Source organism: Spinacia oleracea, chromosome 4, assembly GCF_020520425.1.
Source record: "Spinacia oleracea cultivar Varoflay chromosome 4, BTI_SOV_V1, whole genome shotgun sequence".
NCBI lineage: Eukaryota > Viridiplantae > Streptophyta > Magnoliopsida > Caryophyllales > Amaranthaceae > Spinacia > Spinacia oleracea.
The window spans coordinates 68,235,681-68,307,769 of record NC_079490.1 but is presented as its reverse complement, the minus strand read 5'-3'; the positions used below and the strand labels follow the sequence as shown (position 1 = coordinate 68,307,769).

The 72,089-nt window shown below is 38.0% G+C and overlaps 3 protein-coding genes and 1 pseudogene across 3 annotated transcripts; 1 reads left to right on the top strand and 3 right to left on the bottom strand.

Moving 5' to 3' along the window:
- Positions 1-22,884: 22,884 nt before the first annotated feature.
- Positions 22,885-23,547, bottom strand: LOC130471600 (uncharacterized). Its single transcript, XM_056841824.1, has one exon. It carries the CDS (start codon positions 23,545-23,547, stop codon positions 22,885-22,887), a length of 663 nt encoding a protein of 220 aa, XP_056697802.1.
- Positions 23,548-23,572: 25 nt separating this feature from the next.
- LOC110798921 (uncharacterized) lies at positions 23,573-63,428 on the top strand. The gene is made up of 17 exons (XM_056841823.1): positions 23,573-23,604; positions 23,664-23,805; positions 24,423-24,572; positions 28,683-28,933; positions 34,564-34,647; positions 35,968-36,274; positions 36,370-36,600; positions 36,707-37,006; positions 37,103-37,525; positions 37,627-37,902; positions 38,033-38,272; positions 38,359-38,705; positions 38,792-38,995; positions 39,273-39,354; positions 39,438-39,539; positions 39,645-39,789; positions 63,134-63,428. Exons 1-16 carry the CDS (start codon positions 23,573-23,575, stop codon positions 39,741-39,743), a joined length of 3,270 nt encoding a protein of 1,089 aa, XP_056697801.1. The 3' UTR covers positions 39,744-39,789; positions 63,134-63,428.
- On the bottom strand, positions 40,031-41,374 carry LOC110798919 (photosynthetic NDH subunit of subcomplex B 1, chloroplastic-like; annotated as a pseudogene).
- Positions 46,556-47,706, bottom strand: LOC130460049 (uncharacterized). The gene is made up of 2 exons (XM_056827702.1): positions 47,304-47,706; positions 46,556-47,205 (listed from the first exon to the last, which is right to left on the bottom strand). The coding sequence occupies exons 1-2, from the start codon at positions 47,604-47,606 to the stop codon at positions 46,981-46,983; spliced, it is 528 nt and encodes a 175-aa protein (XP_056683680.1). The 5' UTR covers positions 47,607-47,706; the 3' UTR covers positions 46,556-46,980.
- Positions 63,429-72,089: the final 8,661 nt, after the last annotated feature.

Genomic DNA, 72,089 nt, shown 5'->3' with positions numbered 1-72,089 from the left:
CTTTCAGCGCTCAGGCCTGGGCGCTGAAGATTTCGGCGCCCAGAGCCAGGCGTTGAAAATAGGGTCTGGGCAGTTTTGTTTAGTCAGATTCGGATTCCTAAAATCCGTAGAGTTTGAGATTAATTCGAGTCTTTTAGCGCATATCAATTTTGTGACGGAATGCGTCTGGGCCCGTTACGAACTCTAGGCTCGTTAGGATTTTAATTAATACGTAACTCTTATTTCCGAATCCTATTAGGAATAGGATTCTCGTGGTTTTCTATCTCATTTAGGATTTATGTTGGAGTGCAACGCTTAATTCTGACAGGTTTCTATCTTTTATGATTTGCCACTTTTAGACGCTACCTTTTACGGCAGTTACTATTTTTAGCAGGTTTCCATAAATAGCTGGTTTCGGGTGAAATGAAATGGGGAATCGAGATTCGTTTATTTTATAGGAGATGCGTTGTCAAGTGGAGTTTTTATGCATTCATCATCGAACCTTTCCCTTGCGGGAACGGGGACAAAAGTAGATGTCTACAGTTAGCCCCCACTTTGACTGAGTCTTGGAGTAAGACGATGGTCAAAGTATTAGACGGAGTGCGTCACACAAGCCATGGTGTATGTGACCTGTTTTGCGAGGGTCTCACGAGCCCCCGAGTGATAACATTTGACTTAAGGGTCATCACTTGAAGTGTCGACATATCCCTCACGTGTCATTGGGATTTGTCAGCTGATATTATAGAAACTTCCTCACTTTGTCATTGGAAGGATCTAAAGATGCGTAGAAACTCCCTCACTTTGTCATTGGGAGTAGCTACAAATGTTTTCGAAATTAAAGCTGTAAAGTGTAATTGGGCCTGGCCAAGCCCAATCACGAGGTAAAACGTTTTTAAAGATTCTCATTTTCAGGGCTAGCTAAACGAGAAAACCCCCTTGTTTTTATAGGACGTAAAACGAAGGAAAATCCAGCACATCGTTCTTTTTTGGAAAAACGAAAAACCAATCCTTTAATTTTTGGAAAAAGGGAAAACCAATCCTTTAATTTTCGGAAAAAGGGAAAACCGATCCTTTAATTTTCGGAAAAAGGGAAAACCGATCCTTTAATTTTCGGAAAAAGGGAAAACCGATCCTTTATTTTTCGGAAAATGGGAAAACCGGTCCTTTAATTTTCGGAAAAAGGGAAAACCGATAAAAGTTATCGCTGCAGCGACTAAGGACCTGCGCTGTTAGTGACGCAGAACCCGCCCGCTGAAGGTGGGCGAGCCTGTCCGCTGAGGGTGGACCCCCCGTCCGATAGAAGTGGACGAATCTGTTTTGATGTTTTTGAAAATAAGGACCTACGCGGTTTGTGACGTAGACCCCGCCGGCTGAAGATGGCGAGCCTGTCCGCTGAGGGTGGACCCCCCGTCCGATAGAAGTGGACGAATCTGTTTTGAAATTTTATTTTGTTTTTTTTTTTGAAAATAAGGACCTACGTGGTTTGCGCCGTTGACCCCGCCGGCTGAAGATGGCGAGCCTATTTTAAATTTGAAGACTTTATTTTTCGAAAACTGAGGACCAGCGCGGCTAATGACGCAGACCCCGCCCGCTGAGGGTGGGCGGGCCCATTTTGAATTTCTTATTTTGCCTATGTAGAAGAGCTTTTGGTGATTACAACCTGTTGGTGGGTCGTAATATTTCCTGATTAGATGTGTCCTGTAAGTGGGTCCACACTGTGTATTTTTGTTTAACAATACATTTTTTTTTGAGATATCTAAACATGATATGGTGTGTGGCGCAGTCTGGGAATGTGATTTTGATTGCGCGCTCCTTGTTGGAGTCCATTTTTTTGCGAGCCCCCAAGCATTGGGGCTCGTCGGTTGTTTTTGCATCTTGTAATCATGTTTGGGGTCACGCTCGTATGTGCGAGCGACCTTCTATAGTAGTGTGCTATTTTTAACAAAGCCGTGAGGTGCGACTTTCAGTGAAGAAATCGGCAATTTTCAAGCCGAATGAATATGGCAGGGCCCAATAGAAGTTAGGGCCTTATGAGCCTGGATTCATTTTCGGCGCCCAGGCCTGGGCGTTGAAATAATTCACGCCCAGGTGGGGCGTTGAAAGTGTTGTTTGGGCTGGTCTTTTGATGACACAGTTGGCCTCTTGTTCATTCGTTTATTTCACTTGGAAATTCTATGTATTCTCTTTTATTTTGTTTTTTCTTAGTTTTTAGAACGTGATGATTTTCTTTGAGAAGCCGTAGCCGATTGGTGGACTACGGTGCTTGTCGCTTTGGGGCGATTATTTTAAGGAACTGTTGCTCTTAAGGCGTACAGTTATTACAATAGTCGGGCGAGTCTATATGGCCCGAGGAACATGCCTTGAGGTGTAAGACTTTGATCGCTCTTATATTTTTTCAACATGTTCGTGAATGATGATATGTATGTGCGAACGAGCGTTCATAGAATGGCCGTTGTGTGCGGTCCATTAATCAGTTTGCTTGAATCATTTTTTTTAGCAATGACTGATTTTGAATAGTTTGCTTAGAAGCTTGATAGGGGTCAGGTCCATTCATGAAGTGGGCTCAAACATCGTGCCCTTTCGATTGTTCAAACATTTGCTTCGAGATTTTTTTTATTTTGTTATGGTTTTTCGTAGCTTGGAGCCCCCAAGTATGCATGTTGGGATACTTCCTTTTGGCGTACGATTTTGTAGGTTCTTTCGAGAAAGATGCCTTGGGGTTTCGCTCGTGTAGGTGCGAGCTATTCCTTCCGTGGTAGGTAATGTTTTGCTACCTTTAATCCTTAATGTAGAAGTCGTGTGGCTTGCATTTGGGCGATAAGTATTCTTTGCCTCTTACTCTTGGTCGTGCTTGCATTAGTGCAATGTGCCTTACCCTTTTTTAGACTTGTACTGTGGGATTATGGTGCGACGTAGGCTTGTGTGGCCTAACGACGTGTCTTAGAACATTCCTCCAAGTGTTGGGATATCATTATTTGAAGTACTTCATCGTGCTGAATCGTTCAGGTGCTCGAACAAGTGTAGCACCTTCTGCGTGGGTTTGCACGGCTTATTACTTCGTTCGATGCGATGATTCATAGATGTTTCTTTCTTATTTTTGTATCTGGGCAAAACTTGGCTAGCAGAAAGATTCAGCGCCCAGGCTGCGGCGTTAAAGATATCGGCGCCCAGCTCTGGGCGTTGAAATTGATTTCTGAGCAGAATTTTGACAGTTTTCCCTTTCTTGATTTTGTTTCTTTCGCTTTTGCTTTGGAACGAGGTAGACTGTGTAACGGGCGCTTCTAGGGCGAGCGTTATGTGCAGTGGTTTGATCAGAGTTTTGGTGACTCGCGATTTTCAGTTACCCTTGTTAGTGGGGTGACTTTATATATTCTAAGTAGTGCTTTAGAATTTGGGAGGGGTTGTAGCCATTCTAAGGTTCGTTTTACACGATTAAAGCTTAGGGTTGTGCCCCTATGATGTATGTATAGTATTAGCGTCGAGAATTTGCGATAAAATCGTCATTTCGAGCATTTTTAGAGTGTTTTTCTCAAGCCTCCAATTGTAGCTACGGGATTGGCTTGGTGCTATAATGCTTTGCATACATTTTTATGCATTCACGGTGACACGGATCATGAATAGTTTGAACCAGACTCGTTTAGTGCGAGGTCTGTTCGAGTAGTGATTTTGCTGCTTCTCTTGTAAATGTCGTATTGTGCGACATTGCCATGGTCAAGGTAGTCACATGTTGAAGTGTGCCTTGACTAAAAGCTAGGTGCCTTTCTTTACCCATAATCATATTTAAAAATCTTTTTGACTCACTTGCAACGTTGAGATGGACGCATACTTAGCTTAAACCAACGACACTTTATTATGTTCAAAGAAGTCTTTGAAATTCATTTGAAAATTATTTAAAATCCGAGTCCTACTCTGTACAATCCGAGGTGTCCTAAGTAAGTTGACTTATAGGAGGGTTCGTACAGGATTACATGAGTGAATCAAAATACTGTTACGATTTTTGGAATGCTGTCTAAGGATTTGCTGGAAGCCAGGGTGCAGGCGTCAAAATATACTTGTGCCCGTTTGGCATGTGCTTTAGGCTTTTAGGGCCATCTTTTCCAGAATTGCGGGAATATAAACCGTTTTCAAATTGACTTAGATTTACTTGGTGTATGTCTGCACAAAAGGTCAAGGTATACTTAGTTCTTTCCCTAGCTCTTTCATTTCACTTTTTAGCCCCCAGTTGCTGTTATGTCTTCCCATTAATGATGCTTTCAGATTTCGATTTTAGATGCCCATGTCATATTTCTGAGTAGGGTGAGCTTTGGTTAAGTGCCAAGTCCTATTGACAATGTACCATTTTTTTTTATTCAAAGGGGATTCGCAAGTATTTGAATTACCAGGAACGGGTGCCCTGAGGTCGAAGGAACGATGGGGCGACGTCGTAGAACAATCTTTTTCATTGCAAGCTTACTGCCCTTACTACTTGTTGGCGATTATGACTGTGTCTAGGGGTGAAAGAAGGTCTTTAAGCGAACGACTATGTCTAGTGGTGAAAGAGGGTCTTTAAGTGAGTTAGTTCGCTTTAGGGAGGGTCAAGTCGAGTATTTTAGAGGTCATGGACGCTTGCGCTAGCCCCCATTCAATTGAGGCAAAGCGGTCTTTTGAGTCTTGGCTAAGTGCCTAGGAGTGTGAGTGCTCCTTCTGGCAAGGGTACGTGCCCTTTATTATTTTTCGATGTGTGCTCATTTTGGCATCTTGACGACTTGGATTCTTTCTTTGACTTAAATTTTTCTTTCGACTTGGGTTGCAAGTAATTAAATTTCAATAAGGGACTTTATTTCTTATTCTTGTTTTTCTATAGGCTTTAATATTTTTACAAATTGGTTGGACCGAATCATGGATTGCCTACGTATCCGCCTTAAATAGATTTAATTTGGAATCAGGTCTTGCGTAGTTCTTAGCCTAGAAAATGGTTTCTTAGAATGCCGAATTTGATAAGTATGTTCTGAGGTGGAAACATATTATTTGAAACGGTAGAATAAGTGAAGTTTATTATTATTTTAATCTACTGCTTTGCCGTAAGCCAAAAATTTGTTTTATATATTTTTTTGAGTACATGTATTTTTTGGTGGTACGTATGTCTGAATACGTGTTGTACCCCTCCAAGTGTTCGTTATTTTTCCGTGCATGTGCGGATAAAATGCCGAGCACTTCTGGACAAAATTTTAGCAAGCAGAGAGATTCAGCGCCCAGGCTGGGGCGTCAAAGTTTTCGGCGCCCAGGTGTGGGCGCTGGAAATGTTTCCTGGGCGGTTCTTTTTTGGTGCGCTAAATGCTTCTTTTTCTTTGTAGACTAACTTTAGTGGCGCTTTGCAAAGTTCTTTTTTTTATTCACATTTTTTATATATTTTTTATGTTAAGCGTAGAATGTTCTTTTCATTTGTTTTCTTTATTTGTGACTCAAGACGGCTTGAAAGATGGGTTGAATGAGATAGGGTAATTTGTATAGGTATTGGTCAAGCATAAGGATTACATCTGCTAGGATTCATTTTTACGGCCTCAGGCTAGTGTCATGAATTTACATCAATCAATGCCAATGAGTAGCATAGGGACGGCTCAAGGGTATATCAGCAGGACGTATCCAAACAAGTTATATGGTAATTATGCTAATGGTGGTGTAAGGATAGGTTTGGGCTTTGGAAATAATGGCCGTGCGTGGTTTGTGGTTGACAATAAGTTCAAGAACAGGAGTCGAGGTAATGGTTTCGTGGATGGGTTAAATGAGCTGAACAGGGGCCCCAGAGCGAAGGTGTCTAAGAACATAAGGACTGGAAAGGGTAGACATCGTAGGATTTTATGATTTGGATTGGTTGACTCAATTCTTTTCCTTCGTTTACTTGGGTAGATTTCGCACTTTGGGAGATACGGGCTAAGTATTTCATGGCTCTTTTCGCTCTCCCTTTTCTCTTTCTATTTTTTTCTTTTTGCTTGGGATTTCTCCCCAACATAAATCCTTCAATCAATTTTTTGTTTGGGCTAAAAGGTAGATGGTTGTGGTCTTTGAGTCACGAGGCGAGACTGAGTGAGCCTCGTTTGGTAGGCCTATAGTGGACCTTTAATTTTAGTAGGCCTAGGGTGGACCTTTAAATTGTCTTACTTTGCAAGCGTATTTAGTCGTTTCTTAAAATATGCAAATAGCGTAGATTCAAAATGTTGTTTTTACCTTATTGAATTTTAACGAAAGAATTACATCGAAAGTAATTTTTGTTTCTTTTCAGATTCCAGTTTCTGGGATTTAATTGGAAGTTGTGATTTAGACTCAAACTTTCATTAATCTTTCTGATTATAACCCGTGTATGAATACAAGGAGGTGGCCTAGACTCAAAATAATGACGTGGCGTAAGCCTATAATACTTGACCAAGCGACTCTAAGACTTAGGCTAATTGGACCATAACTTTCGTTGGTTGACACTTTAGATTTTAACCTTTGGGTGTTTATTCGTCATGCGCCATTTTGCTTAATGTTGGCAAGGTAGTTAATTGGGGAGATCGAATTTTATTTTTGCAAGACTAGAATCATTAGTGCGGCTTCTCTCTTAGTGTGTATTCTTTTACCCCAATGGTTGTCTTATGGCATGCCGATTTGGGTATTTTCATGGTTGGTCATGTTGCATTCATGGAAAATCTTTTAGTCTGTACTTACTAATATTTCAAGGAGTGAGTGACTCGAGAGGACTATGATAGTCGTGACCCAATGTGATTATAAGCCTTGGGGCCATTAATTTTTTCTTTGCCAATGGTATTAACACCTTAGGTTCACTTTGGGGTTGTGCGACTATGGGGGAATGATTTTCAGAATATGACTGTTTCCATTTTGCAAATACTATAGTATATTCTTTTTATTGGTGAGAGAGAGTATTGAGGCCGTAGACTCTTAGCAAGGGATGACAATTACATATGGGTGTTTATTGATTTAAATGTTAGGAAGGGAGACTCAATATGGTTTAACCTTTTTATTTGCAGAACGACACCAAGCATTAGGACCGATTCTATGGATAAGACAACTAAGACTTAGGATTTAGATTGTACTTTGGCATAGCCTAGTCTAGACTCGGATTTATTTATTTTATTTGAACATTATTTTTTTCTTGAAGACTTTATTCGAACATCATTTTTTTGAATACTTTGCCCATGTGACATTCATAGTTATTAGCATGTTCGGTTTTGGTGCCGAGCATTGTCGTCGTAGGAGGCCAAACAACGACACAAAGAGTTATTTGTTTTTTTTTGTCGCTTTTAGAATCGAGTGCCTTTTCATACGTCCTTGCAGCAATTTTCACGAAAAGTTTTTTTTTTGCTAGGTGTTTTTTTTTGCGCGGGCACCGAGGCTGCTGTGCCTGACCAAAATGCCAGGCAGCAACTTCAGCGCCCAGCAGTGGGCGTGAGAAATTTCGGCGCCCAGCCAGGGGCGTTGAAAATGCGTCCCTGGCTGGTTCTCGTTTTCTGTTTGCGTATACTTTTGTTTTTGCGACTTTAATTTTGCGTGCTTGCCTTATAACGTCCTTTACGCGTTGTGCAGCGTTTGAGGGATTCGTTACAGGCCATCCCGAATGTCGCTTTTTTTTGTGGCGATCGTTCGGGTTTGCGGAACACGTATTGTGGTATAACTCTTTGGCCAATTGGTTTATGAATGTTTGGGCAATTTTTAAGGTCGTTAGTTTTCTAGCATTATTTGTCTAGCATTATTCGCACGCACAATCATAACATAGTCACATAGTTCGCTACACATAACTACATTACAAACATGGATTTGAAAATTAAATATGCCACGTAGTTTATGATAGGCTCCTATGGGTAGTTTATTTGCGCCTGGCTTGGTACCGCTTCTATCGTAGATCCAACACATGCCCCGGTCGAGGTAGTGTCTTCAACAGACGAATTTCGCTCAAGAGGCCAACCCGCAAGTGCAAGCCAAGGGGGCATGCAGGCGAGAGGGACCTAATGGGCGAGCGATTGGGTTCGGGATAGGTGTACTACCTGCACAAGTACCGAGTGGGAAACATGCGCGGCGTATGCACCCCCCTATTGGCGAAAAAAGGTATCCTTAGTCCCAACTCCCGAGGGAGCCGAGATTCGTTATGCAGTTCTGCCCGTTCACATTAATATGCTGATTTTCAGGTCGTCCCAACTTGATGGGGAAATAAACGCGGGGTAGGATCGTTTCACCCTTCGGCTATTTTGATTACCTACAAGCATGAGTATTTCCTTCACTATCCCCAGTGGAGTCGCCACTGTGAGGGGGTCGAAAAAGCGCGAGGCTAATGCGTGACCTTGTCCCTCGTGGGTGTGACGATTCTTTTTATTCAATCAAGCGTAATTGGATTTCCTGTGAGTATACACCCAATTGACTAGTAATATAGGAGTCGCCATTCAGTTTTTAACGACAATGAGAAAAACTGACAAAACCCGATTATCGTGACATAAAGGGAGTGCAATTATGTTTGACCACGACGGCCGTAGGTTCCCTTGTGATCCCTGGTGTGGGGATCTCTCAATATACACCCGCAAGGTAGAGATTGAGGGTTCGGGGGACTGTAACTACCTAGAGGAGTAATTCGCTCGTCGATAACTCCAGAGGCAGGATATCCTTACTAGCTCAGCATAAATAATTGAAGGGACATGCATTAACTATTAAACTAATCTGAATTGATTTTAGCAATATGCAACATATAATACTAATTCGATCGTGATTATCTGATTTAAATAGCATTAAGGGACCTAGCATGATAATCCGATTTCCCAAAAATATTATATTTGTTAGGCGTGATAGAACAATCATATTAGGTTAGTTTAACAGTTCATAAAAAGGGCGAGGAAAGCAGTTAAATCATCGAAAAGGGACACATTACGACGCACCCTTGAGAGGTGCGTCACGGTTCTCAGAAAACTAACCACTTTGACTTTGCTATTTCTCCTTTTTATTTAACGAATCTCAATTATGGGACAGGATACGTTCTATTCGATTTATGGATCGATTGCGACAGAACGCGTGAACAGTTTCACAGGGAGAGGCTTAGGCTAAGGGTTGGAGTCAATACTCAGAATATAATTATGTGTTGTTGTGTTCCTTTCACGTCGAATTTAGGGGTCTATTTATAGGGAAGAGTTCGTGGTAAGATAGAATTGCAGAGTTCTAATCCACAAAGAATTAGGAAAAGAGACGTACCCAGGTATTTTCAGCGCCCAGGCCTGGGCGCCGAAGATTTCGGCGCCCAGAGCCAGGCGTTGAAAACAGGGTCTGGGCAGTTTTGTTTAGTCAGATTTGGAATCCTAAAATCCGTAGAGTTTGAGATTAATTCGAGTCTTTTAGCGCGTATCAATTTTGTGACGGAATGCGTCTGGGCCCGTTACGAACTCTAGGCTCGTTAGGATTTTAATTAATACGTAACTCTTATTTCCGAATCCTATTAGGAATAGGATTCTCGCGGTTTTCTATCTCATTTAGGATTTATGTTGGAGTGCAACGCCTAATTCTGACAGGTTTCTATCTTTTATGATTTGCCACTTTTAGACGCTACCTTTTACGGCAGTTACTATTTTTACCAGGTTTCCATAAATAGCTGGTTTCGGGTGAAATGAAATGGGGAATCAAGATTCGTTTATTTTATAGGAGATGCGTTGTCAAGTGGAGTTTTTATGCTTTCATCATCGAACCTTTCCCTTGCGGGAACGGGGACAAAAGTAGGTGTCTACACTCATGTTCTGAGGAACGGTTTCTAATCACAATTAATGAGAACTACCTATGACATGACTTTAATCTCTTTAAGTGTTCTCATGGTCAATCCGATACAAGATCCAATAAGTATCTATGCAAAAGATTATGACATCCAGTCACTCTAGTTCAAGAAACAGAACTAAAAAATCTACTTGCAATCTAATCTTCATTAGTCATTGGTCGTCCACCTTTCAATGACCTAGATTAGGGATCCTTAGTGATTTCAATATTCAAGTTTACTTATGGGTGTTTCTTTGTCGAAGAATCCATCTTGACATCCCATTTGAATGATTTTAATCACATGGACTTATCATTTAATACTAAACCAAAATTAAATGAATATGAAATAATAAATTTCATAAATATTAAATGGTTAAACCAATTGTTTTCAACATAGATCTAACAGATATTCTAAAACAATACTTAGAAAATCAAAGCTATTCTCCAACATGCTTGATTCCCATGGTTGCTACATGTGCGTTGTGTTTCACTTGTGGCAACGGTTTAGTCAATGGATCCGCGACGTTGTCGTCAGTTCCAAACTTGCAAATCTCGATTTCTTTTCTTTCAAGGATCTCTCGAAGTATATGAAATCGCCGCAGTACGTGCTTGGACTTCTGGTGGCTCCTAGGCTCCTTTTCCTGGGCAATGGCTCCGCTATTGTCGCAATACAAAGCCACTGGTCCTTTAATGGAGGGGACAACCCCAAGTTCTCCGATGAAATTGCGAATCCAAACAGCTTCCTTTGCTGCTTCTGAGGAAGCAATGTACTCGGCTTCAGTTGTAGAATCCGCAATAGTGCTTTGCTTAGCACTTTTCCAGCTTACTGCTCCGCCATTAAGGCAGAACACAAACCCAAACTATGATCTGAAATCATCTCTGTCGGTTTGAAAGCTTACGTCCGTATAGCCTTTAACAATCAACTCATCTGTACCACCATAAACTAGAAACTGATCCTTAGTCCTTTTTAGGTACTTTTGGATATTCTTGGCAGCAGTCCAATGTGCCTCACCTGGTTCTGACTGGTACCTGCTCGTTGCACTGAGTGCGAACGAAACATCCGGCCTTGTACAAATCATAGCATACATGATGGATCCAATAGCCGAAGCGTATGGAATTCCACTCATCTTTCTACGCTCATCAGATGCTTTGGGACACTGATTCTTGCTTAGATATGTGCCATGTGACATGGGTAGATGGCCTCTCTTGGCTTCCATCATATTGAACCTAGCTAGCACTTTGTCAATGTAAGTGCTCTGACTTAGTTCAATCATCCTCTTAGATCTATCCCTATAGATCTTGATGCCCAATATGTACTGTGCCTCTCCTAAGTCCTTCATTGAGAAACACTTTCCAAGAAAAGTCTTTACAGACTCCAACATAGGAATGTCGTTTCCAATAAGCAGTATGTCATCAACATACAAGACTAGGAATGCAACTTTTCTCCCACTAACCTTCTTGTATACACAAGATTCGTCCTGATTCTTGATGAAGCCAAACTTATTGACTGCTTCATCAAATCGTTTATTCCAACTCCTTGATGCATGCTTTAGTCCGTAGATGGACTTCTTAAGCTTGCATACCTTTCCTTGGTTCTTTTGATCGACAAAAACCTCCGGCTGCGTCATAAACACAGTCTCTTCAAGAACACCATTCAAGAAGGCAGTTTTGACATCCATTTGCTATATTTCATAGTCATGAAAAGCGGCAATCGCAAGGATTATCCGAATAGACTTAAGCATCGCGACTTGGGAAAAGGTTTCATCGTAGTCAACGCCGTGAACTTGCCTGTAACCTTTTGCTACCAATCTAGCCTTATATATGTATACAATTCCATCTTTGTCTTTCTTCAATTTGAAGACCCATTTGCATTCGATAGGTGTAAACCCATCCGGCAAATCAACCAAATCCCAGACTTGATTTTCAGACATGGAGTCTATTTCAGATTTCATGGCCACTAACCATTTAGTGGAGCTTGGGCTCGTCGTGGCTTGCTTGTAAGTCATAGGTTAATCACTATCCAATATGAGAACCTCTGAGTTTTCAGTCAAGAGAACGCCTGTCCATCTGTCCGGCTGAAAAATAGTTCTACTTGACTTACGAGGGGCAACAACGTTTTGAGGAACTACTCCCACTGGCTCTTCTAAAGACCTTGAAGGTTCATCAACCTGAACTGCTTCTAAAGAGTCATGAGTTCGTTGTTCGTCTCGAATCTCTTCGAGGTCTATTATTCTCCCACTTGTCAATTTGGATATATGATTTCTTTCCAAAAAGACACCGTCACGAGCAACGAAAACCTTGTTGTCTGACTTGTTGTAAGAATAATACCCCTTTGTTTCTTTTGGATACCTAACGAAGAAACATTAGTCAGATTTTGGTTCGAGCTTGTCTGAAATTAATCGCTTGACATATGCTTCGCAACCCTAAATCTTCAGAAAAGACAACTTTGGAAGTTTCCCAGTCCATAATTCGTATGGAGTCTTTTCAATAGCTTTTGACGGAGCACGATTCAGTGTGAGTGCTGCAGTTTGCAACGCATGTCCTCAAAATTGTAAAGGAAGTTCGGCTTGACCCATCATTGACCTAACCATATCGAGTAAGGTCCTGTTTCTCCGTTCCGACACTCCATTCCATTGAGGTGTCCCCGGAGCAGTCAATTCAGAAAGAATACCGCATTCTTTTAGATGGTCATCAAACTTGTAGCTAAGATATTCACCTTCTCGATCTGATCTTAGAGCTTTGATTTTCTTGCCATGTTGATTCTCTATTTTGTTTTGAAATTAGAATTTCTCAAACGATTCAGACTTGTGTTTCATTAAGTAAATATATCCATATCTACTGAAATCGTCCGTAAACGTTATGAGATAGCTGAACTCACCTCTAGCTTTCATATTCATAGGCCCACATACGTCCGTATGTATTAGCCCTAGTAGTTCGCTTGCTCTGTCTCCCACCTTTGAGAAAGGTTGGTTTGTCATTTTGCCAAGTAAGTAAGATTCGCATTGATCAATCTTCTCTAAGTCGAATGATTCTAGAATTCCCTTTCATTGAAGTAATTCCATGCGCTTTGTGTTTATATGGCCTGATCGACAATGCCACAGAAATGTGAGATCCGAATCACCAGTTTTAACCTTTTTAGTATTTATGTTATAAATGTGTTTACTCGTATCTAGCACATATAGACCATTTTCTTGTTGTGCTGAACCATAAAACATTCCATTCAAAGCAAAAGAACAACTATTGTCTTTAAATTGAAAACTAAAACCTTTAGAATCCAAACTTGAAACGGAAATAATGTTTCTGGTGATACTAGGAACATAGTAACAGTTTTCTAGTTCCAAAACAAAACCACTAGGCAAGGAAATAAAATAAGATCCTACGGCTAATGCAGCAATCGGTGCTCAATTTCCCACGCGTAGATCCATCTCGCCTTTATCATGCCTTCTACTTCTCCTTAGTCCCTGCGAATTGGAACATAAGTGTGAGCCACAACCAGTATCTTATACCCAAGAAGTAGAATTAGCAAGATTACAATGTATAACATACATACCTGAAGGAGAAGCAACGTTTCCGTCCTTCTTCTCTTCCTTTAGTTTGGGGCAATCTCGCTTGTAATGACCAATTTCATTACAATTGAAGCATTGCGATGTTGAAGGAGAAGCATTTTTCCTCATCTTGCTCTTGGAAGGCGCCAGTTGCCCTCCGAGAGTGGATGAAGATCCAACCTTGCTTTTCTTCTCCTTGCATACTTTCTTGAACTTGGTGCACCTCACATTCAAAGGGTCTTGCTTGAACTTAAGGATTCTCTCGAATTTCACGAGTAATTCCACAAGTTCACAAAATGTGCTCTCTTTCTGACTAAAGAGATAGTGCATCTTAAACCCCTCATAATCCATATGAAGAGAATTCAGCACTAGTGCAATAGCTATCGACTCTTTGACGGAACCACCAAGTCTCTCGATTGTGAAAAACAATCCAGACATCATATCCACATGAGACCGAATTGGTGTGTTTTTTTCCATCTCGGTTGAGTAAATGCGCTTTTGTGCCTCTAGATGCTCGTTCTCTAGGCACGACCTGTTTGGGGTAATGAGTTTGAGATCACTCATTGAATTAGCCAATTCATCAACCCTTTTGCCACCAGTCTGGCACATGGGTTGAAACCCCGCACGACATCTATCCCCAAGACGACTTAGGAGAGCATGAGGCTCAAAAGTAATGAACCTCCCTCTCCAACTTTCGGGAATAGACTTTAGGATAAACTCCGTGACAAGGTACTTGTGAAGTGCCCAACTTCTGTACTTTTCAGGAGTCATACCTTGCGCATCATAGCTAGGAAAAGGTTGTTCAATGACATAGTTTATGTCGTTAACTTTTAAAACTTCGATAAGTTTCCCTTTCCATTCAAGAAAGTTAGTCAAGTCTAACTCGACATCCAGAATTTCAGCTGATATGATTGTTGTTATGTTTGCGACCATTTTGATTACTACAATCGAAAAGAATTTGCAATAAATAACCATTCATAACTTTAATAACTTTGAAATAAAAGCTAACATGCAATCATTAAAGCTATTAAACATTTCATTCATGCAAAAACAAAACATGGTCCAAAAATGAATGAAACGATTCGAAGACCCCAAAAGTCCTAAATCCTTAAGCAGCTTTGGCATATCTTAAGTAGTTTAAGATTCTAGGTAAGCAAAACCTATTGCTAGTAATCTCCAAATTACTTTTGGTTAATAAACTAATACCATAATTTATCCCATTGCCACAACATAATGCCATTGTTGTTTGAGTTGAAACCACAATCAACGTGCTCCTTTGGGACGCCTTACCACCTAAGTCAACTAAAATAGCACCTCGCTTTGGCGTAAACCTACTACCTTAGATCCTTAGATTTTTGTAAGTGCTTGATTTGGAAGGCAATTTTTAAACTCAATATTACTTTGGACCTAGTTGCGTCTATGTTGGTTCGATTATTTAGTGAACTTAATCTAATCGAGTCATACGAAACAACCTATTCATGCAAAGCATACATACATACATTCAAGCATAATATATATCAAAATGAATAAATAAATGGTGAACTAGTATGGCCCAAAACATCTTGTCTTGAAGCATCCAATCTTGTTAGCTTGGCATCGTCTTGAATCTTCGTTCAATTGCTAACTTAAAGTTCTAAACTTAGAAGTACTTGAAAATAATAAAATTACATCAAAATTTCCATGGTACGCAGACCATATTTAAAACTTTACATTCAAAGATAGAACGGTACGCATGCCGTGTTTAACTATCCTAAATGGCCATACTAGTCACTTGGAGTACCTGCATTACATAAAATATACATTCTATGCATTCATCCATTAGTATGCTAAAAGGAATGACCCATATAATTATGCAAGTATTTACGCGAATTAAAAATTCACGTTCACATAAACGCGTCCTAAAAGATTAATCAATTTCCAAATTATTAATCCTTAGACTTTATTCTAATTAAAATTTAATTTAATCAAAATAATGCGACCGACAAAAATAAATAAAATAAATATTTCATTTTAATTTCATTTAGTGGCTCCCACTCAAACCAATAATTATTCCTGATAATTAATTATAAAATATTAAATTAAACTCGCCGCCCGGCCCAAGCAAATAAAATATTGAATTAAATATCTCGTTAGCCCAAATTAATGCAAACATGTTAAGCCCAACGAAATAAACAATTTTCAAGGAAAAAAGTCCAAGTTCATGGTTGGGCTAGGCATGCGCCCCGCCCATTCCTCCCTTGTGTGGCCTACGAGGCACACGAGCAAGCTCGCACACCTCGCAGCCTGGCGCGTGCGCGTGCCTACAGCTCGTCGCTGCCCTGCGCGCTTCGTCGTGCTCGTCGCTGCACTGCGCGTCGCAGGCTTCGTGCCTTGCTTCGTCGCAGCACTCACAAGCCAAGGCGCTGCCTTGCTTGCCCTTTCCTCGCCCAGCGCGCGCGCGGCACACAGCTCGCTTGCTGCTGCCCGCGTCGCTACGGCTCGACACAGGCATGGCAGCCCACATGGCTCGTCGAGCCATACGTCTACCCTACCCTTGTGTTCGTGCCTTTGGTTCGTACCTACGGACCAACTTAATTAAAAAAAAAAATAATGTCATGAACTTTGCATTAATGTTATTTTTCATAAAAAGTTACGATTTTTATTTTCGAAAAACAACGATTTATACGATTTAATAAAATAACGACAATCCAATTTCGTAAAATATTAAATCAAGGATAACATTATTCAAATTTTAAGAACGAACAAATCAACCAAAAATTTGAACTTTTAAATAATAAAATCCAAAACATTAAATCGTTCTTTTAAATTTCAGATTTTAATAATTAGGTTTAAGTGCGATTAAAATTAACGAAACCATTCAAAATTTTAATCCAATAATTTTTAAAATTAGCCACTGACCCATGAAATTATATTCCCTTTCCCAATTAACCGAATTAATAGATCTAAATTTAAATTATTTAAAAAATCAATTAGGGATCTAATTTTTACGAATTGGGGAAAAGAAAATTTAGGGTTTATACTTATCGAAAAAATCTCATAGATCAATAATATAACCAGTGACATCGTGTCAAAATTTCAAGAAATTCCGAGTTGTTTAGGTTGACCTTTTAATTGAATTACTTTCCGACACTTTTAATTTTTATTAAAAAATTAACAAAAACGCCCAATAAACGACACTTCGTAGCCTGTTTTTGCAATTCCGTTCTCATGAGTTTATCTTAGAAAATCGTTTTCAATCAGATTAGGGTTTGAAAAATCGAAAAACCGAATCTTTTTGAAATCAGACCTTATTACGCAATTCATCCAATAATTCATAATAAATCCGAAAATTCAACAAAAATTCCCAAAATTTCGACAACAGCAAAAACAAATAAATCATGCTAAAATATGCTTTGAATACATAAGGCTCATGATACCACTGTAGTAGAATACAGTTAAACATAATAACATGTGCGGAAACGATCCCCAAAGCCAGGAAGCATGTATAAAGCACAGATTAAGCATACTTACGTTTGAAGCGTGTTTTCCTCAGTAATCTGTCAACGAACAGGAACTTAGAACTCCACTTGTCGTTCCACTACTTGGTTCACCGACACGATCAGATTCGTCTTGATAATCGTAGCTTAGACAATCGATCAAGAGTGTTTGCTTTTTGGGAAGAACTCAGTTTGGAGGCACAGAGAGAATTAGGGTTCTCTGAGTCTCTAGGGTTTGAGTGTAATTGAATTGTATTAGGAAAACTTGGGTGTGTAGGTTATTAGAATAACCTACTAACCGGCCAAGCAAATAAGGCCACGACCGGCCAGCAAGCCCACGCGACACACACACACGCGAGCACGCAGCTAGCTGGGCCATGGGCCGCGCGCTGCTGCTGCTCCGTTGTTGTCTTGGCCCGCGCGTGCACATGCAACCGTTTGGCTTTGGGTCATCGCTGATGTGCTTGCGTTGCTTGCGTACCAAGCTCCCAAGCGCCCATGGGCCTTGAATGCCTCGTGCATTCGGCTCGTGGGTTGCTCTTCGTATTCGCGACTTAATATCGTTCCGGATATTATTTATCGTTTCGTATACGACGAATCACCATCGTACGATACGATTTATTCCTTTCGCCTAGCTTATGAATATTCGCGATACGATATACGATTCCGATGCAAGGTCGTATAGTATAATACGTTTTCCAAAACTAATTCCCGAAAAGCTATTATATGAATTTCTGATTCATTTAATCCGATGATCTGTTACGTGCCATTGGTGTGACCTTGTAGGTTCAGTCAAGAGTAAGTTGTGAGCTTAATATTCATTAGAACTCACTGATCGGAAGCATTGCTCCAGCTAGCTGTTCCGATCACTTGATCTCACTGAATTAATTGTTCGCAATTAATATGAACCTTGGTATTAGACTTAATTCACCTTGGGTGAAGGACATATTTCCTTCAGAAATTGTATACATATACAAGGCTAGATTGGTAGCAAAAGGTTACAGGCAAGTTCACGGGGTTGACTACGATGAAACCTTTTCTCCAACCACTATGCTTAAGTCTATTCGAATAATCCTTGCGATTGTCGCGTTTCATAACTATGAAATATGGCAAATGGATGTCACAACTGCCTTCTTGAATGGTGTTCTCGAAGAGACTGTGTTTATGACCCAGCCGGAGGGTTTTATCGATCAAAAGAACCAAGGAAAGGTATGCAAGCTTAAGAAATCCATTTATGGATTGAAGCAGGCATCAAGGAATTGGAATAAACGATTTGATGAAGCAGTCAATAAGTTTGGCTTCATCAAGAATCAAGACGAATCTTGTGTATACAAGAAGGTCTGTGGGAGTAAAATTGCATTCCTAGTCTTGTATGTAGATGACATACTACTTATTGGGAACGATATTCCTATGTTGGAGTCTATAAAGACTTGGCTTGGAAAGTGTTTCTCAATGAAGGACTTAGGAGAGGCATAGTACATATTGGGCATCAAGATCTATAGGGATAGATCTAAAAAAATGATTGGACTAAGCTAAAGCACTTACATTGACAAAGTGCTAGCTAGGTTCAATATGATGGAAGCCAAGAGAGGCCATCTACCCATGGCACATGGCACATATCTAAGCAAGACTCAGTGTCCCAAGACATCTGATGAGCGTAGAAAGATTAGTGGAATTTCATACGCTTCGGCTATTGGATCCATCATGTATGCCATGATTTGTACAAGGCCAGATGTTTCGTTCGCACTCAGTGCAACGAGCAGGTACCAGTCAGAACCAGGTGAGGCGCATTGGACTGCTGCCAAGAATATCCTAAAGTACCTGAAAAGGACTAAGGATCAGTTTCTGGTCTATGGCGGTACAGATGAGTTGTTTGTTAGGTGCTATACGGACGTAAGCTTTCAAACCGACAGAGATGATTTCAGATCATAGTTTGGGTTTGTGTTCTGCCTTAATGGCGGAGCAGTAAGCTGGAAAAGTGCTAAGCAAAGCACTATTGCAGATTCTACAACTGAAGCCGAGTACATTGCTGCCTCAGAAGCAGCAAAGGAAGCTGTTTGGATTCGGAAGTTCATCGAAGAACTTGGGGTATTCCCCTCCATTAAAGGACCAATGGCTTTCTTTTGAGACAATAGCGGAGCCATTCCCCAGGCAAAGGAGCCTAAGAGCCACCAGAAGTCCAAGCACATACTGTGGCGATTTCATATACTTTGAGAAATCGTTGAAAGGAAAGAAATCGAGAATTGCAAGGTTGGAACTGACGGCAACGTCGTGGATCCATTCACTAAACCATTGCCACAAGCGAAGCACAACGCACATGTAGCAACCATGGGAATCAAGCATATTGGAGAATCACTTTGATTTTCTAAGTTTTGTTTTAGAACATCCGTTAGATTTGTGTTTAAAACCATTTCATATTTATGAAATTTCTTATTTCATATTTGAAATTTCTTATTTCTTATTTCATATTCATTTAATTTGGTTTAGTATTAAATGAAAAGTCCATGTGATTCAAAACATTGAAATGGGATGTCAAGATGGATTCTTCGACAAAGAAACACCCATAAGTGAACTTGAATATTGAAGGCACAAAGGATCCCTAATCTAGGACATTGAAAGGTGGACGACCAATGACTAATGAAGATTAGGTTGCAAGTAGATTTGTAGTTCGGTTTCTTGAACTAGATTGACTGGATGTCAAAATCTTTTGCATAGATACTTATTGGATCTTGTATCGGATTGACCATGAGAACACTTTAAGAGATTAAAGTCATGTCATAAATAGTTCTTATTAATGGTGATTAGAACCATTCCTCAGAACATGAGTAATTATGATTCCTCGTTTGAGAATTAGTTCGCTCTAATGCTAGCAAAACGTCGCACCGTAAAAGGAGGCTATAAAAGCAGTTATTGGGCGTACTATGAATCAAAGTTAGTGTTCATAGATTGCAAGAATGGATTTTCCTCCTATCTTTGATAGGATATGGTGTTGTTGTGTAACAAGGCCTCTCGGAGAGTTAGATACTGTGAATATGCATGGCCGTGCTCAGAAAGGTTAAGGCTTAACCTTCTGTAAAAGTTTAACAGTTGAGCTCAGTAATCCGAGAAACAATTCTGGACCTAATAAGGATGGCTTGGATCTTATCTTATGTTAAGGAAGTAACACTAAGCGACAAAGGAATGTGAATGCACACTTGTCTGAATGATAAGTGTAGGGATGTCAATGGGGCGGGGAGGATGCGGATGTATATACGTAGGTCCCTCCATTCCCATCCCCACCTAAAATTTTCATCCCCATCCCCGCCCCATCACCCATGACGGGTACAAAATTCATCCCCATCCCCGCCCCAACGAGTATAGACTAAAATCTATCACCGCCCCACCACCCAAATGGGTATCCATCCCCTTCTTATCCCCGCACCATACCCGCGCCAATATCCTCCTAATTTTTTCTCATTTAGCAAACATTTGTCGTATATATATACTGAGTAATGAAAGTTAACTTTAAGATAAAAAAAACCTTACGATGAAAGTAACATATATAATCGAAAAAATACCCGTCATAACAAAAAAAATCCAAACAAAAACTTAAAAATCTCACCTAAATTCATATTATATATCAGCTAGACATGCAAATAAATCCACACTCACCCTATCACCCATGGCGGGAATAAAGCGGGGCGAGTGGGGATGGGGCGGGGCGAATGAGGATTGGGCGGGGCGGGTGGGGATGGGGCGAGTTTAGCACAAAATCCACACCCCCCCAATCACCCATGGCGGGTACAATTTTTATACCCATCCCCGCCCCATCACCCGCCAAACCTACCTCCATCCCTGCCTACTTGGAGCGGATGCGGGGCTGGTCTCCCACAAAACCCGCCCCACTGACATCCCTAGGCAAGTGGGAGACTGAAGAAAATGTGTCCTTCACCCAAGGTGCATTAAGTCTAATACCAAGGTTCTGATTAATTACGAACAATTAATTCAGTGAGATCAAGTGATCGGAACAGCTAGCTGGAGCAATGCTTCCGATCAGTGAGTTCTAATCTATATTAGGCTCACAACTTACTCTTAACTGAACCTATAAGGTCACACCAATGACATGTAACAGATCACCGGACTAAATGAATTGGAAATTCATTTAATAGCTTTTCGGGAATTAGTTCGGAAAAACAAAATATACGATACGACCTTGCATCGGAATCGTATATCGTATTGCGAATAATCGTAAGCTGCGCGAAACAAATAATCGTATCGTACGACGATGATTCTTCATGTACGATACGATGAATAATAGCTGTAAGGCGTTCGTCGCGAATACGAGCCCCAACGGAGCTGCCGGCCCGTCAAGCCAAGCGCGCATGCGGGCAAGGCCCAACGAGCCAGCGAGCTCGCGCAGCGAGCAAGCCAACCTACATGGCTACGAGTGCGCGAATAAGGGCAGCAACAAGCAGCGAGCAAGCAAAGCGAGGCCCATGGCCCATCGCTGCTGCTCGGCTGCACCGTGGGCTTCGGCCTGCAGTGGGCTGCGTGCACTTGGGGCTTGCGGTGTGTGAGTGTGGCCGGTTAAGGCCTTGTGTCTTGTCCGGTTACACTAAATATAATATTAGGGTTATATTCCACACACACAATCAGTTTTTCCATAACCCTAAACCTAATTCTGAAATTACGTTGTTTCAGTTTTGCTCTCTACTCAAAACTGTTCTTCCCGAAATAGCAAACACTCTTGAATATTGTGTAAGCTACGATTATCCAGACGGATCTGAACGTGTCGGTGAACCAAATAGAGGAACGAAAATTGGAGTTCTTTGTTCGTGTTTGTTGATACTAAACTCGGGAAAACACGCTTCAAAAGTAAGTATGCTTAATCTGTGCTTTATACATGTTTCCTGGCTTTGGGGATGTTCCGCACATGTTATATGTTTAACTGTATTCCCCTACAGGCGTGGAGGTCGTGATGGAAGGTGCCCGACGAGCTTGGGACCAAGATATGGAAGGTAAGAACTTCCAGTGGTTCCAGGCTCAGATCTCAGGTAAGATGGTTCTCTTAGCAGGCCAACCCCTTGGGCTAGATCCCCCTGAGTTCCATTCTGATGGTGATGAGGAGTAACAAGATGTGAATTCCCCTACCAGGCAGGACGTCCGGGATGGAAGCTCAGCCGCTCCCTATCTTTAATTTTTGGTTGCGTTGGTTTTCTACGCCAGGAGCGCATGTATTAAAATTGGTGCCTCATGAGCACCCCTTATTGGGTTCTCTCCGCTGTGAGCGCTTGTAAGAATGTTGGTGCCTTCTAAGCACGCTTTGGTTGTTCCATTATCGTTCATGTTTTCATGGTGTGTTTGTCCATGATTTTTTTAATGAGTGACTGAAGTTGTTTTCTTTAACGGGCCATCCGGGGGCTCTTTAGATTGGGCGTTTTTACTCGAGTTAGCCTGAGTAAGGCCTATTAGGCCAAATTTGGTTGGTGAACCCTGTGTTTTAGGTGATCAGTCTAATAGGAGCGCTAATCTAGGCCACTTCTCGGGCCGTCAACCAATTAGTCTTTCCTAACCCCAGTCAGTGGATAGGAGTCAAGATTTATTAACGTCCTCAGTGAGTAGGAGCCAATATTTATTGACAACTCTTTATAAGTCAGTTATTAGTAAATTTTTAGAACTCAGATTGATGATAGGGGAAGGAATATAAATATGTCCCTCCTCATTCTTGGATCGAATGTAAATATTCAAGTTTATTTTAAATATTTGGCCGTTGGGTTTGGTTCTTAGAAACATTGGCCGTTTTGTTGGCACTTTAAAAATATTGGCCTTTAAGTTGGCTCTTACGTATATTGGACGTTTAGTTGGCGCTTTCATAGTAGTCTATTGGAGATGGATTTAAGCCACTTTATTCAGTCTTTACAGTAGTGCCTTCAACGAGGTCTATGGGGTTCTCTTCTTCATGCTTCCTTTCACTCCTGCATCAACTTGCTCCTTTTTTCATGCTGCCGGGTTGAGGGAAGTTAGATAACAGTCTCGTGCCTGTTGCTGATCACCGTGAATGGTCCATATCTTTCCGTCATCACATACATAGTTCAAAAGCATCAGGTGGGTGACCACCACAACCTTGATTTTTACAAGGTTAAGCGTCCCTAGATGACGTTGTATGCCGTAAGATCCTTGACAATCAGGAAATTCACATTCTTTTTTCTACCATCATTGCGTCCTCTTATCCTCACAGATAATGATATGACGCCTACGGGGTGTATGCCGCTTCCTTCGTAACCAATGATGGGATAATGGATCTTTTCAATGGTTTTTGGATCATGGGCCAGGCAGCTCAAACATTCCACACTCATGATGTCGGACGAGCTTCCGGTGTCGACAAATATGCGCCTTACTAGTGGGTCATCATGTGAGGTAGCTATTCGTCCACCATGGGACTCGCAAATTTCGATTCTCGGGAAAGTGTCCATTGGTAATTTCCCCGACATCATTACATGTTCCAACCTCCTGGTGTTGTCCCTTTGTCCCCTCATGGTGGGTCCTCCAGAGGCAGGGCCTCCTGATATGACGGTCACGAATCCCCCATCAGTTTGATTTCCCTCTCCAACTGAGGTGGGTGACTTGTTCTTTTTGTAGTGTCTTTTTCCAGAGCCATGAGTGTTCTTCTGTAAGTAATTTTTCAGATGACCCTTGGCCGCCAAGGCGTCTAAGGCTCTTTTCAGGCTCCTACAATCCTTGGTTTCATGACCTATGTCTTCATGGAATTGGTAGTATAACTTTGGGTCTCTACTTTCAGTGGGAGACTTCATTGGCAATGGTCGCTCTAAGTCAAACATGGTCCCCACATCCACAAGGATTGTACGAAGGTTTGTATTGTATTCGAAGAACTCTTTCTCTTGTGGGCATCCTTTCTTTTGCCCTGCAGATGTGGGGTCCTGCTCCTTCGATATTTACCGAGTGCCATTGATTCTTGTGGTCTTTCAGTCCGTCTTTTCTTTCTTCCCAGAGGATTCCTCCACTTCTCCTACCTTGCCGTCTTTGGATACATATTTCAGTTGGATGCACTAGTAGAAAAAACCCTTGTTGCAGCGTACATGTATTAATACGCTTCAACAACCAGTCGGTCAACGCGGATCAATCCCTTTAAAGGGTTGTTGCAGCGTACAATTTAATTGTTCCCTGCAAAAAAGTTTGTTGCAGCGTACATTTTAAAAACCCCCTGCAATAGCCCGTTTTTGTTTCAGTGTACATTTTAAAAGCCCCCTGCAATAGCCCGGGTAAAAAATTGTTCCCTAACTAATGCAGAACAAATAAGCCGCATCTCAAAATTTCAGTTCTCGCGCTCAACTCCCTTCTTCTTCCCTTACCTTTCCCTACGTCGTCCCCTCAAAAAAAAACCTAAGCCGCATCTCAAAATATCAGTTCTCGTTCCTCGCGTCCTGTTCTCCGTCAACCTCCTCGTCGCGGCTAGTAATCTTCGTTGTCCCCTCTTTTAGGTTTGTTCAATTCGTTTATCTGATTTTCGTTTTAAGAATTAGGGTTTGTTCAATTCGTTTTTAGGGTTCTGTGCTTTTGTTCATTTCGTTTTTAGGGTTTGTTCAATTCGTTTTTAGGGTTTGTTCAATTCGTTTTAGGGTTGTTCTTGAAGATGGATATGCTGAAGACATCAGATGCTCCTTACTAGCTGCATTATTCGGATTATAATAACAAGACTAATGCAGCTGGTGAGAAGCGGACATTAGAGGTGGATGCTGTGTTTGGAGCTGATGGGGCCAATTCCCAGGTTGCTAAGTCTATTTCTGCTAGGGATTATGAGTATGCTATTGCCTTTCAGGTTAGTAGATTTAATATGGGGATGATAAGTCATGTATTCTTTTATTCTTTCAATTTTAGATACTATGAATTGGAAGGTAAACTATGCTTCTTTTATTTACTCTCACTGCTTTACTCTTTCAATTTCAGAAACTATTTTTTTGTGGTCTGTTTCTCGTTTTTGTGTTCTTTTGCGGGGTTTGCCAATCAGGTGATTATTCTACTGAATTGAGTTTATTGTAGTGTATTATTTTACTAAATTTATTAGTAATACTCTTTGTATGCCATCTCATGTGACCCTGATTCTGGTGTTATTGTTCTGCAACATTGATTATAGGGTCTTACTTGAATGTTAGTTCACCTTTAAATTTTTTGATTGAGCATATAAGAAAATTTGAATGATACTGGGTGGTATTCCATTGGATATATTCCTGATATTCATTCCCTGTGCTTGTTTGATATGGTGTTTCATAATTTGGGAATAAACAATTAAGATGCTTCGGAGATATTATTTGTTGTTGTATTTGAGTGTCACAATATTTTTTATGCTCTTCGTTGACTAACGTAGTGAGTTGTGTACTTATCAAGTCTTTTTTTTTGTTTTTTTGTATGTATTATTTGGATGTAAATGCTTTTGTTATGAATTGTATTTTTCCTGTTGGGCCAAGTCTGTTTGTGGATTCTTATGTTGTAAAGTATTGACCTCGTCATCTTTTTTGTGGGACCTGAGGCATCGAATGTTATCTCTTAAAACTTAAAAGAAGTATAAGGTCAGTGGTCTTGCACCCTACAAATAATAGAAAGTCATTACACTTGCGCAATTAATTATATCAGACCGTTATATACAAGATTTCATTTTTTACATAGTACACTCATGTCATATGGGGGGGCGGGGGGCACTATGATTGTTTAGAATGTTTCTGATTTGTGATTAATGGTAGGTATGCCTCTGAATCTGTGCTAATAGAGTATGGAGATGGTTTTGTATACTCTTCTTGTCTTCTTGACGCTGAGTTATGTTTGGTCCTAAAGCTTCTTTGTTCTTGAAATATTTCTACTCATAGAATACGCGAGTAGCTTCTTTAAAACAAAACTTCTTTGGTGGAAAATACTGCACAGGATCGAGAACCATGTTTATTTGTCCATGATACAAAAATATGAAGCATGCACCCTTTTCTTAATGAACACAACTTGTGTTCTTTGCATATCTCTGAAAGATATCATAAGGTGTTTAAATATGTACCCCCTTGCTATTGGCTCAGTCGTTGAACCATTCAGACTAACAATACCCTTTATTTAAGGTGTGCAAAGATGGTTGTTTGGATCTGTACCCCCAGTTGTTGGCTCGTGTACTTGTTAATTGTTCCATGTTTTTATTAGCTTAATTTGTCTTGTTTGCATTTAGGCCTAAGTTGTTTTAGTTGCCTTTCTCTTTAAATAAGTTATAGCACTTTGTTCTACAAGCTAGTTTACAGTTAATTAGTTCTTTCTCATATATGTTAGATCATTAGGTAACTTGAATTTAATCTTTTTTATATAATTTGTTTTAGCACTATGACTTTTAGTTTAGTTATTGATTCATGCTAGTAGTAGTTTGATATAATTGGAATAGTTGCTGCCGTACCCTTATAGTAGTAGATTAGGAGGTCAGTTTTAATGTTGTTTTAGTGTTTAGTGTTTAGTTGTAGTAGTCATCTCATCTTTAGAGGTTATTATCTAAAAAGGGTCTGCATAATTTGAAATTTGCCTAAGTATCTGATGGAGTGTGCATTGCACAAAAGTCGGGCCATGGAGTCTCCAAATTTTTGTCGAGTTAGTCTGTCCTTTTCTACCAACTTTGGACTTGGAATGTTTTGAAAGAATAATGAATTATGTACACAACCCCATCAACCTTCATGTCCTTCACTGAAATAAATAAAAGCTTAAACGTAAAGGGATGACAATTAAGAACAGGTCATCCATTGATGGCCTAAATTCTAGCAACCTAGAGCTTATGGATCTAATTAATGGATAATAGTGATAGTTGGTTTGACTCCACCACATCCATAACATCATCGAGAAATCAGCTGGCTCCAAAACAACATAAAAACAACCTAGTATAAGAGATAATCCACTTACAGGGAAAGAACATTGAAAAAAAAACCTAGGAATGATAAATTTCAGAAAGACTGTATATGAAACTTTCTGTTGTCAACTTGTCTTCTCCCCTTCCCATTTAGAGTACCAAGTGCAATTGAAGTAACTGATACTTTCTAAGCTCTAACCTGCTAACAAAGCAGCCTTCTCCTGGAAAAAAAACAAGTTAATAGACAACACCTAAATTAGTTCAAAGCCAATAAAACCTCGGGTCATGTTATCTCTCCTCAGAGCTGGTCTAATTTATTAGGCCATTATCCTGAGATAAACCCATTTAAAGCTAATAAAACCCTTTAAACAAGAGTCAAAGTGTACTGCCATTATATACAACACCCATGAACAAACTAGGAGCATAAAGGCAAGGGGGGCATGCTGTCACAAATCACAAATAATAAAGCTGTAAATTATTCTCGGACTTGTTAGTAGTAAACCTTAGCCTACATTAGAACTAATGAGAGGAGGTTGGTGAAACTTTTGGATGCTATTAAAAGGGAAATCCATAGTTTAGTCAAACGAGGTTTAAATGTGCATAACATGACCAAAGTATGTGATAATGAGTATTGGAAACCTAATACTAAATATATCAAACATATTAAGGGTTTAAAATACCTATTTTTGTAATTAGTTGAGAGTTGGGAGCCAAAACGACCATTTAAGTCAAAATATGACATATAACGATCAAACGGGCATTAAATGTGCATAACTTGACCAAAGTAGATAAAAATGAGTATTGGCAACGTAATATTAAATATGTAAAGGGTATTGGCAACCTAAACATGTAAAGGGTTTAGAATACCTATTTTGGTCCACAACTTAAGAGTTGGGAGCGAAAACGGCTATTTTAGTCAAAATATGACAATATAACGATCAAACGAGACTAAAATAACATTTTCGTTACCAACATTGAACTAAAGAACCTAAGGACTCATTTCAAACTTATTACATCATTAATAGACTTAGTTTTAAGTTTTCAATATTCATTCAAATCTATTTATGCACATTTAAGGCTCATTGGGTCGTTATAGGTCATATATAGGCTAAAATGACATTTTCGCTCCCAACTTTGAACTAACGAACCTAAAAACTCATTTCAAACTTAATACATGATTCATATGATTAGTTTTAACTTTCCAAGACTCAATCCGATCTATTTATGCACATTTGAGACTGGTTTGGCAATTATAGTTCATATTTAGGCTAAAATGACATTTTTGCTCCCAACTTTGAACTAACGAACCTAAAAACACATTTCAAAGTTACTACATGATTCATATGATTAGTTTTAACTTTCCAAGACTCAATCCAATCTATTTATGCACATTTGAGACTTGTTTGGCCGTAATAGGTCATATTTATGAAGGAAATAATGCCCTTGGTCCAAGTATGCATTTAATGTTAAGTCTAATAAATGCGGTTCAGTATTAATTAACAATTCAAGTTAATAATTCAGTGAGATCAAGTGAGCTGAATGCCTAGCTAGAGGCCGCTTCAGTTCAAGTGGAATTAATGATATTAATCCACAGCTTACTCTTGAGTGAACTCGTAGGGTCACACAAATAGTACGTCAACGGATCAAGTATTTAATGGCATTAAATACTCCATCTATGGATATTCGGAATCGACGGATCTTGGTTTCAGTGGGAGCTAAGATAGTCAAAGGCAAGTAAATGAATACTCCGGAAACGATGATATTGCCGGAAACGGAAATATGGATCGTATCTGAAATATAAATATTATTTAAGTCGTAGATGTTGTCGGAAACGGAAACATGGTACCACTAGTGGAAAAAACCCCTATTGTAGCCCCCTTGTTGAGGGGGCATACAAAAGCGCGCCTCAATAACCACTTAGTCAACGCGGGTCAAACATTTTACTAACAGGTTGAAGGGGGCTTTTCGGGTGTTCGCTTCAATAGAGGTTGTTGAAGGGGGCTTTTAATTGCCCCCCTCAATAGACACTAGCTAAAATGGCGGGCTTATGTTTGTTTGCTTCAACAGGGTTCACAACATTTAAAACTTCTCAACGCCAAACCTTCTCACCCTAAACGTACCTTCTATTCCAACGCAACGCATCTGAACTCTGAAGGCAATCGAGTTTCGCAGCTCTCCTCACCGCGCGGCTCCACCACCACCATCACCACCACCACCTTCCTCACCGCGCGGCTCCACCACCACCATCTGAAGGCGAGTTGCCCACGACCGTCGTGTTTCCTACCTCCGCGCGATTCTGTTTCACACAATCTGTCAAGGTTAGTTTCTATTCGATTCAGTTTCTAAGACCATGAATTCCAGTATTTACTGCTTGAGTGCGACCTACAAATTGGGGTTTTGGCCGAGTCTAATGGAATGAAGTTGAAGATGAAATGATGATGAGTATTGGGTTGATGAGTATGGAGATTATTTTGTTTTTGATGAGTATTCCAGTATTTCAGTATTGGGTTGATGAGTATGAAGTTGAAGATGAAATGATGATGAGTATTCCAGTATTTCAGTTTCTATGTTGTTTTTTCAATCTTCTTTTTGTAGATTTGGGTTGATACGTTGTTCCAATTTCTTTGCTTAGCAGGCCAGAATTTCTGAGCCTGCTTAATCAATCTGAAGATGAATTCGGGTTTTGTCATGAAATGGGTCTTATTATCCCTTGTGATCAACATGTTTTTGAGTCTCTCACTTCTATGCTTAATATTAAATAATTAGTCTTTGTAGAGGTTAGTTAATTGAGTTTCTTATTCTGACTGAGTTTAATTAGGAACCCATATGGAGATTATTTTTGTTTTTCATGGGTTTATGAATAGATTTGTATATTTGGCTGAAAAAATCAACTTGTAATTCTTTTTCTCACGGTGGCTGGCGCTTGGGGTATGTTGCCCTGTGACAGAAAGTTATTTTAATGATATATTATGATACACAACATATAGTTCCCTTAATTGCAAAGTTCAGCTAATTATACCAGAGAACAGGGAATATGACATGTTTCATTAAATGTACAAATCCCTTAATGTTTGAGTTGATTCATGTACATCATATGTTTCCCTTGATTTCTGTTTTGTTTATAAGGATAAGCTACCAACATAGAACAGAATGATTGATCAAATCAATGAGATTCGAGTACCCTGTTGTTACCTTTCATGTTGTTATCAAACCGATTATGACGTGATTCCACGACTGTTATAGTGACTATACACAGAGCTGATTAACCTACCAAAGCAAACCATGTTGCCCTAAAAGCAAATCTAGATTAACAGACCCACTTGAAGATTACTGAGCACGCCCAAGGTTAAATAAATCTGTCTCAAATCCGATGAATATCATGTCTCTTATCCTGATGATTGTTTTGAGACATACAACTGTACAAGATGAATTGGAAAATATTTTTTGCACCTCAAAGTTAGACATCTGACGGTATTAATAGTATTTTTAATTATCCCCTTTCAATGTTTCATAATAGGATTTTAAAGTTAACCACTAATTAATACAAAGTTTGACAGTTTCCCTTCAATTAGTTGAGAGCTTAATGAGTTGATTAGCAGAGAATTTAGGCTAATGTTCTAATATTGGATGAATTTACAAAATAGGGTTTGATATTTGTGGTTTTTCTAGTTCAATTGTTAGTTTATAATTGATTCTTTTTTGTTTTGTTCTGGCCGGGGCTGGGGATGGGGTGGATGCGGTCTTTTTTTATTACTGCTTTTTTTGTATGATGAGATGATGGTACTCAATATGATAATAATGCTAAAGTTGGGCAAAAATCTATCTTTATGTTTTATATTACAGTAAATAAACAAAGTTTTTGAGTTAAAAATGAAAAAAAAAGATGGATTATTCTGCTCAATATGGGTGAAATCCATCTTTATGCATAACATCTGGAACAATCCAGTAAAAGAAATAATCACATATATGTTTGAATATAGAAAGTCAAATCCTGTATTAAATTTGTCTTGGGTTAATTATTTCGTAACTAATTTAAAACCTAAACATGAGCATCGCTGGGATCTATTGATTGAGTTCTGGAGGATGGTTTTTACAGATATTTTATCTTTGGATAAGATTGCATCATTAGAGAACAAAGATCTTATGCCAAGCTAGTTTATACTTAAATCGATTTTAGTTTATTCCTGTGAAATCTTATGTGAAGCTAATAAATGTTAATGTTGACACATATTCCTGTTTTGTTTGGTTTTATAAATTGAGATGAGATCTTACCATTTTTCTGATGTATAGTTCTTGTGTCAAAATTAAGAATTTGTGGCTTGATTTATCTAATTCTGTGTAAAACCTTGTGTTATTAGAAATGAGTCGTCGTTGGATGTACGGTGACCATACTACGGTGGAATACTTGAGTGGGGTTGAGGAGTTCCTTAGATGTGCTTTAGCACACCAACGGAATACGAAAGCCGCAAAGATCTATTGTCCTTGCCGTGATTGTAACAATGTAAGGCGGTTAGCTGATATTGATGAAATTGAGGATCATTTATTTCGTCGTGGGTTTAAGCAAGATTACCATGTCTGGTTTTGGCATGGTGAGAAAATACTTGATCGTCCAAGTTCTAGTGTGAATGAATTTGATGTTCTGGCAGAGAGTGATGAGAGTGATGAGAGTGATTCTGATATTTCTGAGAATAATGAGATGGATGATGATGAGCAAGAAGATAATGAAATAAATGAAATGATGGATGCAGTGAAAGATCACTTGAATGAACGACCTCACATACTCGAGCAGGTATTAAAGGTTGCTGAGACGCCTTTGTACCCTGGGTGTACAAAATTCAAATTGTTAGAATGTGTGGCATCACTTTCCAACTTGAAAGCGGAGAGTGGTTGGACCGAAGAAAGTTTCACGAAATTATTGAAACGACTAGGTCTTTGGTTTCCCGATGGCAATGACATTCCCACCTCTGCCTATTATGCCAACAAATTGACGAATCCCTTAGGCTTAGAGGCCGTCAAGATAGATGCTTGCCCAAATGATTGTATTCTTTACAGAAAAGAGTATGTAAATTTGGATAAGTGTCCAACGTGTTCTATGTCGCGTTACAAGCATAAAGGGGCCAATTCAGCTAAGAGGGGACCGCCCGCCAAGGTATTGTGGTATCTTCCGATCATACCTAGGTTTGAGCGCTTGTTCTCCGTAAAGAAGAATGCTAAGTATCTGAGGTGGCATGCGGAAGGGAGGAAAAAGATGAATTCCTTAGACATCCGGCTGATTCTCCTCAATGGAGAACTATTGATAAGAAGTATCCTGAATTTGGCAAGGAGGTTAGAAATCTGAGACTTGCTCTATGTACAGATGGGATGAATCCATACGGCTCTCTGAGTAGTCAGCATAGCACTTGGCCGGTTCTTCTTGCAATTTACAATCTTCCTCCATGGTTGTGTATGAAACGCAAGTATATCATGTTGTCACTCCTCATCTCAGGGCCTAAGCAGCCAGGACATGATATAGATGTGTATCTCGCTCCACTCATAGATGATTTGAAATTGTTGTGGAATGAAGGTGTTCCAATGTTCGATGCTCACACCAACTCAAACTTTACATTGCGGGCAATGGTTTTCTGTACCATAAATGATTTTCCGGCCTATGGAAACTTGTCTGGGTACAAAACCAAAGGAGAACAAGCATGCCCTATATGTGAAGAGGACATGAAGCCCACACGGTTGGATCATTTCAAGAAAAATATCTACCCAGATTTCAGGAAGCACCTTAGTCGATATCATCCTTATCGTAAGAAGAAGAAGGAATTCAATGGGTTCACCGAGGAAGGAGTAGCTCGTACACCTTTGACAGGATCACAAGTTTATGAACGTATCAAAAATGTTGAAACCAAATACGGTAAGTGCTTCAAGTCCAAGTCTAAAAAGGGTGTTTTATGGAAGAAAGTGTCTCCATTATGGGATCTTCCCTACTGGAAAGATTTGTCGGTTAGGCATTGTCTCGATGTAATGCACATTGAGAAAAATGTGTGCGATGCTATCATCGGGACTTTGCTAAACATACCAGGAAAGACCAAGGACAATGAGAATGTGCGGAAAGATATGAAAAAGAAGAATATTCGACCAGATTTGTGGCCTGTTAAAAAAAAGGATGGTACAAAGACCTTTCTGCCTCCAGCGTGTTACACAATGTCGAGAAAGGAGAAGAAGAAGTTTTGTGAGTGCTTACATGGCATTAAGGTTCCCTCGGGATATTCGTCGAATGTTAAGCGCCTAGTGTCTCTCTCGGACCTTAGGTTGATTGGTATGAAGTCTCATGATTGTCATGCACTGATTAATGTATTTTTGCCAATTGCACTTCGTGGGATATTGCCGAAACACGTGAGACATGTTATAACAAAACTTTGTTTGTTTTTCAATTCCATATGTGCTAAGGTGATTGATCCGGAGACTTTGGATGCTTTGCACAATGATGTTGTTGAAACTCTATGTCGATTTGAAATGTATTTTCCGCCTTCTTTCTTTGATATAATGGTGCATTTGATTGTCCATTTAGTTCGCGAAGTCAAGTTATGTGGTCCGGTGTTCTTAAGATGGATGTATCCTTTTGAGAGATTTTTTAAGACTTTAAAGGACAAAGCAAGGAATCCGGCTAATCCAGAGGGTAGTATCATTCGGGGAGTCCTTAAAGAAGAGATTTCTGGATATCTAGCTGAGTTTTTGTCAAGCCTTGAACCAATAGGACTTCCAAAATCTCGACATGTTGGTAGGCTCGCAGGGGAGGGAGTAATTGGTAAAAATGTGATATCTCCTCCATCGGAGAGGAAGAAGAAGCCACATCTTTGTGTGTTGCAGCATCTTACAGAGGTTCATCCTTATTTAGAAAAGCATCTGCTTGAATTGCAACATTGTAATCCTAAGTTGAAGGAAAGAGCGTTGATGCGGGAACATAATCGCACATTTGTTGAATGGTTTAAGAAGGAAGTTGGAAAGAAACAAGACCATGATGTTTCTGATACGATCAAGTGGTTATCTCGAGGTCCTCGACTATGTGTTCGATCTTTTGAAGGATATGATATCAATGGGTTCACATTCTACACTAGAAGGCAAGATGAAAAGAGTGTAGTGCAAAATAGTGGAGTAAAGGTTGTTGCATCATCTAGGGTCTATGCAAGCGCTAAGGATAAAAGGCCGGTTGATTCAACACAATCATATTATGGTGTTATCGAAGAAATATGGGAGCTTGATTATACCCATTTTGTGATCCCTGTTTTTCGGTGTCAGTGGGCTAACAACCAAAATGGTGTGAAGCAAGATGAAATTTTCCCGGGTTTAACCTTGGTGAACTTTGATCGACTAAGTGACAGTGACGAGCCATTCATTCTAGCATCACTAGCTAAGCAAGTTTTTTATGTGGTTGACAATATTGATCCTAGATGGCGTGTTGTTGCCCAAGGAAAAAGACATATTTTGGGTATTGATGATGTTGTAGATGAAGATGAGTATGATGAGTATGATGACACACCTCCGTTACCAATGGTTGTTCAACCATTGCCAGAAGAGGAGGATGCAAATAATACTAATCATATGCGTACAGATCATACGGAAGGAATATGGGTTACGAATCGTAATTGAAACATACATGTGTAAGTTCGGGCTTCACTTCTGATGCATTGTTGAAGTTTTTGACTTTGTTCTTTCTATTCATATCTGAAAGCCTGTGCGCCTTGGAATTTTTGTTATCTTGACTACTTAAATTTGAATAGTGAAGGATACTTGTGGATATTAATTCATATTTTTTTTCTAAAAATTCAACCCCAATCAATTGTCACTTGTATTGTGAAGAGGAATTGCAGTGATAGTCTCCTACTTTATCCCTCCTATTTAAGTTACTGAGAGTCTGATACTTCTAATAACTTGACTAACTTTATCTGGTTTTTTCACACAGGTGTAAACTTGGTGAATGTCGTATCCTCTTATGTGAGCCAGGTTCCAAGCACAGGTTGCAGAAATTGCAGTTGAATTTTCCTAGGTTAGTTTTCAGTACATTTTGTCTAATAATATCAATTACCTGTTCTTGTTTGCATGGCTTTGTGATTGGTAACTTAGTTTCTGATGTTTGCTTTCTGGTGGTTGATGATGGATAAGTACATAAAAACCGTTTTGAAGATGACTTTGTTTACAATTCCCAATTGGAAACATCTTGTCACTCTTTGTAGGTAAAGAAGAGTGAAAATCGTGTGTTGTATCAGCTGTATTAAGCTATAATAAGCTTCTTTGACCTGGAGGAGGGATGTTCTTTCTAGACAAAAAGCATTGTAAAACTCGTTGGTTGTATATTTGAAGTTTCTCAAAGTGTGTGTTTGAATTTTATATTCATGAAGTTTCATAGTTTCTGATATGGAATAGCAGCTCTTACGAGAAGCAGACAGTAATTTGATACTTTGCTTACAGTATGGTGTAATTTACATGTTTGAAGGTGAAGATTTGAACTCCAGAATCATCAAATTAGACCAGGAATAGAAATCTGAGTGATGTCTAGAAACTGTCCTGTTCCTGAAGTATCAAAACTTACAAAATTTGTAACTTGTGTCATCCATAACCAGAAAAGCAGCATGAAGCTGTAAAATGTCAGAAAAACAATACACCCTGAATCTGAACTTATGAATAACATTTTTTTCATCCATAACTAGAAGGCTAGAAGCTGTTAAATCTCTGGAAAGCAATTCAAAAGCTGTTGCAAACCGTTTTCTGTGTAGATTATTATCATAGCGAATTGTGTAAAATTGCTGTTATGCTGTTTCGGCTGTATCCCTAGACCTGGTTATATATAAAAAATTAAAGAGGCTGATCAGTTCTTTCCAATGCAACTGAAATTCATCAAAATAAACAGAGATTCTTTGGCCAATTGCACTAATCAACTCAGTGAAGTACTGTTTTAGCTTCTCAGTGCACTGATCAGTTCTGTTCTGTGCACTGATCTGCACTGCCCAGATCAGAACTGTGCAGATCAGTGGACAAAACTGATCAGAACTGTGCAGTTCTGTGCACTGATCTGCACAGCTCAGATCAGAACTGTGCAGATCAGTGCACAAAACTGGTCAGTTCTGATCAGTTCTGTGCATTGATCTGCACAGTTCTGATCTGAACTATGCAGATCAGTGCGCAGAACTGGTCAGTTCTGATCAGTTCTGTGCACTGATCTGCACAACTCAGATCAGTTCTGTGCATATAGTGCACAGTTCTGTTTTATTATAACTGAAAACCGAGTATTGCTCTCTTTTCTAAGTATTGCTCTCTTTTCTAAGTATTGCTCCCTTTACTAAGTATTGCTCTCTTTTCTTTGTTGCAGGACCGTAGCTACCATGGATGATCATCGTGATAATGAAATACAGGGAATTGATGGAGCTAGTCATCCTACGGGGGAATCACAAGATACCAACACTAGTAAAAAGACCAAATTCCGTGGTCCGTCAAAAGGAGTTCAAGCCAAAAAGCCCATGTATCTTCAGTATAATCAATATGGAATCCTCGATGGAGAATGGTCAAGAGAATACGGGAAGCAAGTTGGGTCTTGTGCTGCTAGAATTAACATTAATGTGAAAGAATATTCAACGTTAGATGAACACACAAAGAAGGGGTTTTGGGAGGAGACCAAGGTAAACATTGAATAAAAACTTGATTTGTATTCTCCTAGCTTATCTAATTTGTGTAGCATACGTTTCTAACAATCTCTTATCCATAAAATTAACAGCTTATGTTCCACATTATTGATGATCCGGCTAAAAGGAGAGAAAAATATTTTCATATGTGTGTGGCGAAACGCTTTGGAGCTTTCAAGTCCAGGTTAACGCGGCGTTGGATAACTAAGAAAGAAAAAATGCCGAAACATCAGACAGACGACATGCCTTGGGACATCTACAATCAAATCACAGAGGATGATTGGAAAACATTTGTGATGGAACGAAACAAGCCGGAGATGTTGGTAATAATGAATTTACTTTGCTAGATATTTTTTTATATAATTATATGATTAGTTTATTGTTGCCATCTTTAATTGTTCGACATGTTATTTATGTGTTTTTTGACAGGTTCGTAGAGAAAAAGCAAGTAAAAGTGCATTACAAAACAAGCACCCACATCGCACAGGCCAAAAGGGTTATGTTAGAAAGAGACCAGAGTGGATAAATGATGGGCGACTACCGCCAGAGGCAGCTTTAACCCTCTCAAGTGGCTCCTCCTCAGTGACCTCATCACTCACCACAGCGTCAGATAGATTTAAGAAGTTTAGATCAGTACAGTGGATCTTGGCTCATCAAGTTAAAAACAAAGAGGGAAAGTGGGAAGTTGACCCGAATGATAAGGAAGCCGTAAATATTGCTAAGATGGCTGTAAGTGCATATGAAATTTTACGTTCTATATCCTTTTCTTTGCTTCTCCTTTTCATCATGTACACCATCTAATTTTTACTTTCCTAATTCTTATAGTTGGAGTATATAGAAGAAGAGGGAAAAGGAAATATTTCTTTCACCCCGGGAGAAGATGCCCTCACCAAGGCTATGGGAAAAAAGGATCACCGTGGGCGTGTCAAGGCAACAGGTGGAGTCAATGTCGGTTACAAAGTTGCTTTCGGTCCAATAGACCGAAGTAGTAGATGTGGCCATAGTGAACCATCACCGGAGGCAGTCGAATCAATCAGAGCTTCAGTGAGAAGGGAGTTTGAAGATCAATTAGATAGAAAGGTGGCGGAGGCCCTCCAAAAGCAACTAGCCACATTGAAAGCAACCGGTCAACTAAACACCCTCCCTACCCCCGCACTTGATTCTGCTCTTGTAAGTGATGAGTTTGATGTTAACCGTGCACTCGAAACCGCTCGTCCGAATTCATCGCAGCAACCACGCGAGCTGAAGGTATATATTATCTATAGTGCATACACTCAAAACACCCCTAGCTAGGTTTTTTTATTGTAATTTGTAGTGATTTATGAAATTTTGTAAATTTATTTGCGAAGGCCATAACTCCATGTCGTCTTGCCCTTGAGGATAAAGTTTTGGGTAATAAAGTGATAGTGGCAGATGGTATGGCATACCCATTGGATGGTTCGTTGCACCAACACTTTAGATCGATGAAGCCTAGTCATTATAAGGTCCAAGTTGATTGTATTTACGACGGACATGATGATGACACTCTTCCGGTACCTACTGGAGATGGATTCAATAACTTAGGCAGGGCTCTTGCTAGTTTTGTGCAATGGCCAATTCACTTGGTGATTTTCGAAGAAGACGAGGTATAAATTTTTTATTATTAATTTTCATTCATTGCGTTATGCATCTTTTTATTTATTATTGCTATTTGCCTACCTCTGTTTAGAATTAGATTCAGAGCCTTGAACTCCTTTGGTTTCTACCTCTGTTTAGGAGTACTCTACTCCACGCCCAACAAAGAAGTCCAGGAGTCAGATTTTTGAAGAGGTGGTTGGTAGCTCCAAAGAGAAGAAAAACGAATTAATTGTCAAAGAGAAGACAACAGAATTAGTTGTCAAAGATAAGACAACAGAATTAGTTGTCAAAGATAAGACAACAGAATTAATTGTCAAAGAGAAGGCAACACTTGATTTAGGGTCCAAAGAGAAGACAACACTGAAGTTAACGGCCAAGGTAAACCATATGCTTCCCACTCCCCTGTGCTTCAACACTGAAATCAAAACTGAACTTTTCATGCTAGCTTAACATTATTGTTACAGGAAAATTCATGCTCAAATAAGTTGGAGTCGAAATCGAAGTCGAAGAACTCTAAGAAATCCAAAGAGATGGTAGGTAGTTGTGATCGTAAAACTGAAGAATCAGCCGCCAAAAATAAGAAGCAAAATTTGGCAGACGACACAATTCAAGGTCTTGGCCCATCATGCAATTATTTGAAGTTTATCATCAATACGGCGCCCGGTGATGTATATAAAAATACTTCAATCCCATTGCCCGCTTCGGTTTGGCATTATGACGAAGATCGACAAACTTATGTATATGAGGTTGACTTTGAAGAGTTCCTTAGAGGGGCGTGCCTCAACATTTCAGTGATCCAAGTCTATATGATGTAAACTTTTCCATCGATATTTTTGTTTTTGGTTTTGTCAACTATAATAGTTTTTGAAATTTTTGCATTATACATTTACTTTGTAGGTGTTTATTCCACGAGCACACCTTTGCATTTGACAACTCTCATATTGGGTTTGTTTGTCCCGAGGCAATGTCAAGCTCTAGAATCAAGGCCAACCCTCATGCTGCATCAATGTATTTGAAAGTAGTTTTCAATGCTGAAATTGAAAAGGAGAAGAAGGGTGATCCTAACATTACCAAGTGGTTTTTGATCCCATACCATCAAGAGTAAGTGTTAGAGATTGATCGATATTTGGTAAATAGCTATGTTATTTTTATTTTCATGCGTAAGGTTGCAATAACATTTATATATAATGCAAAAATCATTGGATTTTGTACGTGTTAGACCTACGTAGAGGTTATGCGTATATTTTCGACTCTGCGATAGGTTCCAACTGAGAAAATAGTGCATGGGGAATCTTGTGTTTGTAAGTTACTTTCATTTCTTTTTAAGTTATTTCTTTTCGTGCCGAATCAGATTCATGAAGTTTTACTCAACTTCCAGGGCATACCAAGTGTACAAGTTTAATGATGGGATTTGTCCGAATAGAGCGACTATGCAGGGGTTGAAAGGCTTCCATGTAAAGGTATATCATGCTTACTAATTAGCTTTACTTTTTTTTTTGGGTAACTACTTGGATATATAATTTATGATTTATCTCCAAATCAGTGTGCTCAACAAGTCGGCGCCCGCGAGTGTGGCTATTACGTTATGAAGTTCATGCATGAAATAGTCACGTTACACCATAACACTGATGAGCGGTTAGATAATGTTCGTTCTTTTACCATATGTTAGTTGAACTACTAATACTAGTACTTTTACGTAGTAGAATTCTTAATTTACAAGTAGCATTACTTATCATGTTACTTATTTCAGGCTTACACTCCAAGAAATGCGCCTTATACCGATGAGGAAATAGATGTGGTTCGTGAGCAATGGGCTAAGTTTTTTACAACCGAGTATTTATTTACTTAGGTTGTTTAGACACAAAGATGGAAGCGTTTATATCTTCATGGATTTGGTAAAGTTCTTTAATTTTTCCATAATTACAAGTCTGCTGGATTTGCTAATTTATTGCTTTGAATACTAATCTGCTGGTCTTGCTGCTGCTGCATGTGAATTCTGATCTGGTGGTCTTTAGAATTTCACTTCCATCTGTGTGTTTCTCCTCTGTTTGCTTCTGTTGCTGCTCTGTATGTTATTGTTTCTGCTTTGCTTCATTTGTTTGCTCGGCACTTGGATTGTGGGGTTCGTTTGCCCCTTAGATACCCTTAAGTTGAATGTGTGTGCAGATGTGCTAGATCTAGTTCACCTTCGAATTGGTTCTCCTAAAAAGGCAGAATGTTGTAGTCTTGTTAGTAACCTAGTGGTCATGTGTGTGGTCAAAATTTGCTGTATACATGTGTGTGGTCAGAATATATACACTTAGACTGCATTCTTACAGTGTTATCTTTCAAAACAACTGCTCAGATGCAACTGTGACCAAGATTCAATGTTTTGGAATTGCTAGATTTGCATAGTTTCTCATGTTGCTTTAGTTTAAGTAAAAACAAGCTTACATTGTCTGAGATAGTAAAAATTGCTGCCAAAAAACTACATATTTTCCCTTTTCTGCTCCTGCTTCTTTATATTTAGCTTCCACAGCTTCTTTCAGCTTCCTTGAAATTGAAACCTTTAAGGGGGAAGCTAGATGTTGTGGTATGTCCTTAACTGGCCGGCCTAACCATTCAATCATCTGATGGTACCTAGTGTAACATTAAAATCCCATAAGAAAAATAAGGAATTGAGTTTTGCTTATGTATTAGTTGTATTCTGTCAAACTGAAATCTCTCACATGTTATATCCTCCTTCTGAAAGGTTCATACTGTCTGGTGTAATGGTGTAAATGTTTCAGACAGAAGGAGTCAGCTCTTGCTGCATTTACATTGGGATAAACATAGCTAACTCCATCTCTGGCTGTTGTCATGAACAAAAATGTTGCATGCCCTAATCCTGCTAGTTTTGTTTGTATAATTTCTACTCTCTTTCTATGAGTATGTAGTTCTGATTTTCAGGATTTTCTGTTGCTTGATATTTTGAATCCTGTTCTGTGATCCATTTTAACTGTGATGGTAATCCCAATATGCTACAAGATACTAACAGTTGGAAGGTATGATGCTTAAGGGAAAAAATGGGTGACCAACCTTAAGAAGTCCAAGCATGTCAGTGTACTCAAGATCAGGAAAGTTATCATCAAGATCATAAACAGTTGCCCACCTCACATTTTTATTCATTTCATAAGTCTGTTTACCCCTAGCTGATGTAATTATATCAATCTGAACACCAGGATACCTATCCTTGATCAACTGAATTGCTGGGAAGAAAAGCAAGTTATCATAAACACCACCAGAAACTACACAGCAACATCTCCTGACATCTCCTCTCACCTTTGATCCCAATGATGCAACCTCAACTGCATATCCCTGTGGGAACTTGAGGAACCCGTATGGGTTTTCGGGATTATCCCGTGGATACGAGTCCTCATCTTGCTTCCCATCACTAAACATTGACCCGTACATGACTAATATACATAGTTTTAACTAAAGAACCTAAAGAACCTAAGGACTCATTTGATTCTTACATGACTAATATACATAGTTTTAACTTTCTAAAACCCATTCGAATCTATTTATGCACATTTAAGGCTCATTAGGTCGTTATAGGTCATGTTTAGAGCTAAAATGACATTTCCGCTCCCAACTTTGAACTAAAGAACCTAAGGACTCATTTTATTCTTATTACATGACTAATATACATAGTTTTAACTTTCTAAAACTCATTCGAATCTATTTATGCACATTTAAGGCTCATTACACTAGTAGAAAAAACCCTTATTGCAGCGGGCTTTTAGACCCCTGTTGCAGCGTACATCGTATGCTGCAACTGGGGGGCCTGCAACAAGTCTGAACTTGTTGCAGCGTACAATGTTCGCTGCAAAAAGGTGTTTTTTGCAGCGTACAAATGTATGTACGCTGCAACAAGTGCCAAAAAATTGGCAAAAATTTGGACTTGTTGCAGCGTACATATATATGTACGCTGCAAAAGACTCAACTTTTTGCAGCGTACATTTATTTGTACGCTGCAACAAGTCTGAATTACTCAATTTTTTGCAGCGTACATTTATTTGTACGCTGCAACAAGTCTGAATTTTTGCGAAATTTTTTTCCCTTGTTGCAGCGTACAACATATATGTACGCTGCAAAAAAGCACTTTTGGCGGGAAAATTCTAATTTTGTTTAGGGATACCTAGAGTGCCTTGCACCAAATATAGAAACCTGTCAAAACAATAATAGAATAACGCAACCTGTATAACAAATATAAAAACAACAACTGGAGTTTTGTATATATCCCAAAACCAAAAGTGCACATACCGATACATTTAAATATATTTACGTTCCAATTTCAACGTACGCATACATTTTAACATAAAAGATTGTTCTATAACATCTAAACCAACACGATCAAGTGCCCTCAGGTCAATAATAAATACTTGGTGGTAAAAAACTTCGCCCATTGCTCACGAACCACATCAATTTCCTCACTAGCATAAGGCGCAGTCCTCGGAGTATAGACCTTACAAAAACAAAAATTTGATGGAGCATTAGATCGATTAAATGCAAATGAAATGTCACATTTTAACAGTCAAGCAACTAATGACAATGTATTAATAGTCTAGAATACGAATCAATTAGTTACTTAATTACCTCATCTAGCCGGCCTTCATAGTCATGTTGTAACGTGACTATCTCTAACATGAACTTCATAACGTAATAGCCACACTCAGTTCCGCCGATTTGTTGAGCACACTGATTAAGAAACATAATACTTTATCTTGCAAGGCCAATAGTTAATAAAAACAAAGCAAAAAACTAATTAAGAAACATGTTATACCTCTATATGAATGGGTTTACACGACTTAAAACTCGTTTTATTCGGACAATGCCCACCATTGCACTTGTACACTTGGTATGCCCTAGAAAATTAACGAAACATGGGTACTCATGAATATGATTTTGGCTTAGGTTTCTTAAAGACTAATGTAATTTGTAAGCAAAAGAACTTACAAACTCAAGATTCCCCATGCATAATCTGTTCGACGTGGATCTCTAGCAGAATCGAAAATATATACATAACCTCTACGTAGGTCCATCACGTATAAATTCCAATGATTTCTGTATAATTTATAAATGATATATTAAATATTTAATAACAATAATAATTAATATTTTATATGAAACTTATATAATATAACACACTTACTCTTGATTATATGGGATTAAAAACCAATTAGTTAGGTTAGGATTACCCATCTTCTCCTTTTCAATTTCAGCTTGGAAAATCTTTTTCAAATACATTGTTGGCGCTCCAGGGTCGGCCTTGATTCTAGTGCTTGACATAATCTCGGGACAAATGAACGAAATCCGAGACATTTCAAATGATTTGGCATGATCGTGCAATAAACACCTACAAAATAAACAAGATTACACTATTAAGATCGATAAAGAGAAAAAACTTCAAAGAAATAATAGTTATATTAACAACAATGAAACATTTAATTACAATATGTAGACTTGGATCGCTGAAATGTTTAAGCACGCTCCGCGAAGGAACTCTCCTATATCAGACGCAGTTATGTATGTTTCTTGATCAAAATCCGAGTGCCAAACTGAGGCCGCCAATGGGATGGTAGTATTATCATATATATCATCAGGCGCCGAAGTCATGATAAACTGCAAGTATTTGCATGACGGGCCAAGACCTTGAATTGCATCGTGTACAAGTCCCGCTTTCTTGCTTTTGGTGGTTGATTCTTGTGTTTTACGATCACAACTACCCACGACCTCTAAGTTGGACTTAGGCTTAGAATTTGACTTCTTTGGATGCGAAAATTCCTATAACAATAGTCAATTAACATTAGTCATGTAATAAGAATCAAATGAGTCCTTAGGTTCTTTAGTTCAAAGTTGGGAGCGAAAATGTCATTTTAGCTCTATATATGACCTATAACGACACAACGAGCCTTAAATGTGCATAAATAGGTTCGAATGAGTTTTAGAAACTTAAAACTATGCATATTAGTCATGTAATAAGAATAAAATGAGTCATTAGGTTCTTTAGTTCAAAGTTGGGAGCGAAAATGTCATTTTAGCTCTATATATGACCTATAACGACCCAACGAGCCATAAATGTGCATAAATAGGTTGGAATGAGTTTTAGAAACTTAAAACTATGCATATTAGTCATGTAATAGGATTAAAATGAGTGTTTAGGTTCTTTAGTTCAAAGTTGGGAGCGAAAATGTCATTTTAGCTCTATATATGACCTATAACGACCCAACGAACCTTAAATGTGCATAAATAGGTTCGAATGAGTTTTAGAAACTTAAAACTATGCATATTAGTCATGTAATAAGAATAAAATGAGTCATTAGGTTCTTTAGTTCAAAGTTGGGAGCGAAAATGTCATTTTAGCTCTATATATGACCTATAACGACCCAACGAGCCATAAATGTGCATAAATAGGTTGGAATGAGTTTTAGAAACTTAAAACTATGCATATTAGTCATGTAATAGGATTAAAATGAGTGTTTAGGTTCTTTAGTTCAAAGTTGGGAGCGAAAATGTCATTTTAGCTCTATATATGACCTATAACGACCCAACGAGCCTTAACTGTGCATAAATAGGTTCGAATGAGTTTTAGAAACTTAAAACTATGCATATTAGTCATGTAATAAGAATTAAATGAGTCCTTAGGTTTTTTAGTTCAAAGTTGGGAGCGAAAATGTCATTTTAGCTCTATATATGACCTATAACGACCCAACGAGCCTTAAATGTGCATAAATAGGTTCGAATGAGTTTTAGAAACTTAAAACTATGCATATTAGTCATGTAATAGGATTAAAATGAGTCCTTAGGTTCTTTAGTTCAAAGTTGGGAGCGAAAATGTCATTTTAGCTCAATATATGACCTATAACGACCCAACGAGCCTTAAATGTGCATAAAAAGGTTCGAATGAGTTTTAGAAACTTAAAACTATGCATATTAGTCATGTAATAAGAATCAAATGAGTCCTTAGGTTCTTTAGTTCAAAGTTGGGAGCGAAAATGTCATTTTAGCTCTATATATGACCTATAACGACCCAACGAGCCATAAATGTGCATAAATAGGTTGGAATGAGTTTTAGAAACTTAAAACTATGCATATTAGTCATGTAATAGGATTAAAATGAGTGTTTAGGTTCTTTAGTTCAAAGTTGGGAGCGAAAATGTCATTTTAGCTCTATATATGACCTATAACGGCCCAACGAGCGATAAATGTGCATAAATAGGTTCGAATGAGTTTTAGAAACTTAAAACTATGCATATTAGTCGTGTAATAAGAATCAAATGAGTCCTTAGGTTCTTTAGTTCAAAGTTGGGAGCGGAAATGTCATTTTAGCTCTATATATGACCTATAACAACCCAACGAACCTTAAATGTGCATAAATAGGTTCGAATGAGATTTAGAAACTTAAAACTATGCATATTAGTCATGTAACAAGAATCAAATGAGTCCCTAGGTTCTTTAGTTCAAAGTTGGGAGCGGAAATGTCATTTTAGGTTCGAATGAGTTTTAGAGGGTTTACCTTGGATGCTAAGTCTGTTGTCTTCTTTTGGGCCGCTAATACCGTTGTCTTTTTCTTGGAGCTACCATCCCTCTCTTTAGAAACATTAGACTTGGACTTCTTTTTAGGAGGTGAAGTACAATCCTTTAAAATTCAACAAAAACAAGAGTAGGTAAGATGTCGAATGTGCTTGCGTGAACATATACATTCTAAACAATAAAACATATATACCTCGCCGTCTTCGAAAATCACTAAGTGTATGGGCCATTGCACAAAACTACCCAGAGCACCGCCTAAGTTAGTGAAACCATCTCCCGTAGGTACCGGAAGAATATCATCAACATGTCCATCGTAAACAAAATCAACTTGGACTTTATAGTGACCAGGCTTCATCGATGTAAAATGTTGGGGCAATGCACCATCTGAGGGTTGTACCATACCATCCGCCACGACAATGTTGTTGCCTGAAACTTTATCCTCAAGGGCAAGACGACATGGAGTCCTTTCCTTCATAAACAAAGGTTTCAATGCAACTTTGTAAGTGATACAGATTATTAAGTAAATGTCAACTAAAAACATAAAAGGATCAAGCAACTATGTTAAAAAAGAGTGACTACGTCGTACCTTTAGCTCGCGTGGTTGCGGCACTAAGATGTGACGAGTGGTTCTTGTAGCACTAACATCAAGGTCAACTCTGGCAGAATCATTTAAGTGGAGGTCATCAAGTATCGGGGTAGAAATGGAGTTTAGTTGTCCTGTTTTTAACAAGGTGCTTAGTTGCTTTTGGAGGGCCTCTGCCACCCTTTTCTCTACCCTTTTCTCTAATTCACCTTCAAACTCCTTTTTCACAGAAGCTCTGATTGATTCGTAATTCTCTGATGAAGCTTCACCATGGTCACTTCTACTATGTCGAATACACGGACCGAAAGCCTTTTTGATACCAACCATGCCACCTGTTCCCTTGACACGCCCACGATGATCTTTTTTCCCTATAGCTTTAGTGAGGGCATCCTCACCCTGTTCGAAAGAAAGATTTCCTTTTTCCTCTTCTGCGATGTACTCTAACTGCCAATTAGGAAAGTAAAATTACTTTATATTCTCTAATCAAAGCAAGTAAATATTAATTAATTATCACTACTTACAGCTTTTGTTGCGATTTCAACAACTTCTGTATCGTTCGGGTCAATTTCCCACTTTCCCTCTTTATTTTTTATTTGATGGGCCAAAATCCACTCCTTTGATCTGTATTTTCTAACTCTATTAACATTTAAGGTCACTGATGAGTTCACCGAGGAGCTACTCGAGATAGGTAAAGCTGCATCTGGTGGAAGTCGTCCATCCTTTATCCAATCTAGTCGCTTTCTATTATAACCCTTTTGGCCGGTGCGATGTGGGTTCTTGTTGCATGATGCACTTTTCCTCGCCTTTTCACTACGAAGCTGTCAAAGACAACATAAAAAGATGGAAATAAATGTTTTTTCTGATAACTTTTTGTCCTAGAACCAATGTCAGTTTGCTACATGAAAAACTCTTTAAGGACAAGTTAAAGAAATATTATCATTACCAATGACTATGGCAGGAAATAATGTTTAACAAAAGTCTTCCAATCATCCTCTGTGATATGGTTGTAGACATCCCAAGGCATCTTGTTTGTTTGATTTTTTGGCTTCTTTTCCTTCATAGTTATCCATCGGCGCACCAACTTGCTCTTGAAACAACTAAATCGTTTCGCCACACAAGAATGAAAATATTTCTCCCTCGAATGATTAGAGTCATCAGTAATGTGGAACATAAGCTGTTAATAATTAAAAAAAGTTAGATTATAAAAATAGTATTTAAATCAAATTAAATAATCCCTAAAATATACAAATCAAGTTAATATCCAATGCTTACCTTAGTCTCCTCCCAAAACCCCTTCTTGGTTTGCTCATCTACCTTTGGATATAATGGGACGTTAATATTAATTCTAGTAGCACAACTCCCAACTTGCTTCCCGTATTCATGAGACCATTGTCCATCGGGGACATTATATACATTATACTCAAGGAACATAGGCTTAGCGACTTTAACACCTTTTGACGGACCACGGCCTTTAATGGTCTTTGTAATCGTACTAACATCTTGTGATTCGTCACCCGTTGTGGGAGTCTTGCCACCTTCTGATTCATGCCTAACAACAATTTGGTTTTCATTCATCGTACCTATGTTGTTCCTGCATCAAGTAAAACATACAGAAGGGTGGTTACAAAATGTGCGCGCAGCAGCAAATCAGTGCACTAGCATACAGAAGGATATCAGATCAGTGCAGATATCACAGATCAGATCAGCACTGATCAGTGCAGATCAGATCAGCACTGATCTGCACTGATCAGATCAGCACAGATCAGTGCAGAACAGATCAGCACAGATCAGTGCTGATCAGTTCAGCACTGATCAGTGCAGATCAGATCTGCACTGATCTGTGCTGATCTGTTCTACACTGATCAGTGCTGATATGATCAGCACTGATCTGTGCTGATCTGATCTGCACTGATCTGTGCAGATCAGATCTGCACTGATCTGTGCTGATCTGTTCTGCACTGATCTGTGCTGATCTGATCAGTGCATAACAGATCAGCACATATCAGTGCAGATCAGATCAGCACAGATCAGTGCAGAACAGATCAGCACACATCAGTGCTGATCTGATCTGCACTGATCTGTGCTGACCTGATCTGCAATGTTCTTTGTCATTCGTGGTGTGTTTGTTGAGGCAATATGAGAATGCAGGGCAGCTAACTCATTCTATAAACAAGTTCTATTAATCTAGTATAGTACGGAGTAGTATGTAAGTTAGATCGTAAAATGAAATTACTTGATTGAGTTTCACTTAAACTCAAGCAACAATGATTAAGAAACTTAATGAGGAAATCTGACAATCTCACTTCTCTTATATCATGAAATCATATACTCATATGAGATAAGTCTAGAAAACCCCATTTATGCTAAAATGAGGCTAATATGACCTAAGAACTCATTTTTAGTCTAATATGACATTTCCGCTCCCAACTTTGAACTAAAGAACCTAAACACTTATTTTAATCCTATTACATGACTAATATGCATAGTTTTAAGTTTCTAAAACTCATTCGAACCTATTTATGCACATTTATGGCTCGTTATAGGTCATATATACAGCTAAAATGACATTTTCGCTCCCAACTTTGAACTAAAGAACTTAAGGACTCATTGGATTCTTATTACACGACTAATATGCATAGTTTTAAGTTTCTAAAACTCATTCGAACCTATTTATGCACATTTATGGCTCGTTGGGTCGTTATAGGTCATATATAGAGCTAATATGACATTTCCGCTCCCAACTTTGAACTAAAGAACCTAAGGACTCATTTGATTCTTATTACACGACTAATATGCATAGTTTTAAGTTTCTAAAACTCATTCCAACCTATTTATGCACATTTATGGCTCGTTGGGTCGTTATATGTCATATATAGAGCTAAAATGACATTTCCGCTCCCAACTTTGAACTAAAGAACCTAAACACTCATTTTAATCCTTTTAAATGATTAGTATGATTAGTTTTAACTTACCTAGACTCAATCCAATCAATTTATGCCATTTGAGACTTGTTTGGTCGTTATGGTTCATATTTATGCTAATTTAGTCAACTAAGGTCAATTTAGGTCAATTTATTCAACTAAGGTCAATTTAAGCCCGCTCGTTTTGATTTAGGTCATTCTAGCTCAAGATTAGGAGACATGTTAATTAGCGCAACACTAGGAGAAAACGCACAACTCACCAAAAGTAAATAAGAATTATAGAAGTGGAATGCACTGATCTGTGCAGATCAGATCAGCACAGATCAGTGCAGAACAGATCAGCACAGATCAGTGCTACCCTCATCTGATCTGCACTGATCTGTGCTGATCTGATCTGCAATGTTCTTTGTCATTCTTGGTGTGTTTGTTGAGGCAATATGAGAATGCAGGGCAGCTAACTCATTCTATAAACAAGTTCTATTAATCTAGTATAGTACGGAGTAGTATGTAAGTTAGATCGTAAAATGAAATTACTTGATTGAGTTTCACTTAAACTCAAGCAACAATGATTAAGAAACTTAATGAGGAAATCTGACAATCTCACTTCTCTTATATCATGAAATCATATACTCATATGAGATAAGTCTAGAAAACACCACTTATGCTAAAATGAGGCATTTTCGCTCGCAGCTATGAACTAACGAACATAAGGACTCATTTTAACCTTTTAAATGATTAATATGATTAATTTTAACTTTCCAAGACTCGATCCGATCTATTTATTCACATTAGAGATTTGTTTGGTCGTTGTGGTTCATATTTATGATAAAATGAGGCATTTTTGCTCCCAACTATGAACTAAAGAACCTAAGAACTCATTTTAAGGCTAATATGACACTTTCGCTCCCAACTTTGAACTAACAAACCTAAACACTCATTTTAATCCTTTTAAATGATTAATATGATTAGTTTTAACTTTCCTAGACTCAATCCAATCAATTTATGCCATTTGAGACTTGTTTGGTCGTTATGGTTCATATTTATGCTAAAATAAGACATTTTCGCTCCCAACTTTGAACTAACAAACCTAAACACTCATTTTAATCCTATTACATGACTAATATGCATAGTTTTAAGTTTCTAAAACTCATTCCAACCTATTTATGCACATTTAAGGCTCGTTGGGTCGTTATAGGTCATATATAGAGCTAAAATGACATTTCCGCTCCCAACTTTGAACTAAAGAACCTAAGGACTCATTTGATTCTTATTACACGACTAATATGCATAGTTTTAAGTTTCTAAAACTCATTCGAACCTATTTATGCACATTTATGGCTCGTTGGGTCGTTATAGGTCATATATAGAGCTAAAATGACATTTTCGCTCCCAACTTTGAACTAAAGAACCTAAACACTTATTTTAATCCTATTACATGACTAATATGCATAGTTTTAAGTTTCTAAAACTCATTCGAACCTATTTATGCACATTTATGGCTCGTTGGGTCGTTATAGGTCATATATAGAGCTAAAATGACATTTTCGCTCCCAACTTTGAACTGAAGAACCTAAACACTCATTTTAATCCTATTACATGACTAATATGCATAGTTTTAAGTTTCTAAAACTCATTCCAACCTATTTATGCACATTTATGGCTCGTTGGGTCGTTATAGGTCATATATAGAGCTAAAATGACATTTTCGCTCCCAACTTTGAACTAAAGAACCTAATGACTCATTTTATTCTTATTACATGACTAATATGCATAGTTTTAAGTTTCTAAAACTCATTCCAACCTATTTATGCACATTTATGGCTCGTTGGGTCGTTATATGTCATATATAGAGCTAAAATGACATTTCCGCTCCCAACTTTGAACTAAAGAACCTAAACACTCATTTTAATCCTTTTAAATGATTAATATGATTAGTTTTAACTTACCTAGACTCAATCCAATCAATTTATGCCATTTGAGACTTGTTTGGTAGTTATGGTTCATATTTATGCTAATTTAGTCAACTAAGGTCAATTTAGGTCAATTTATTCAACTAAGGTCAATTTAAGCCCGCTCGTTTTGATTTAGGTCATTCTAGCTCAAGATTAGGAGACATGATAATTAGCGCAACACTAGGAGAGAACGCACAACTCACCAAAAGTAAATACGTGCTTTATTTTCCGATTATGAGAACTTCTGAAAAGACACAAATCACCGAAAGCTTCTGAAAATTTCTGACTCGGGGATCTCAAGTCATCTGCACAGAAAGTTAGAAAACTTTGGTCAGGAACAAAAGTAAGATGTGGAAGTACAGTAAGAATTAAAGAAAGCTAGAAAAGTATAATCATGAACACAATGGAAGTATAAAATAAGAATTAAAGATGTGGAAGTACAAACTACACCTTCCTAAATGCTAGAAAAGATACATTTAATCTGATATTCAGTTAGCTAGAATTACCTATTCCCAGAAGCCAACTCATCTTATTCATTTACGGTTTATAACCCAAATTCCTTCCCTATGATCTGTACGCATATGATTAGTATTATTTGCATCTTCCTCCTCCGGTAACGGTTGAACAGCCGTTGGTAACAGGGGTGTTTCATCGTACTTGTCATACTCATCTTCATCCACAACATCATCAATACCCAGAATATTTCTCTTGCCTTGGGCAACTGCACGCCATATAGGATCAACATTGTCTACCACATAGAAAATTTTCTTAGCTTGTGATGCTAGAATGAATGGCTCGTCACTATCACTTAATCGATCAAAGTTAACCAATGTTAAACCAGGAAAAATTTCATCTTGTTTCACCCCATTATGGTTGTTGGCCCACTTGCACCGGAATACAGGGATCGTAAATTTGTTGTAATCAAGCTCCCATATTTCTTCGATAACACCATAATATGATTGTGTCGCATCAACCGGTCTTCTATCATTGGCGCTTGCATAGACCCTAGATGCTGCAACATGCTTCACTCCACTATTCTGCACCACACTCTTTTCATCTTGTCTTCTAGTGTAGAATGTGAACCCATTGATATCATACCCTTCATAAGACAGAACACATAGTCGAGGACCTCGAGCTAACCACTGGACCATTTCAGAAACATCTAGATTTTTTTTCATTTCCTCGGCTACTTCCTTCTTAAACCAATCAACAAATGTGCGATTATGTTCTTGCATCAACGCTCTTTCCTTCAACTTAGGATTCTTTTGTTGCAATTCTAGCAAATGCTTATCTATGTAAGGATTGACCTCGGTAAGATGCTGCAACACACAAAGATGTGCCTTATTCTTCCTTTCAGATGGAGGCGAGATCACATTTTTACCAATTACCCCATGCCCTTCAAGCCTCCCTGCATGACGAGATTTTGGAAGACCTATTTGCTCAAGCCTTGTTAAGAATTCAGCTACATATTGAGATATCTCTTCCTCAAGGACTCCCCGAATGATACTACCCTCCGGCCTTGCCCGATTCTTTGTTTTGTCCTTTAAATGCCCAAAAAATCTCTCAAAAGGATACATCCATCTTAAGAACACCGGACCACATAACTTGATTTCTCGAACTAAATGGACAATTAAGTGCACCATAATATCAAAGAAAGATGGTGGAAAGTACATTTCAAATCGACACAAAGTTTCAACAATATCATTGTGCAAAGAATCTAATTTCTCCGGATCAATCACTTTAGCACATATAGAATTGAAAAACACACAAAGTTTTGTTATAACATGTCTTACGTGTTTCTGCAATATCCCACGAAGTGCAATTGGCAAAAACACATTAATCATTACATGGCAATCATGAGACTTCATACCAACCAACCTAAGGTCCGAGAGAGATACTAGGCGCTTTACATTCGACGAATATCCCGAGGGAACCTTAATTCCATGTAAGCACTCACAAAACTGCTTCTTCTCCTTTCTTGACATTGTGTAACACGCTGGAGGCAGATAAGTCTTAGTACCACCCGCACCAGATTTTTCAACAGGCCACAAATCTGGTCGAATATTCCTCTTTTTCATATCTTTCCGCACATTCTCATTGTCCTTAGTCTTTCCAGGCATGTTTAGCAAAGTCCCAATGATAGCATCGCACACATTTTTCTCAATGTGCATTACATCGAGACAATGCCTAACCGACAAATCTCTCCAGTAGGGAAGATCCCATAATGGAGATACTTTCTTCCACAAAACACCCTTTTTAGACTTGGACTTGTAGCACTTGCCGTATTTGGTTTCAACATTTTTTATTCGTTCATAAACCTGTGATCCTGTCAAAGGCGTACGAGCTACTCTTTCCTCGGTGAACCCATTGAATTCTTTCTTCTTCTTACGATAAGGGTGATATCGACTGAGGTGCTTCCTGAAATCTGGGTAAACATTTTTCTTGAAATTATGCAACCATGTGGGCTTCATGTCCTCTTCACATATAGGGCATGCTTGTTCTCCTTTGGTTTTGTATCCAGACAAGTTTCCATATGCCGGAAAATCATTTATGGTACAAAAAACCATAGCTCGCAATGTAAAGCTTGAATTGGTGTGTGCATCGAACATTGAAACACCTTCATTCCACAATAATTTCAAATCACCTATGAGTGGAGCCAGGTACACATCTATGTCATTTCCAGGTTGCTTAGGCCCCGAGATGAGGAGTGATAACATGATATGCTTCCGCTTCATACACAGCCATGGAGGAAGATTATAAATTGCAAGAAGAACCGGCCATGTGCTATGTTGACTGCTTAGAGTTCCATATGGATTCACACCATCTGCACATAAAGCAAGCCTTAGATTTCTAACCTCCTTACCAAATTCAGGATATTTCTTATCAATATTTCTCCATTGAACAGAATCTGCAGGATGTCGAAGGAGTCCATCTTTCTTCCTCACTTCCGCATGCCACCTTAAGTTTTTTGCTTGTTTCTTCAATGAAAACATACGCTCAAACCTAGGTATGATTGGAAGATACCACAAAGACTTAGCAGGCGGGCCCCTCTTAGCTGAATTTGCCCCTTTGCGTTTGTAACGAGATGCGCCGCATGTTGGACACTCATCCAAATGTTCATGCTCTTTTCTGTAAAGCATACAATCATTTGGGCAAGCATCTATCTTGTCGACCTCTAAGCCTAAGGGACACATCAATTTCCTGGCATAATAGGTAGAGGTGGGGATATCATTCCCTTCCGGCAAAAATTCACCTACCCACTCCAATAAGGTGTCAAAGTGTTCATCTCTCCAACCACCTTTACATTTGAGGTTGTAAAGTATTGACACACATTCCAACTTGCTGAATTTTGTACAACCGGGATACAATGGAGTTTCAGCAGCCTTTGATACTTGTTCGAACATCTGAGGTCGTTCGTCCAAGTGATCTTTCAGCCCATCCATCATCTCATTTATTTCATCATCTTCTTCCTCATCATCATCCGTCTCATTATTCTCATAAATATCATCATCACTCTCATTACTCTGAACATCAAATTCATGGACACTAGAACTTGGACGATCAGGTATTGTTTCACCATGCCAAAACCAAACATGGTAATCTTGCTTAAACCCACGGCGAAATAAATGATCCTCAATTTCATCAATGTCACCTAACCGCTTGATATTGTTACAATCACGGCAGGGACAATAGATTTTTTCGGCTTTTGTACTCCGTTGGTGTGCTAAAGCACATCTAATGAACTCTGCGACCCCACTCAAGTATTCTGTCGTAGTATGGTCACCATACATCCAACGACGACTCATTACTAATAACAACAACAAAAGGTTCCACACATAAACACATATATTAAGAAGTCACAAAATCATTAAGAAGTTCCGCAAATCTTTGGTTACATCATTTAAGTTTATCAATGCTTCACTGAAGTGATATTAGAAGTCCAAAAACAGTCCTAATAAGTAAAACGGAATGGATACTTAAGCATAGAATACTAATGTACACGTTTTATTATTACACTTACTATACTTATCCAAATTTTATTTATCGTAAAAATGATATGCACTTACTGTACTATTGATTTCAACTTTCAAAAGAGGAAAAGAGAAATTTTATGAAGATAATTAGATATATCAATACCTTATGCAATTGTTGAAATTCGAACAAGCACGATGATAGATTATGCTGGCAGTACGATCATCGCCCCTCTCTTCAACCATATGCGTATCTACCCATCTTCACAATTAACTGCAAATTAAAGAAATAATTGAAAAACAGCCAAAAAAATCAAAATAAAAACGAAAATCAAAACGAAAATCAAAACGAAAATCAAAAACGAAAATCAAAACGAAAATCAAAAACAATAATCAAAACGAAAATCAAAAACTAAAATTGAACCCTAATCTGAAAACGAAAATAAAAATTGAACACACCATACCGAAACCACCGGAACCACGACGCGACGGGGAGATGCTGAACCCCCGGCCGACCAAGAATATATCTTTCAGTGACAGGCCGCGCGAGAATTGAACGGGATGGGGGAGATGAGGCGAGAACACCACACACCGGCGAAGACAGCGACGCAGGGCTGAGCAACGCTTGGGTTCGACGGCGACGCAGGGCTGAGTTCGACGGCGACGCAGGGCTGAGTTCGACGGCTTGCTTGGATATTTGTTTAAGGGAAAAAGCTTGGAGCTAGCAGAGAAGGAACAACGTACGTTTCTCGTTTGAGCGCGGTTTGTTGCAACCTAGGAAAGTAAAAATTTTTGAAACGACTTGTTGCAGCGGGCAATAACTTGTACGCTGCAATAACGTCGGGTTGTTGCTGCGGGCTTTTATTTTGTACGCTGCAACAAACGCATTTGTTGCGAACAACTAAAATGTACGCTGCGATAACCCTTTAAAGGGTTTGACCCGCGTTGACCGACTGGTTGTTGAAGCGTATTTATACATGTACGCTGCAACAAGGGGGCTGCAACAGGGGTTTTTTCTACTAGTGTTAGGTCGTTATAGGTCATGTTTAGAGCTAAAATGACATTTCCGCTCCCAACTTTGAACTAAAGAACCTAAGGACTCATTTGATTCTTATTACATGACTAATATACATAGTTTTAACTTTCTAAAACTCATTCGAATCTATTTATGCACATTTAAGGCTCATTAGGTCGTTATAGGTCATGTTTAGAGCTAAAATGACATTTCTGCTCCCAACTTTGAACTAAAGAACCTAAGGACTCATTTGATTCTTATTACATGACTAATATACATAGTTTTAACTTTCTAAAACTCATTCGAATCTATTTATGCACATTTAAGGCTCATTAGGTCGTTATAGGTCATGTTTAGAGCTAAAATGACATTTCCGCTCCCAACTTTGAACTAAAGAACCTAAGGACTCATTTGATTCTTATTACATGACTAATATACATAGTTTTAACTTTCTAAAACTCATTCGAATCTATTTATGCACATTTAAGGCTCATTAGGTCGTTATAGGTCATGTTTAGAGCTAAAATGACATTTCCGCTCCCAACTTTGAACTAAAGAACCTAAGGACTCATTTGATTCTTATTACATGACTAATATACATAGTTTTAACTTTCTAAAACTCATTCGAATCTATTTATGCACATTTAAGGCTCATTAGGTCGTTATAGGTCATGTTTAGAGCTAAAATGACATTTCCGCTCCCAACTTTGAACTAAAGAACCTAAGGACTCATTTGATTCTTATTACATGACTAATATACATAGTTTTAACTTTCTAAAACTCATTCGAATCTATTTATGCACATTTAAGGCTCATTAGGTCGTTATAGGTCATGTTTAGAGCTAAAATGACATTTCCGCTCCCAACTTTGAACTAAAGAACCTAAGGACTCATTTGATTCTTATTACATGACTAGTATACATAGTTTTAACTTTCTAAAACTCATTCGAATCTATTTATGCACATTTAAAGCTCATTAGGTCGTTATAGGTCATGTTTAGAGCTAAAATGACATTTCCGCTCCCAACTTTGAACTAAAGAACCTAAGGACTCATTTGATTCTTATTACATGATTAATATGCATAGTTTTAACTTTCTAAAACTCATTCCAATCTACGTATGCACATTTAAGGCTCATTAGGTCGTTATAGGTCATATTTAGAGCTAAAATGACATTTCTGCTCCCAACTTTGAACTAAAGAACCTAAGGACTCATTTGATTCTTATTACATGACTAATATACATAGTTTTAACTTTCTAAAACTCATTCAAATCTATTTATGCACATTTAAGGCTCATTAGGTCGTTATAGGTCATGTTTAGAGCTAAAATGACATTTCCGCTCCCAACTTTGAACTAAAGAACCTAAGGACTCATTTGATTCTTATTACATGACTAATATACATAGTTTTAACTTTCTAAAACTCATTCGAATCTATTTATGCACATTTAAGGCTCATTAGGTCGTTATAGTTCATGTTTAGAGCTAAAATCACATTTCCGCTCCCATCTTTGAACTAAAGAACCTAAGGACTCATTTGATTCTTATTACATGACTAATATACATAGTTTTAACTTTCTAAAACTCATTCGAATCTATTTATGCACATTTAAGGCTCATTAGGTCGTTATAGGTCATGTTTAGAGCTAAAATGACATTTCCGCTCCCAACTTTGAACTAAAGAACCTAAGAACTCATTTGATTCTTATTACATGACTAATATACATAGTTTTAACTTTCTAAAACTCATTCGAATCTATTTATGCACATTTAAGACTCATTAGGTCGTTATAGGTCATCTTTAGAGCTAAAATGACATTTCCGCTCCCAACTTTGAACTAAAGAACCTAAGGACTCATTTGATTCTTATTACATGACTAATATACATAGTTTTAACTTTCTAAAACTCATTCGAATCTATTTATGCACATTTAAGGCTCATTAGGTCGTTATAGGTCATGTTTAGAGCTAAAATGACATTTCCGCTCCCAACTTTGAACTAAAGAACCTGAGGACTCATTTGATTCTTATTACATGATTAATATGCATAGTTTTAACTTTCTAAAACTCATTCCAATCTACGTATGCACATTTAAGGCTCATTAGGTCGTTATAGGTCATATTTAGAGCTAAAATGACATTTCCGCTCCCAACTTTGAACTAAAGAACCTAAGGAGTCATTTGATTCTTATTACATGACTAATATACATAGTTTTAACTTTCTAAAACTCATTCAAATCTATTTATGCACATTTAAGGCTCATTAGGTCGTTATAGGTCATGTTTAGAGCTAAAATGACATTTCCGCTCCCAACTTTGAACTAAAGAACCTAAGGACTCATTTGATTCTTATTACATGACTAATATACATAGTTTTAACTTTCTAAAACTCATTCGAATCTATTTATGCACATTTAAGGCTCATTAGGTCGTTATAGGTCATGTTTAGAGCTAAAATGACATTTCTGCTCCCAACTTTGAACTAAAGAACCTAAGGACTCATTTGATTCTTATTACATGACTAATATACATAGTTTTAACTTTCTAAAACTCATTCGAATCTATTTATGCACATTTAAGGCTCATTAGGTCGTTATAGGTCATGTTTAGAGCTAAAATGACATTTCCGCTCCCAACTTTGAACTAAAGAACCTAATGACTCATTTGATTCTTATTACATGATTAATATGCATAGTTTTAACTTTCTAAAACTCATTCCAATCTACGTATGCACATTTAAGGCTCATTAGGTCGTTATAGGTCATATTTAGAGCTAAAATGACATTTCCGCTCCCAACTTTGAACTAAAGAACCTAAGGACTCATTTGATTCTTATTACATGACTAATATACATAGTTTTAACTTTCTAAAACTCATTCGAATCTATTTATGCACATTTAAGGCTCATTAGGTCGTTATAGGTCATGTTTAGAGCTAAAATGACATTTCCGCTCCCAACTTTGAACTAAAGAACCTAAGGACTCATTTGATTCTTATTACATGACTAATATACATAGTTTTAACTTTCTAAAACTCATTCGAATCTATTTATGCACATTTAAGGCTCATTAGGTCGTTATAGGTCATGTTTAGAGCTAAAATGACATTTCCGCTCCCAACTTTGAACTAAAGAACCTAAGGACTCATTTGATTCTTATTACATGACTAATATACATAGTTTTAACTTTCTAAAACTCATTCGAATCTATTTATGCACATTTAAGGCTCATTAGGTCGTTATAGGTCATGTTTAGAGCTAAAATGACATTTCCGCTCCCAACTTTGAACTAAAGAACCTAAGGACTCATTTGATTCTTATTACATGACTAATATACATAGTTTTAACTTTCTAAAACTCATTCGAATCTATTTATGCACATTTAAGGCTCATTAGGTCGTTATAGGTCATGTTTAGAGCTAAAATGACATTTCCGCTCCCAACTTTGAACTAAAGAACCTAAGGACTCATTTGATTCTTATTACATGATTAATATGCATAGTTTTAACTTTCTAAAACTCATTCCAATCTACGTATGCACATTTAAGGCTCATTAGGTCGTTATAGGTCATATTTAGAGCTAAAATGACATTTCTGCTCCCAACTTTGAACTAAAGAACCTAAGGACTCATTTGATTCTTATTACATGACTAATATACATAGTTTTAACTTTCTAAAACTCATTCAAATCTATTTATGCACATTTAAGGCTCATTAGGTCGTTATAGGTCATGTTTAGAGCTAAAATGACATTTCCGCTCCCAACTTTGAACTAAAGAACCTAAGGACTCATTTGATTCTTATTACATGACTAATATACATAGTTTTAACTTTCTAAAACTCATTCGAATCTATTTATGCACATTTAAGGCTCATTAGGTCGTTATAGTTCATGTTTAGAGCTAAAATCACATTTCCGCTCCCATCTTTGAACTAAAGAACCTAAGGACTCATTTGATTCTTATTACATGACTAATATACATAGTTTTAACTTTCTAAAACTCATTCGAATCTATTTATGCACATTTAAGGCTCATTAGGTCGTTATAGGTCATGTTTAGAGCTAAAATGACATTTCCGCTCCCAACTTTGAACTAAAGAACCTAAGAACTCATTTGATTCTTATTACATGACTAATATACATAGTTTTAACTTTCTAAAACTCATTCGAATCTATTTATGCACATTTAAGACTCATTAGGTCGTTATAGGTCATCTTTAGAGCTAAAATGACATTTCCGCTCCCAACTTTGAACTAAAGAACCTAAGGACTCATTTGATTCTTATTACATGACTAATATACATAGTTTTAACTTTCTAAAACTCATTCGAATCTATTTATGCACATTTAAGGCTCATTAGGTCGTTATAGGTCATGTTTAGAGCTAAAATGACATTTCCGCTCCCAACTTTGAACTAAAGAACCTGAGGACTCATTTGATTCTTATTACATGATTAATATGCATAGTTTTAACTTTCTAAAACTCATTCCAATCTACGTATGCACATTTAAGGCTCATTAGGTCGTTATAGGTCATATTTAGAGCTAAAATGACATTTCCGCTCCCAACTTTGAACTAAAGAACCTAAGGAGTCATTTGATTCTTATTACATGACTAATATACATAGTTTTAACTTTCTAAAACTCATTCAAATCTATTTATGCACATTTAAGGCTCATTAGGTCGTTATAGGTCATGTTTAGAGCTAAAATGACATTTCCGCTCCCAACTTTGAACTAAAGAACCTAAGGACTCATTTGATTCTTATTACATGACTAATATACATAGTTTTAACTTTCTAAAACTCATTCGAATCTATTTATGCACATTTAAGGCTCATTAGGTCGTTATAGGTCATGTTTAGAGCTAAAATGACATTTCTGCTCCCAACTTTGAACTAAAGAACCTAAGGACTCATTTGATTCTTATTACATGACTAATATACATAGTTTTAACTTTCTAAAACTCATTCGAATCTATTTATGCACATTTAAGGCTCATTAGGTCGTTATAGGTCATGTTTAGAGCTAAAATGACATTTCCGCTCCCAACTTTGAACTAAAGAACCTAATGACTCATTTGATTCTTATTACATGATTAATATGCATAGTTTTAACTTTCTAAAACTCATTCCAATCTACGTATGCACATTTAAGGCTCATTAGGTCGTTATAGGTCATATTTAGAGCTAAAATGACATTTCCGCTCCCAACTTTGAACTAAAGAACCTAAGGACTCATTTGATTCTTATTACATGACTAATATACATAGTTTTAACTTTCTAAAACTCATTCGAATCTATTTATGCACATTTAAGGCTCATTAGGTCGTTATAGGTCATGTTTAGAGCTAAAATGACATTTCCGCTCCCAACTTTGAACTAAAGAACCTAAGGACTCATTTGATTCTTATTACATGACTAATATACATAGTTTTAACTTTCTAAAACTCATTCGAATCTATTTATGCACATTTAAGGCTCATTAGGTCGTTATAGGTCATGTTTAGAGCTAAAATGACATTTCCGCTCCCAACTTTGAACTAAAGAACCTAAGGACTCATTTGATTCTTATTACATGACTAATATACATAGTTTTAACTTTCTAAAACTCATTCGAATCTATTTATGCACATTTAAGGCTCATTAGGTCGTTATAGGTCATGTTTAGAGCTAAAATGACATTTCCGCTCCCAACTTTGAACTAAAGAACCTAAGGACTCATTTGATTCTTATTACATGACTAGTATACATAGTTTTAACTTTCTAAAACTCATTCGAATCTATTTATGCACATTTAAGGCTCATTAGGTCGTTATAGGTCATGTTTAGAGCTAAAATGACATTTCCGCTCCCAACTTTGAACTAAAGAACCTAAGGACTCATTTGATTCTTATTACATGATTAATATGCATAGTTTTAACTTTTTAAAACTCATTCCAATCTACGTATGCACATTTAAGGCTCATTAGGTCGTTATAGGTCATATTTAGAGCTAAAATGACATTTCTGCTCCCAACTTTGAACTAAAGAACCTAAGGACTCATTTGATTCTTATTACATGACTAATATACATAGTTTTAACTTTCTAAAACTCATTCAAATCTATTTATGCACATTTAAGGCTCATTAGGTCGTTATAGGTCATGTTTAGAGCTAAAATGACATTTCCGCTCCCAACTTTGAACTAAAGAACCTATGGACTCATTTGATTCTTATTACATGATTAATATGCATAGTTTTAACTTTCTAAAACTCATTCCAATCTACGTATGCACATTTAAGGCTCATTGGGTCGTTATAGGTCATATTTAGAGCTAAAATGACATTTCCGCTCCCAACTTTGAACTAAAGAACCTAAGGACTCATTTGATTCTTATTACATGACTAATATACATAGTTTTAACTTTCTAAAACTCATTCGAATCTATTTATGCACATTTAAGGCTCATTAGGTCGTTATAGGTCATGTTTAGAGCTAAAATGACATTTCCGCTCCCAACTTTGAACTAAAGAACCTAAGAACTCATTTGATTCTTATTACATGATTAATATGCATAGTTTTAACTTTCTAAAACTCATTCGAATCTACGTATGCACATTTAAGGCTCATTAGGTCGTTATAGGTCATATTTAGAGCTAAAATGACATTTCCGCTCCCAACTTTGAACTAAAGAACCTAAGGACTCATTTGATTCTTATTACATGACTAATATACATAGTTTTAACTTTCTAAAACTCATTCGAATCTATTTATGCACATTTAAGGCTCATTAGGTCGTTATAGGTCATGTTTAGAGCTAAAATGACATTTCCGCTCCCAACTTTGAACTAAAGAACCTATGGACTCATTTGATTCTTATTACATGATTAATATGCATAGTTTTAACTTTCTAAAACTCATTCCAATCTACGTATGCACATTTAAGGCTCATTGGGTCGTTATAGGTCATATTTAGAGCTAAAATGACATTTCCGCTCCCAACTTTGAACTAAAGAACCTAAGGACTCATTTGATTCTTATTACATGACTAATATACATAGTTTTAACTTTCTAAAACTCATTCGAATCTATTTATGCACATTTAAGGCTCATTGAGTCGTTATAGCTTATATTTTTAACAACTTAATTATCTATATAGTCTGCAACTATATCTTTTTATGCTTCAATGGAATGTAAAGATAATATCGTGAGTGTGAACTTTGGTACTCTATAGCTCATATATTTTCCTTCCATCTTGCAGGGATCGAGTCGATTGGAATTAGAAAGTCAACACGGCCTTAATTAAGGTTTGTACGTAATGCATGATCGATCTAAAGGGAGCTAAGTGGCCGGATTAGAGAAATTTGTTAGACTAGCTAGCTCTCTAGCCTTTTGTCTTTATTTGTTAATATTAGTTTTAATTTGTTAGACTAGCTAGCTAGGTGTTTAAAAATTGTAAACGTACGTACTATACGTTTTTCTCTATGAGGCTAATATAAATGAAGTTAATTTAATGATTTATTAATAAAAAAATAAGCAGATTCATACCTTTGCTATTCTGGTGTTGATTGGTGCGTGTACAGGTTTCATTACTCAATGGTGTATATATATAGATTTGGTTATTGCCACCTATTTTATATTTTAAAAGAATTTGGAAAAAAAATATAATGTTGTTGAAGGGGGCTTTTAATGTACGCCTCGACAACATATGAATTAATGGCGCCAATGTACAGGTATTGGCGCAAGAATACAGGTCTGTTGAGGGGGGCATTTAATAAGTGAGCCTCAACAGAGGTGTCTGTTGAGGCGGGCTTTTGTAAAGCCCCCACAACAGGTCCTTATTTTTTCGCTTTGGTTTTGGGCTGTTGAGGCGGGCTTTTGGAAGCCCCCCACAACAGACCACTTGTTGAGGCGAACAAAGCCCGCCTCAACAGCTATGTGAGCTGTTGAAGCCACGTCTGTCGAAGCGGGCCTTGTTCGCCTCAATAAGCCCAAAATGCCCCCCTCAACAGGTATTTTTTCCACTAGTGTACGTATCGGAAAATATTATCGGAAATGGAAATATTGCCGGAATCGGAAATATTGCCGGAAACGGAAATATTGTCAGAATCGGAAATATTATCGGAATCGGAAAATAATTCCGGAAACGGAAATATTAAATATTTGTTCGAAGCGGAAATTAATTCCGGAATCGAAAATGAATAAATATTGTTCGTATCAGAAATGAATTCCGGAATCGGGAATTTAATCGGAAGCGTATCATACGAATTAGCATCGGACGAGACTTGCTAGACGAAGGCCCAGCACGAAGCCAGACCGTCGCCCAACAAGCCATACGCATCAAAACCACACGCCAAAGCCTCGCCAGGCCCAGCGCAAGGCCATACCCAGCTAGGCGTGGCGCGCGCACGGATCAGGTGGGCTGCGAGCATTGGGCCAAGGCGCCGTGCAGTTTGCGTGGGCCGCGAGGCATGCGGGCGGGCTGTGCAGTGCTCGCGCTCATGCTCGTGTGCGTGCTATACGAATCCTAAAGCTATCGGAATTAGTGCTATGATTAAATCTTAATCCTAGAAGATAGAAATTAGTTGTTTAGAGTTCTAAAAGGATTCTAATTAATTAATTAATTAGTATTCTAACAGGATTCGAAATCCTTTTCCATGATTCTATAAATATATGCCTAGGGTCATAAATTTATACACGAGTTTTTTAACAAGTATTCATACAATAAAAGCTGTGATTTTTGAGCAGAAAAACCAGTCACATTACTTGCCCTTTTAGCCGAAAATAATAGTACCTTAAGGGCGATTCTAGTTGGTCAATCTTAAGGCGGATCCGGACATGTTGTGGACTATCTACGGAGGGACGACACTTGGAGTCCTAAAGACTTGTTCTTGTTCGGTTCGGGCGCAGCTAGGGAGGGCACGCTACAAAGTGTATGCATCTAAATTATGCTAACTGATTATGTGTAAATAATATGTTTCCTGGCATTAAGTTTTTTCCGCATGATTTATGTTTTTCATATGTATCATAACCTAACAGTGGTATCACGAGCCTCTTATTATTTGCATAATCTAAATTGCATAACATGGTTAAATTTTACAAATTTGCAAAGAATTAAAAGGGGTGATTAATTTTCGTAATTGTTAATTAATTGCAAATTGCGTTTATTTAATTATATGTACGTAGTTTTTCGGCAGTTTCTTCGTTACTCATCCAAATCAAGTGATTGTTGTGTCAATTCCGCATGTAAAAGGCATTCTAAAATTTTGACAAAAATAGTAATTTTTGGCCGAACCCAGAATTCCCAAATTCGAAGCCTAACTATGACTTTTCGGAGGTTTTAGTTTTTTGAACGCAAAAGTTTGTAAATTTAAGATGTTAAATTGAATATTTGCGATTCTTGTTGATAAATCTTGAATTTTTTGATTGACCTACTGTATATGTTTAACAATTTTGAATGCCTAACTTGTTAATTATACAACCTAATTTATAATTGTAATTAATTTGTTGAAATTCGAATAATTTAGAATTTGATTTGATTTTCATAATTAATTGACAATTTAATTAGATATCCATGATTAAAAACCACCATAAAAATTGTTAATTTGTGATAAATTTTAAATTTTTATGACCTAGATTTGAATCCATGTTAATGGGAAATTAATTGATTAATAAATTTTCGATTTTTCGCCCTAAAATTATGAAATTAATATGATTTATTAATTTGTCGGTAATTTTAAATTAAAAATTTTAAATTTTTATAAAATTCGCTCATAAAAGTTGCACGCACAAAGCAAAGGACGCTACGTGTTACCCTTAAGGGGTGTTGTATAGTGCGGGCACGCGACGACGAGCAAGGGAGCTCGTCGCCCGTGCGGTACGAATGCAGCGAGCAACATAGCATGGTGCGCGCGCGAGGCAATGGTGTTGGCCGTGTGTGCTATGCGATGGGCGATGAGCGATGGGCGACAAGCAAGGCATTGCGAGCAGTCGCGTGTGGGCAGCAAGCGTGCAGCGCCACAACGCGCACTGCCTCGCGCAAGCGAGCGTTGGCTCGCGCAACGAGCAATGGCTCGCGTGCAGCGAGCGATGCCTCGCGAGGGAGAGCTGCTGCGATGCGATGAGACGAGCAGGCTGCGCACAAGCGTGGTTTAGCTTGCTGCGTTTGCGCGTGGCTGCTGCTACTCGTGCCTTGTGCAACGGTCAGTACCTTGAATTAATTTAAATTCATAAATTCAACTGAAAATAAATCAAATGGATTCGATTATAATTTTCTATGAGCTTTAAATTTTAGTTAAACTTGTATGTTTCCGGTTAGACTAGAAATACATTTTTATGTTTAAAATTAGTAAAGCATATAAAGTTATTGGTTTAAGTGGGAGCCTTTAGTCATAAACTCTTGATTAGGTCTACAAATCCTTTAAGGTTAAACAACTTGATTAGAATTAATAAGGACTGAATAATTGGTAGATTATTGGTGCCCTTGATTAATTGCTGCAAATATTTATGTGATGCATAACAATGTGTTTTACTAACCAACTATGTGGGCCATTCATGATAATGAATGGGTGAATGGTATATGTTGTATATGTACTGTTTTGCAGGTTATGAAGTGACTAGTATGGCCCAAATAGGATAGAAAATATGGTCTGCGTACCATTAATTTGAATGTAATTGGTCTAATGCACCAAAGTTTGTTTTTTTAATTCAAATATGGTCTGCGTACCATCAAATAGTTGTAATTAGTTTAATTATAGTTGATCCTATTTGAAGAAAATGGTGCCTCCCACGGTGAAATTCAAGACGGCGTTTCCAATTCATTTTCAAGACGGACTTTGAAGTTGAAGTTTCAAGATGAAGTCGGGCCATACTAGATCACATTTATCTTATGCATGCTTTAAGTTATTTATTGCTTTAAATATGTCTTAATTATGCATGAGATCATGGCTTTATTATGTTGCATGATTAAGGATTTTAGTTCACTTAAAATCTAACCAACATAGTAAGAGCCTTAAGTTCCAAACTTTAAAAATTGAGTTAAAAGGTGCCATGCCAAAATAACACTTACTTGGATAACCTTTACATCAATCTAGTAATAGTTTTCCGCCATAGCGAGGTGTTACTCATTGATTCTAAAGGGGTAAGGTACACAAATAATTGTGAGTACATGTTAGTTTTGGTGAAACTCAACGATATAAGTAAGGAGTCCTTTTATGTCGTGGCAAAATCGATAGGTTTACCTAATAAGTTCTTAGACGTATCTATCAACCAAGAGTAGTTTCTAGACTATTAGGAAAAGGCTTTTGCTTACCTAAAATATTTTAGAATTGAGTCAAAATACATAATGTGCTTAATTTTTCAATGATTTAAGGATCTTGGAATTATTTTATTCATACCTGCCGGAACAATAAAATCGAATAAAATGCTAATAACTTGTATGAATTGCATGATTGCTTTAATTTTCAAGTTATTACTCATGATAAATGTTTAGACTTTGCATGCTTCAATGTATGTTTTAATTATTGGTTATAATTAAATATCTTGTACTGCAATAAACCCTTTTAGAAAGGTAACAGTAAATTTCCTCGATTGGTAGTGAATCCAAGAACGATTCACGGAAATGAGAGAAGATGAGCAATTTAAAATATACGTTTCTTTTAGCGACTTTTATGGTTGTTTTCGAGTATCAAAATCGAATGGCAAACCAATTGGTGCTTATGAATTCAAAATACAATGTAGTTTTGAGATCCTAAAGCATTGAGTTTAAACGCTCAGGTTTACCAATGGTTAACAACCTAATATCTTTATCCATTTAATTCTCGAATGAGTCTAGTCCCTAGACATTCGAATAGATCGATGCTTAGAGAACTTTAGAAGCTTCTGGTAAGATCATCTAGTTGAAACAGAATATTCAACATAAATAAAATGGTAAGAACTTTGTTGGAGTGACATTGGACATGTCTAAACAAAGTATAAAAGTGAACACTAAAGAATTCAATTCTTAAGACTATAAGAAAGGGTACAAGAAATAGGAAAACAAGGAACAAATGAAAGGAATTTACGTTTCCATTTCTACCTAAAAGTTTATGTTTAAAGAGAAGTGACCTAGCAATCAAACTTCCTTGGTATCATATACCGCTTGGGGTTCTTACTTCGGTAATAACTCAAACAATGGAAGCTAGGCTACACTAATGACTTACAAGTGGGAAATGAAGCATGGCATTGCTACATTGATTGTAGGGTCATCTAGTTTGTTTTAAGTCCTTTCAAGGCTGTAACTTAATGGCTATTATGTTCCATAATCAGCATACCTAAATTTCTGTCTTCAAACACAAAAAGACTCACATTCAGAAGAACAAAAACAATGCTTGTTTGTTTGTTATTTGAATGAAATGGTCATTTACGGGTTGAGTCAATATGCTTGATTAAAACAAACAACTCTTTAACAATAAAAACTTTACTAGGTTCAAATCAATTTCTTGATTTGAGTTCCACTAACTCTTTAGCATGGTTGCTTAGACCATATCAACAAGTTAACATTCAAAAGCTCTATTTTGATGGACTTTTGAAAGTTGGTTGATTTCTAGATCAATTCAAGACAAGCTAGTCTTACTTGTTGAAAGTAACATAAGATATGAACTATTGTTAGAACGCCTAGACGATAGAGTTCAAAGCTAAAGAAAGATTTTATGACTTTATTATTTCACATGGTTTTGAGTGAATATGGATTTATTTACTCAAAGTGATATAAGTTTGAATCTGTTTGGCTAGTTCAAAGATTCTGAAGTATAAAATCCACATGGCAAGAAATCATAAAGATCTAGGTTAGATCATGACGATGATTACTTTAAGACCAAAAATGATCATCAATGATTGTGTGTTCTAATTTCACGATCTAGCTCCATAAGATATGGCATATCTACGTTGGAATGATCAAAGTCAATTAGTACTTGATTCGATCAATGATGAATCATAAAGAATTTTCCTATAATTTCTAAACAAAATGCTCAACTACCACCAAACTAAACCAAATTCGTCAAAGCTTTTGAAAAGTAATTTCAAAATATCTTTTCATAATAAATCTAAAAAGAGTCCCTAAACTCAGTGGGAGCTTAGTGTTTGTTATTCAACAAATTAAGGCCCAAGTATACATATATGTTTCATTGTGATTTATTCAAATGAGACACAAGGGTATTGTTTCTTGTAGGGGAATACAGTTAAACATAATAACATGTGCGAAACAATCCCCAAAGCCAGGAAACATGTATAAAGCACAGATTAAGCAAACTTACATTCGAAGCGTGTTTTCCACAATAATCTGTCAACGAACACGAACAAAGAACTCCACTTGTCGTTCCTCTACTTGGTTCACCGACACGATCAGATCCGTCTTGATAATCGTAGCTTAGACAATTGATCAAGATACTTTGCTTTTGGGAAGAACTCACTTTGGAGGCACAGGGAGAATTAGGGTTCTCTGTGTCTCTAGGGTTTGAGTAATATGAATTGTGTGTGTGTTGGAAACTAGGTTGTAAGGTTATATCATTAACCTTACTAACCGACCAAGCAAGAAGCAAGGCAGGCTAGCAAGCCGTGCGAGCCAAGCAACGGACACACGCCCGCGTGCCCAGCGACACACTGCAGGCCGAAGCCTACAGCACGCGCGCCGAGCAGCTGGGCCGTGGGCCTTGCTCGCTCGTCGCTGTTGTTGCGCTATTGCTTGCTGCTGCGTGCTCGCGCCCAATGGGCTTGCCTCGCTTGCCTTGGCTCGCGAGCTTTCTGGCTCGTTGGGCCTTGCACGCTTACGTGCTTGGCTCGACAGGCCGGCAACTCCGATGCCCTTCGTATTCGCGATTTAATATATTTCCGATATATTATTTATCGTTTCGTATACGACGAATCACCGTCGTACGATACGATTTATTCGTGTCGCCCAGCTTACGAATATTTACGATACGATATACGATTCCGACAAAGGTCGTATCGTATAATACGTTTCCAACTAATTCCCGAAAAGCTATTAAATGAATTTCCGATTCATTTAATCCGGGGATCTGTTACGTGTCATTGGTGTGACCTTGTAGGTTCAGTCAAGAGTAAGTTGTGAGTTCAATATCCATTAGAACTCACTGATCGGAAGCATTGCTCCAGCTAGCTGTTCCGATCACTTGATCTCACTGAATTAATTGTTCGCAATTAATCTGAACCTTGGTATTAGACTTAATGCACCTTGGGTGAAGGACATATTTCCTTCAATCTCCCACTTGTCATTCAGACAAGTGTGCATCCACATTCCTTTGTCGCTTAGTGTAACTTGTTAATTAATACTGAACCGCATTTATTAGACTTAACATTGAATGCATACTTGGACCAAGGGCATTATTTCCTTCAGTCTCCCACTTGTCCTTAGGGACACGTGTGCATTTTCCTAATTCCTTTGTCGCTTGATGCTTGCTCTTGAACATAAGGTAAGAGTTGTCATTCTTATTATGTCCAGAGGTGTTTCTCGGTTTCAGAGTTCAACTGATCAAATAAACAGATAATCATAGCCTATGATTCATCCGAGCACGGCCATGCATTTCACAGTTTCTAGCTCTCCGAGTGGCCTTGTACAACTTTTAAGCATCTCATCCCGATTTATGGGAGGACAATCCCAATCTTGCGATCTTGAGATTAGACTTCGTTTGATAGGTGATTACCTGAGCGTTGCCTTTATAGCCTCCTTTTACGGTGCGACGGTTGGTCAACGTCAAAGCAACCAGTTCTCAAACAAGTAATTTCAAATCACTCAGGTATTGAGGATTTAGTGTCTAATAATTTTAATGAAATTTACTTATGACAGATTTTCATCTCTTAAAGTAAAGTTTCATAGGTCTGTCCGATACTAGTCTTCCCAAAGTAAGTATCTATGCAAATGATTATGACATTGCCATGTCCACATAGTTCAAGAAACAGAACTACTAGTCATCTTGCATTCCAGTCGTCTAACGTTTTCTATGCGTCCAATTTTATAGAAAACTCCTACCAGGGACCATTTTCAACTTTTGACATTCAAGTTCACTTGATAGACATTTCTTAGTCACAGGAATGGTCCTGACAGTCTATCTTGAATATATCGTCAAATTGAAGGGACTCATCATTTAATAAACCACAATTAAATGGAAAAATGAATTCTATTCATTTATTGTGAATGATTAACCAATAATGTTTTACAAAGATTTAAACTCTAAAACTTTAAAACATTAAATAAGGACATCAAAGCCATTCTCCAATATGCTTGATTCCCATGGCTGCAGTGTGCGAGTTGTGCTTCGCCTGCGGCAGAGGTTTAGTCAATGGATCTGATAGGTTGTCATCAGTTCCAATCTTGCTTATCTCCACTTCTTTTCTTTCAACGAAATCTCATAGAATGTGAAATCTACGAAGTACATGCTTGACTCTTTGGTGGTGTCTAGGCTCCTTTGCCTGTGCAATAGCTCCGTTGTTATCACAATACAGGGCTATTGGTCCTTTAATGGAGGGGACTACACCTAGTTCACCTATGAACTTCCTTAGCCATATAGTTTCCTTTGCTTCTTCATGTGCAGCAATGTACTCCGCTTCAGTTGTAGAATCTGCAATGGTGCTTTGCTTAGCACTTTTCCAGCTTACTGCACCTCCGTTGAGGCAGAAGACAAACCCAGACTGTGATCTGAAATCATCTTTGTCGGTTTGGAAACTTGCGTCCGTATAGCCTTTAACAATTAATTAATCATCTCCACCATAGACCAGGAAGTCATCTTTGTGCCTTTTCAGGTACTTCAGAATATTCTTGGCAGCTGTCCAATGTGCCTCTCCTGGGTCTGACTAGTATCTGCTCGTAGCACTGAGTGCGTACGCAACATCCGGGCGTGTACATATCATAGCATACATAATTGAACCAATCAATGATGCATACGGAATCCCATTCATTCGTCTACGCTCATCAAGTGTTTTTGGGCACTGAGTCTTGCTTAGAGTTATTCCATGAGACATGGGTAGGTAGCCTCGCTTGGAGTCTGCCATCTTGAACCTATCAAGCACCTTATTGATATAAGTGCTTTGACTAAGTCCAATCATCTTTTTAGATCTATCTCTGTAAATCTTGATGCCCAATATGTGCTGTGCTTCTCCTAGATCCTTCATCGAAAAACATTTCCCAAGCCAAATCTTGACAGAGTTCAACATAGGAATGTCAT

Bases quoted from the DNA above. Each gene is read 5' to 3' on its own strand.
- LOC130471600 (XM_056841824.1), bottom strand. From the start codon at position 23,547: ATGAAGTCTCCCACTGAAAGTAGAGACCCAAAGTTATACTACCAATTC.
- LOC110798921 (XM_056841823.1), top strand. From the start codon at position 23,573: ATGGTCCCCACATCCACAAGGATTGTACGAAG. The intron at 37,526-37,626 runs GTATATATTATC...TTATTTGCGAAG, and splicing joins AGCAACCACGCGAGCTGAAG to GCCATAACTCCATGTCGTCT. The intron at 39,540-39,644 runs GTTCGTTCTTTT...TACTTATTTCAG, and splicing joins CTGATGAGCGGTTAGATAAT to GCTTACACTCCAAGAAATGC.
- LOC130460049 (XM_056827702.1), bottom strand. From the start codon at position 47,606: ATGAATGAAAACCAAATTGTTGTTAGGCATGAATCAGAAGGTGGCAAG. The intron at 47,206-47,303 runs GTAAGCATTGGA...AATTATTAACAG, and splicing joins GGTTTTGGGAGGAGACTAAG to CTTATGTTCCACATTACTGA.